A 72,089-nucleotide genomic window follows, 5' to 3' on the forward strand; every position below is an offset into this window, starting at 1 on the left:
GAGGCAAAAAAAGTCTTTTGAAGATTTATTTTCTTGCAAGAAAAGGTCAGTGGTCATGCAGATTGGATGTAGAGTGTGACAAAGAGAGATACGTTTACTCAGCTTTTATACCCTAATCAAATCTGGATGCTTCTATCTCATCCAATCATACCGCATATTCAACAAATATGTCCATTTAAGGTATCTAACTGTGTCCCTTAGATGCATGCCTGTGCATTTAATGCAAATTATTCTCTGAGAAGCCAGGTCCAAAATAACATTTCACACTTGTCTTGCACACACACATCAAAACAATTTCCTGTTATCTGTTAGCTCACTGAAAACTCAAGCATGGTAATAAGGCATCAGAAGAAGAAAATGACACTCTTTAGTAGAGTAAAGCAAACAAAACTAATATTAATAATTAAGATAAAAATGAAATTTCCTCCACAAACATATTTTTATGCACTAAAGTAAATCCATCTTTCTGTTGTAATAAGAATGTTGTTATAAATATTGTAAATGCAACCACAAAACAGGACATTTCCTGTCTCCCATAACTGCTTTTCTGTCTTCACATCTTATAAGTCGAAAAATGTCCTAACAAGCAGTCACTGATTTTAGTTTTGTCAAACCAATATTCTCTATTACAGTAGGGTTGGTAATTGAAAATCGATTGCAGTTGGCACCGACATGCAGCTATGCTGCCCTACAAAGGCAAAAGACCTTAACTCGTTAGAGTGTGAAACTGAGAAAAATGACTTTTTTATTTGTCCAGCCAAATTAATTATAGGTAGGACAATGGATATTTGGCAATTAGATGTTTTAGTCATGGAAATGATCTACATTAAAAAATTGTGAGCACAAACTTGATTTTTACCCCTATTTTGAAGTTACTGTACTCTGCCTTTGCATTGTCTGCAAAAAGTGAGAAGTCACGCCAAGGCAAAAGAGAGTAACTTTCACATGATCGATATTTGGTTGCTGATCACCATTTACAAAATCGTTACAGTAACACCTGTATAAAATATAGTGATCATGGGCTATCTCATATTGGCTATTGCATAGAAATGTGACTGTATTAATTGTTTTTTTTTTTTACTGTAACAAGAGGACTAAAAATTAAACATGTGAGTGGATACCCTTTTGCAACCAATTTATTTGCTATGCTCAGTAACGTAAAAGAATGCTAGACATTGTGTAATTGCATTTATATTGACTTGAATGAATGGAACCAAATAAACCATCATTGCTTTTACCCTGCCTCTTCGTATTTTGTAAAATATATGACTTAATACTCTCTGCAGTACAATGACGGAAAAAATTAATTCACATTTTGCTTGCATTAGCTCACTTTACAAATCATATTTAAGCACAGAGTAAAATCTTTGACAAGATCAGCTATTGTAAATGTAAAGTAACTTTAACAACTATTGTTAAATTAAATCGTTTTTAATGGTAATGTTGCATTTAATAAGTGAAATTTCTAAGGTAAATTTAGTAAATTATGTTTTTAATTAAATTGTTTAAATGAAAGTTAAATTGTTAACTATATGTTAGGTGAAAGACATCAGTTTATAGAATTGGTACAGGAGGAAGCCTTTGAGATGGCCATTGAGCACATGACATGACATGATTAATGTAAACAATACTTTATTATGAAAAGAGACAAATAAACGCATCACTACAATGTTCAGTGCAACAACAAAATAGTTATGTGCAATCAAAAGCGAAAAAGTGTCAAGTGTCAAACAAGTTTAAAATCCTGTGTAGTGCGCAAAGCACTAGTGCACAGGTCAGCAACAGGCGGCCCGCGGGCCAAAACTGGCCCGTCAGCAATAATATCTGGTCATTTCTTTTCCCATAATATAACTGCATATATAGCAAGAATTCACATGTTAATATTTAGCTAGCTTGATAGAGAAGGATCACTCAAATCAGAAAGAATGTGAAGGCTATATGATGACGGCAATGGACATGAGCGATAAGTTATAGTTCTCAAGGAATTTGTTTGTTGCTTCTACTGTAGTCTAGATACTGAATATTTTCAGCTGAAAGCATGATTTAAACAAGTACTACAACACTTGTTCACACGCAGTTGCTCTCTCAATAATGCATTCAAACAAATGTAATCTTGCAGTGCTACTTCATCTTTATCCGATTTCGAATGAGCAGAAATCTGTAAGAAATGCATCGATCCGTAGGTAAAATAACTGACGAAAACGTACTGTTATTTTCATCATAAACTAAATTTTCACCGCAAAAAGTAGCTATTATAATGCTGACAACCATGTTATGTTGTAGTTTGTCATTTGGACGTGGTAGGAAAAAACGTTTGCACACTAGTGTTCCAGTAAGTCACTTTGAAACTCTCCTGTTATTTTTTAATATACGTGATGAACAGAGCTGTGATATCTCAAACATACTGAAATACTTTAGATGCGGAGCGGTGTTTCTGATATCAGCGAGTGAGGAGCGGAGCGAAAAATGGTGTACCCTAAGTGGAGTGATTATTAAATGCTCGGAGCGCGGAGGGGAAATTGTTGACGCTCCACTCCGCTCACATACTCTGCTGGACACCACCACACAAATGTGGATTTTTGTTAATGACTGTCCTCCTGCAGGATTTAACACAGAGTAACAGCTCACTACCAGTTATAAAAGACACTGTAACAGTGTCACAGGCAATTGTAGTTGCATTTTTCATCAATTAATTTCTTAAATTATCCTTTGACTATGTTCTGGCCCGCCATGTAGTAGCAAAAAAATTTTTGGGCCCGGTGCCAAACTTAGCTGCCGACCCCTGCACTAGTGTCTGGATGGTGGCACAGGGTCACGGCGACTACTCAACACCTGTACCAGCTGACTGAGTGTGCTGAGGAAGCTTTCAGTCTGCTCCATGTGTTGCCGAGTCATTTCAGCCTCATGCCGCCTTGCCTCACGGGCATCCTCCAGCATCATTTCAAAGCACCGGTCACAGCGGTCTTCCATCCTCTCCAACCCCTTCTGCTGCTTTTCATCAGCTGCCCATGAGCAAACAGATGGGTACAAGTGCATTTGCTATTTAAACAATGTGGCACTGGACGTGAAAATGATAACTGTCGGGCTGAAGCTAGCAAAAAACACTTGCGTTGCACCATTGCGCCAGTTGTATGATAGGGCCCCATGTGTTTATATAGTAGTTTATGTTCTGTGTCTGTATGGGAGAAAATACACATTATCAATCATATTATAATATCAGCAATGCAGTGTCTGTAGCACTAACAGGTTGTTGGACTCATGGATATTGATTACATTGTCTGCATTCACCCAAACTAATTTGCCAAAATGAAAATGCAGAAGGTGAGCACTAGCCAATAGAATTAGTACCTGTGCATTAGTCCCAGCCACTGCTGAATAATATTGACAATATAGTTTATAAGCATTCTGATCATTAAAAAAGTATAAAATATAGCCTATATATAAAAGAATAGGTTATCTAAAACATGTTTCATACCTTAAAGGGGTCATTGGATTTAAAACTCACTTTACATGTTGTTTGAACATAAATGTGCACATTTATGAACACATCCACCCTATAATGATAATAATCCACCCAGTGTTTTTTTTTTTTTTTAATCCCTATTTTAAAATCCCCTTTCTCAAATCAGGCAAATCCTGTCAGAATGTCGTAGTTCTGTACAGGCCGCTCCCACAATAGTTGATTGAAAAGGCCGTCTTACCTTAGACCCGCCCTGAGTGAGCTGAGAGTTGTCCACCATTTTGTCAACTCCGGTACCGGGAAAGACAAGAACGTTTTGAGATGTTTTGACTTTTTAAAAATTTTTATTTAACCTTTATTTAACCAGGCAAGTTATTTAAGAACAAGTTCTTATTTACAATAACAGACCTGCCCTGACATTTGTGCTTATTTCAGCTACTTATGACATACTATTGGCCAACATGTTTTTTTTTTTTTTTGTGTTCAGCACAAACTGTGCCACAATAATATGTGAGCAAGACGGATGTATATGTTTGCATTTTTTCGAAAAAAAAAAAGATTATGCGTGGTTAGTGCGTTTTGGGGAATTTTTTTTAGCTGAAATAAGGCCATAAAACACATACTGAATAGTTCTGAATAAGAATTTTGAGTAATCAGTCTTGTAGACTAGAATATTCATGTCAAAATTATGTGAAAATCATCTTGCTTACTCCTTCACAGAAAACAATATATTGATTAAAATTTGTAAAGACATGTTTTGTGATGGAAAGCCTATATGCGAGGGAGTGACAATGGCCTTGAATATTTAGTGATTCACATCTGAGAGACAAAGGGCCCTCCCCTAATGGCCCATCAGTGTGACTGTGACTTTGAGGCAGGTAAGAGAGAGAATGTGAGGAGTGTAGCATATTAACTCAAAAGGGAAATGTATATAAATAATTACAATTAATTATGATTAATTACAATTATTTATATCGGCTGACAGTAATAACTGTAGCAGAATTAAATTGCCATCAACTGATCTGTTCATCCAGCGAACATTCTGTGTAAGTTCATATCAACTCTAAAAAGGATATTTCCGTGGCCACAGAAAATACTTTCCTATTAATGCATTTGTAATGGGAACAACGAGACGAGAGGCGTGCGGATCCATCTGCAGGGTTTTATTCAAAGATATGGTCATAAACACAGGCAGGGTCGAACAACGGCAAACAGGTATGGCATGGGCAAGACAGAGTAATCCTAGGACAAGCGTGGGTTTTCGATCAGTGAACAATATCCAACAGGGCGAGGCAGAGAGATGATCCAGGTACACGGGCAATAGTCCAAGCGAGGTGCAAACAGAGTTCGAACGGCAGGGCAAGGGTTAATCCAAGAAACACAGGCAGAAAAGAGGGAACAGGAAACAAGGCAACACAAAATGATAAAATTAACTAGAACAAGAGACTAGACTCAGTAAAGCTGCTATCACTGATGAGTGATAAACGCAGAACAATGCTGGTGATAAACAGAAACAGAAACACGGATTGGCACGGTAAGGCAGCTAGCGCTTGAAGAGAGCTATACGCAGATCAATACTCGGCAATCTGTGCAAGGAAGTCCATGGTTTATGTAAGCTGTGTGATCAGTGCAATCAGCTGTGTGTGTGTGTGTCGTCAGTGCAATGTATGATGGGTATTGTAGTCCGTGGGTGATGTGCAACAGTAGTGTAGTGCAAGAGTCAATGTGGTGAGCGAGTGACCTCTGGTGGCGAGTGGACGGAAGTCCACAAACCAGATTCGTGACAGAATTAGAGCATGTAGCGAGGGTCAAAATCGTAAAGGGACATTCATTTGCAAGGCAGAACCAGAAACTCATGTAATTTGTGCACACAACTTTTACTAACTAAACGCTAACACACATAACTAATCTAAACAAACAAACATACGAATAAACATACATTCATGGATGCATGCAAAGGGGAGCTAAAGTGGATGAATGAAGCCATTAGAGAAATAGAGAATGCTGTTATGGAAAGAGTCAGTTAACCACCTGAGTAAAACCATCAGCGCCGTTTATAACGGGGTCTATAACTTATACTAAACCTCTGTTTAGTTTAGTTAATTCTGCTACAGTTACTACTGGCGGCTGATGTAAATAATTGTAATTAATCATAATTAATTGTAATTATGTACATTTCCGTTTTGAGCTAATTTGCTTTTGTTTTAGGAAAACCTGGTCTGTTTTCATTTATATCTATGTATTTGTGAAAAAAAAAAAATTGGTTTTCATTTTGTAGATTTGAATTATAAATGAACATAAAAGTTCATGGTACTGTGTAGGGGTGTCCCCGACTAATCTTGCCGATAGTCGACTGCAGAGCCATAGAGAGACAGAGTTGCGACAACGGAAGTTCAAAACGCTCGATCGTCACGTGGTTCACGTAAACCTCAATAGTTCCAGGAAGTTCATAGCGGGCAATTGGAATGCATTGAGTTAGTGACTATAGTGAGACAGAACTGCGATTTTTGGTAATTAGTAGACAATAAAATACTTTATTTACATTATTTATAAAATAATGTATACGTAGTATATGTAGCTGTATCAGTGTTGTTTTTAAAAGATCAAATCCGCTAATATTTGAGGATTAACGTGGTCAGTAATCCTTACCTGCCCTGTTAACATATTTTAGGTTGATGTTATCATGGTAAAAGTCCATGTTTGCTATATAAACGACATCGTGGTCCTTTACCAAGTAACTTCAGCCTCTCTGTATAAATATAATTATGTGTGTGTGTGTGTGTGTTTTCTAACAACTTGTTAGTCAAGTGCAATCACATCTTAATGTTCATTGTCGTTTTATTAATCTCATGGTAAATGTTAAGTTTGTTGTCTTTGAAAATTCATTCCAAATAAGTGAAGATATTTTAAGATTAAGTGGGAATTAATCTCTTTTAATGTTTTTGATTCTTGTGCACCCCTCCATTATTAATATATAAATATATATTTGTAGTATATTCAAATTGAAAATAACTTAAAACATTTTTACCCATTTAACCATATATTTGATGTATGTTAACTTTTGTTATGCACTTAATTACATGCAATAAAGCATGCTGTCCTTGAACAGTCTCCGCTATAGTGTGCTGTGCTGCATGGGAGTGCTCCAGTCACTCACAGAAAGGAGTGTGAATGTATGGTTTCCCTACTGACACGGAGAGGAGAAAAAATGATGCATAAAGTTTTGTCCAATTCACATTTATTTGTATAGCACTTTTTATTACAAACATTGTTTCAAAGCAGCTTTACAGAAAATGAATGTTTCTACATTACAAATAAGAGTTCTGTTAACAGGTGTAACGGTGTCAAAGTAATGCTCATATGGCAGAAATGTTCTAAAATTAGGCGATACAAATCATGCAGTTAAGTAATGTCATGAGTTCAGAAACAATGAACAAATGAAAGCAATGGTTACGTGATTTGATCATGTTGATTACGATGAAAGGAATATTTAGCAGTTTTGTATGTTTATTCAGAGTCACAGTCAGCTTCATCTGAAGTGGCTGGCGTCATCTCTTCACAGGTGCTGGTCATCTGAAGTCTTCATGAGAGGCTGGATATAGTCAGCAGGAGCAATCTATAGATTACACCAACAAAATGTGATGTAATCATATGGGAACTGGCACTTTTTCACAAAGAACAGGGAAAGACTTGCCAAACCCAGTGAAGAGACTCGTTGTGAGGGTGATATCTCATTACAGGGAGTCTTCAGGTGGTTCTTGTTCTGAGCCAGACAGAGAAGGAGAAAAACACAGGAGAGATGGTTAAGTGTTGCTCCATCACATTTCAGTCCTGTGGCATCTGTTCCTTCAACACAGTGCTTCTACAGTAGCTAAGACATTTAAGTATAAAATACAGTACAGGTTTATTGTGATTACTTCTATAAAATAGACATTTTAAACAATTTTGGAAATTTAGCCTAGCATGATTCTGAAATGAAAACTGCTCGCCTATTTTAAACTTTTTTTATTCTCACTCAGGTCCATCAGCATCCTTTGCAATAAATCTAAATCTATTAAATAACTTCCCAGCAGCAGAAATCACGTTTAAAAGCCTTAATTACACAACAACGAATGAAACTGCCTGAAGAGAATGAATAACATCCCGTAAATCTACTAATTAAGTGAGGAATAATCTAATAATAATCTGTTTTAATGCACAAGGTAATTTGATTAGATGTGCTGATAATATACAATTTTGTCCTATAAATATATTACCTTTTAAAAGTTCATCACAGCGGTCTCTTCTGCTGCATCTCTGCGGCGCTGATAGTATGAGCGCGAACTTCCGGGAACTATTGATCGGCTCCATGATCCGCCATTGCTGTAAAAAACCAGTCCATTGGAGTCAACGGAGTTGTCGCTACTCTCTCTCTCTATGGCTCTGGTCGACTGATAGTCGAATCTTATGTTTGGGGGCGGGGCAAAATACATTACCAAGAGTCAAGTCAGACATTCGTCAGTCATAATTACTGACATTAACACACAGGGAAAATGTGTAACGGACATCTCGCAGATACAAAAATAATGTTTTATGTTTTGATTAAAATATAGTTAACCTGTAATTTTTTTACAACAGTGCTCTCATTATAATATTATGTAGGCTATACGACAGTAGATATTAATGTTCTGCATTTGAGCTGCGCGCTCTGAATATGACCAGTAGAATGAAGCATTTGATAGCAATGGGATTTTAATCAATGGGATTTAACTCATAATTTATCTCATATAGAATACACTTTGTTATTTATACAACATAAAGTTAATATTATGATTTATAGGCTATGTGAACAAATTGCCCTGAATGAATGCACATGAACATGTCTGCGCGGCTCTGAATAAACTCCTTTTGTGAAAGTGACGTGGTCAAGTATGGTAACCCATACTTGGAATTTGTGCTCTGCATTTAACCCATCCTAAGTACACGCACACAGCAGTTGGGGGTTCGATGCCTTGCTCAAGAGCGCTGTACATTCACTCCCCCCACCTACAATTCCTACCGGGCCTGAGACTCAAACTTGCAACCTTTAGGTTACGAGTCAGACTCTCTAACCATTAGGCCACGACTTCCCCACAATAAGGCATTTTATCTGAACAAATTGCCCCAAATTAATGCATTTGAACGTCTCTGCGCAGCTCTGAATGAACTCCTTTTGTAAATGCGTTCTTCACGCAACAATGTGCAGAAACATGGCAACTAAACTAAAAATTCACAGCGTTTTATTATAATTATAATGTTATGCATATGACAGTCCTGAACATAGTTATTAATATTTTGTATTGTTGTTTGTCCTGCTAATCATTGTAGTAAGTTACTTCAATGAAATGCTTTACTGCAGCGCAACCCAACCAAATGCATCTAATTCTAGATAAATAATATATACACAATATTTATAAACCGGATGAAATGTTTTGAAATAACTTATACCTTACCTGATCTAAAAAAAATTCAGTCTTTCACTTGGTCTTGTTAAAGATTTAAATCCTTGCCGCCAAAATGCTCCTCTGTCGGTCACGGAATATGGAAAATTAAATGAATAGGGGTGGATTTATTCACGCACGTTAAAAATATTTATTTAAAGCTTCTTTATTTTCAGATTCTTATCTTAATAGGCTGTATATTAACTTATTGGGAGATAACCAGTAGTTCTATGTGAAATCAGACATTGATATATAGCCAAAATGGCACGATCATAACACCCCGCGAATATTCGACTGTGAGATTGGTAGTCTAATCAGGCTCCTCCTATTGAAGAATCGAATTTTTGACTATTCGGGGACACTCCTAGTATTGTGATATTGGTATCATGATACTTCAGCTGCTATACTATCATAACATATAATAATTTAATAACTCAGTGACTATGTCGCCCCCTATAGTGCTCTATTTGAGGGGACAGTCATTTGTAGTGGTGTCCGAAAGGATAGTTGACTTTATTGAGTGCACTCATTCAATCCCATAATGCACCGTATTAGCAAGTGTATAACCAATGTACACTCAACAGCTAGAGAAACCCATGAGAGTGGCTCCAAATTAATTCCTGTGTCTTGCCAGAAGTGATAGCATATTCCTAGCATATTGGCTTTATATTATTGCTTCTAAAGCGCATATTAATGCCTTATTCTTTATGTCTATATTCTAGTTCCCTTATCCCTACCCAATACCTAAACATAACTTTACTTACCTTACTTACTGTCAATAAGCAGCAAATTAGAATTTTATTAAAAGGGAAAATCCAATGAGTGGAAGTTTTGTGGATGAAAATACCTGGTTGATGGCAGAGGTCAGAGGAGAACGGCCAGACTAGTTCAAGTTGATAGAAAGGCAGCAGTAACTCAAATAACCACTCATTACAACCGATGAATGCAGAAGAACATCTCTGAGCTAGGGCTGGGGAAATAAATTGATGAATCGTGAATCGAGAAATGATTCTGCATCAATTCTGAGATTTTCCGAATGCATTGAGATTATCTTGAATTGATTCTGAGCTTAGTTTTTAAACTTTGGAAAAATAGAAAACTGGAAAAAGGTTGCCTGATCTGATGAGTCTCGATTTCTGCTGCAACATTTGGATGATAGGGTCAGAATTCCTTCCTTGTATCAATGGTTCAGGCTACTGGTGGTGGTGTAATGTGTGGAGGATATTTTCTTGGCACCTTTTAGAGATGGTCCTTACTGCAGAACACAAGATCCAGTGGGTGTGGTTGGATCTAGATCCAACTCCTCCCACCTTACATTTACCTAAACCTACCTGTCTCCACCCCCTGATCCTTAAACCCACCCATCCCCACCCCTAAACCTACCCATCTCCACCCCTAAACCTACCAATCTCCACCCCCTGGATGTGGATCCAACCCCGCCCCCTGGATCTTTTGTTCTGCAGTGAGGGGCTACTGACCTTTTAGGCCTTTCTGAGCATCATTTAAACACCATAAACTACTTGAGTATTGTTCCTTGACCATGTCCATCTCTTTATGACCCCAGTGTTTCCATCTTGTAATGGCTGCTTCCAGCCAGACAACGCACCATGTCATAAAGCTCTAATCAACTCATACTGGTTTCTTGAACATGACAATGAGTTCACTATATTCAGGCCCGGAGTGGCCATCAGGAGAACCGGGAGAATTCCCGGTGTGCCGCTCTGCCCCGCTCATAAATTGGGCCGGCAGACTCGCCTGCTGTTTTTTTTTTTTGTTTGTTTGTTTGTTTGTTTTACATACAAAGAATAACGTATATGTGTTTAAGTTACTGTGTGACTGATAACTAAGCTAATAACACTAGATTTGAATTTAACATTAAAATGTGATGTTTTCTGTTCTCGTGTTACTAGGTCAACATCTTTGTTGACCCAGGAACAACATTGTGATTAGCCAATACGTACTACCGGCACATCCGGGAACTTAACTGTCAATTTCGTCACCGCCCCTTTTTAGGGGAAAATAAACTAGATTTCCCATAGACTTCAATACAAAACAGCGGCACAAAGCAACGTCCGTACACAGCCGGCTGGCGTGAATAACTTAAGAAATCACTAAAGATTAAACATGTCAAGTAATTATATGTCCACCCTGCCTGCCATAGAGCGTGAAAGATACATCCACAAACTTAATGTGGTCAATTTAAAAACATGTCCCCTGATTATCCCAGCGTCAAATTGGTGTAACAACCCCACCCAGTGGCCAGAGGTGTCTTACCCGGACATTTACTCACCAGGTAAGCCAGTGAATGATTTTACTTCGTATTTGAAAGTAAACATCTTTAAATGTATATATTATGTCTTTATATTTAGAGTACTGAGTGCACTTTTCTGTCCAGCCATACAACTAGCCTGGCTTCGCTTTCGATAGCATCATCTGTAATTCATGATATTTCCATAACAGCAAGATATGGATGATGATGGCAGGTAGCCTGGGTTAGTAATTTGGGTTTTTACAAACATTATTAGTGCACCCAACCACACAACAACTCTTTGGCATGTTGTAAGGTTAGTCCACTTCCTCGATCCGATGGGAGTGAATCTGTTCAGAGACATATTCTATGACGTTACGCCGGTTGTGAGTATCAGGTTTGAAGTTTATAGTTTTTGTGAAGTTTAGGCTTACAATCCTAATTTGGTGCTTGTACATCAGTATCATTCATCTATCATTAAATCTGATTTTAGGTATTACTCACGGGTAAGGTTAGGTTTAGGTGTAGAGATATGGTCAAGACAAAATTTTTGGATTAAAATGCTGTTCCCAGGGTCAACAAAATATGTTGACCCAGGAACATGTCGAACTCAGCAAAATCAGGACGTGCAACTCTCTTCCTCTACACAAGCACATGTCCCAGGTCGTTGCCATGGAGACAAACCAAAACCATTAATGCTGTGGTGTGAGTTAGCGAGAGTGCGCTAATCGCAGAAAGACCAAAGATGCCTGGAGGAGCTGAAAAAGCCAGGTTAAAAAAAAGAAAGGCATTGGAGGATGACGCGGCCAAATGTGCCAAACTGACAAATATTTTTTCAAGAAGACAAACAAGCACACGTGAACTGGCGACTCAAGGTACAGTGACTAGCAACATTTACAGTTATGCATTTGGCAAACGCTTTTATCCAAAGTGACTTACATTGAAGGAATTTTTTCCTCATGTCTATAGACAGTAATAAACAAAGTTGCAGAAACCAGTGCACTGCATAGACGGTTGTTGATGCTGTAAGGCTTTGCCATTTTCAGTTCTGAGTGTAAACCAAAACTTGTGAAGAATGGTAGAAGGCCTTTCTTTCTTTCTTTCGAGATCCTTACTGATTTTCCATTTAGTTATTGATGACTGCTTGTCAGCTTTCGATTTTGAATTGAACTTTATTTTTAAATAATATTACAGTTATATGTTTTGTGGCAGAAATGTTTCATATAATTTATTTCATTATTTTATTTATTGCATTGACGTGGATATAAAAAAACAATAGTGCAAAAAGTATATTTCTTACTGCACTACTTTATTTTTGTTTGAATGCAAACCATTTTTTCATAATGTAACAGTTGGACTCTTTGTTGCAGAAAACTCAGTATGTGATTTGTTATTGATATTTATGACCATATTTACATTAGTTATATTTTTTATTGAAACATGTCAAAAATAAATATAACAGGATAGTAAGAACAGATCAGTCACTTCATTTATCCAGATTCCACCAAGGTGGGAGGGGGTTGGATGGGGATAGGTGGTGGGCTGGTCTTGAGCATTACACTCCCGGGCTGAAAATCGATCCCACTCCGGCCCTGACTATATTCAAATACACTTAGTCACCAAACCTTAATCCAATAGACCTGTGCTGGAACTGGAGATTTTTATCATGGATGGCAGCCAACAAATCTGCAGCAACTGCGTGATGCTGTCACGTCAGTATAGATCAAAATCTCAGAGGAAAGTTTCTAGCACATTGTTGAATCTATGCCACAATGAATTAAGGCAGTTCTGAAGACAAAATGGGGTCCAACCCAGTGCTAGCAAGGTGCACCTTGTACCCCGGTGAGTGTATATGTATATAGTGATTGAATAGGAGTGAGTTGTTTTGGTGAGCCACATGTTCCCAGTTTATTTAATAATGACAATTTAAGAAATATTACACACAAGAGGCTGCATTGACAAATGAGTGCACAATTTGATTTATCATTTGTTTTAATATCTTCTCATTTTTCTATTAACATTATTTAAATTAGCATAAAATATCCATTATAATAATAATAAAAAGTATCTTCTTACTGTTTTAATGCAAATCTATTTGGTTACTGCATTGCTTTGGAGGTACAGATTTGATTTAACAACTTTGTTAAACCTCTAAATCCCTCTCACAAATCCATACAAAGGTGAAATGACATGGAAAATCAGCCCAATAAAAGCTAGATACAGCACAGTCCTCATCTCCAGCAATGTTATTGGGCTCCGTGTTTGCCCAGAACCTACAACAACAGATCATCATTTCAACAGTATTTATGTGTCATGTAATAAATGTGGCTCAAATAGGTTAACATTGAAAGTTAAAGCATCACACTCTTGTTGATATTGCTTGTGAAGAGGTTATAGTTTAAATTAACTTTTTTCGTACACAACAGTGTGACTGAAGATTGAGAACAAGCTGCTCACCCAGTGGTCAGTGCATTGCCATCAACCCACTTCCAGACCCCCTCATTATCACTGTCAGTCAGACCAATCCACACAATGTTCGCACTAGTAACTTTTGTAATAAATTCCTAGAATTAAATATTATACATTTAGACCATACGCAGTATTCAGCACTGACTCAAACACAATCTTTCACTCACTTGTTCCTCTTTGTTGTTTATGATGATCAGATCTGCTCCTCTCTGCAAACAGTCTCGTCTGCTGTCAACCCAGTTCTTCCACTCAGAGGAAACATAGTAAGAATTGCGCTTGTACGTTATCCATTTAGGGTTGTCCAAGCACTGACCTGTCAAAGAAATAATTCACCTAAAAATCAATTTGCTGAAAATTAGATACCCCAGGCCATCCAAGATAAAGATGCATTTATTTCTTCATCGGAACAAATTTGGAGAGATTTACCATTACTTAAGTGGTTTAGACTTATTCTGGCGGCACCCATTCACTGCAGAGGATCCACTGTTGAGCAACTAATGTAATGCTAAGTTTGATGAAGAAGCAAACTCATCTACATCTTGGATGGTGTGAAAGGGAGTAAATTTTAAGAAAAATTTAATTTGTGGGTATATTATTCATTTAATGTTTTATATCAGTTGTTAAACATGAAAAACGTACTTGGTTACTGTCGTAACCTCGGTTCCCTGAGATACAGAACGAGTACTGCGTCTTGTCTAAAGACGCTACGGGAAAAGCCTTTTTTCCTTCTGACTGAAGCCTTATTCAATCACGCGGTGAAAATGCACAGCCATTGGTTCGTGCAGTGTGTAAAAAACAAACCAATGGCTCGGCAGTGGAGCTGCACGAGCCTATGGCGACGGAGCCCACCAGAGCCCGCCAGAATGGGTGGAGCCGTCTGGCTATATAAGCGGCCGTTTCGCCATAGGAACTCAGGTTTCTTCGACTTTGCAGCTATCCAGCACGGCAAGTACGCAGTACTCATTCCGTATCTCAGGGAACCGAGGTTACGATAGTAACAGAGTACGTTCCCTGTCGATACTCCACTCGTACTGCGTCTTGTCTAAAGACGCTACGGGAACACAATTCAATCACACCGTGCTGATAGAGGAACGACTCAATTTACACCACCTTAAGAATTCAATGCTTAAGGGAAGCATAAAAAAGACCCAAGGCTAAAGTTGGCTAAACTCAAGGAGGTCACGCCCGGCCTGGCTAATTGTTCCAGAACCTCTTATATTTCGACAACCGCGTCCATGCACTTCGTAAAAGTGCCGGGGGCCAGACACAGTCCAAAAGGAAGGACCGTGTACTGATAAGCCACTCCCTCGAAGGCGAATCTCAAGAATCGTCTGTGGTGGGGGGCTATTTGGACGTGAAAGTATGCATCTTTTAGGTTCAGGGAAAGAAACCAGTCTCCTGGCCAAATCTGCGAGAGGATCTGTTTCAATGTGATCAGCCTGAACGACCTTTTCATGAGGGCGCAATTTAGGCGTCTGAGATCGAGGATGGGCCGGAGGCCGCCATCCTTTTTAGGGACGAGGAAATAACGGCTGTAGAAACCTGACTCGCTCTGAGCTGGAGGAACTCTTTTTTTGGTCCTTTTTCCAGCAGAATCATCACCTCTGAGCGTAGAACATGGGCTGAAGTGCGGGGGTCTTCGAGCGAACTGAAGCGAGTAACCTCGTTTTATTATCCCCATAACCCACTCTGACACTCCGAGGATGACCTTGCCAGGCCTCGGCCCGTGTGGCGAGGGGTTGGATAAACTCGAGTGGCCGGCTGCACAGGGGCAGGGCACTCGTGAGACACGGAAGAGGAATTTTGCTCTCTTTTTGAGAATGTTTGTGTTTTATTTTTCCCACTATAACAGCGGGTGGTTGCTTGGGCACTTGTACGGGCCCTATAATAGCAACAAACACATTTCCCTCCACACCCGGTGTTGAACGGGGTGATAAGAGGCTCCAGAGAGGCTGTTTGGGGGGCGGTCCGGCCGTGGCGTAACTCGGTCCCTTCCTCTTCCTGTTCTGCAGATCAGGAAGACGCCGGAGGCGCTGGGTCCAACGCTATCCTAGGTCGGGTGCCCTGGTGCTTAGGTAAAGGTTGGCGTCTGGCTGAACGGGAACTCCCTCGCGTCTGCTGCGGCTTGGCAGGCTGAGTGGCGGGGACGGCAGGCTGAGCTGGCCGCAGAGTCGGCGGTTTAGGACGACTGGAAGCAGCTACGGAGCTGGAGTGTTTGGGCAGGAAGTGTCGCATAGCCTGGGACGACTTCTATGCCTCAGTAAAACGTTCAGCAAACCCTTCGACCGCCGGACCAAAGAGGCCGCTGGGGGAAATCAGGGCATCAAGGAATGGGACCTTGTCTGTGTCCTTGATCTCCGTTAGCGTTAGCCACAGGTGGCGCTCGAGCACCACTAGGCTGGCCATGGACATCCCGATCGCCTGGGTGGTGGTCTTGGTGGTGCGCAGTGCCAGGTCTGTAGCACTTCTCAGCTCCCTGAGAGTCGCACGATCAGGCACAGACTCGTCCATGGAAGAGAGGAGTTTGGCCTGAAAGACCTGGAGGACCGCCATAGAATGTGTAGATGGGTGGTTTGCCTTTGCCTTCCAGCCGATAGCAGAGGGCGGGCAGAGATGCGCGGCCACTGACTCATCTAGAGGAGGCATTTTCTCGTACCCTTTTTCTTCAGCGCCGTCGACCGTGGTGAGGGCGGAAGAAGCGGAAACTTCAGGGAAGAACGGCGAGGATCGCTGACAAGGAGCCAGATGGCTCTTCCGGTGGAGACTACTCCAGACCCAGCTCTTCCACCGCCTTAGAGAGGACGCGGAAAAGTTCGGCGTCCAGCCAGGGTTTGGTGGCGCTGGGAGCTGACGAAGGCAGGAGGGCGGGGTCAGCTACAGAGCCCGACAGCTCCTCTGTGTCCGAAGCTGCCAATAACATGCTGTCATCATTCAGCTCTTCGTCACTCCCCCCAAACGAGATCAGACCACTCGTGCTAGCAGAGGCGCTGGTCAGGTTGAGAAAAGAGGACGGGAGAAACCTCTCTGTGTGGCGAGGGCGAGGCACGCGGGATCTGATCCGACGTGAGCTCGCTCTCAGCCGTGCACTGAGATCCTCTGCCCCGCTGTTTTTTCCTCACAGGTCCCTGCGAGGAAGAAAACGGGAGGGCGCGAGGGGCGTAGTCATTCTCGAGCAACCCGCGAGCACAGAGAGGCGAGACTGATGTTCTCGCAGTGAGAACAATCAGTGCCAGCGAGCGTGGCATCTGCATGGGATTTCCCCAAGCAGGAAACGCACTCGCTGTGGCCGTCATCGGAGTGCAGGTCTCTGCAATAACGGCGCAGCATTTGCAACAACGCCACTGCTCTTATAGAAGAATGCGTGAGCTTCGCCGGATGGCTGCAGAGGAGCGGGACCGGAACTGCTGCGACAAGACGCAGTACAAGTGGAGTATCGACAGGAAATCAACTAATTAATTTTACTTACATTTTCTGCTATTTCTTTTTATTCGAAGGAGCACACTATAAATTGTTGTTGTTTTGTTATACTACCTGAAAGACCAAAATCAGAAACAACAAATAAGAAACAACATGACAGGTGTAGATTTATCTTCCTACTTTATTTGTAAATGAAATTCATTCTCAGATCTTTCTTTGTAACATGCATGTTAGCTATGTTTTTAACCATGTTGCCATAAGCCAGATCACGTATTCTTTGTCAAAAATGTGAGAGAATATGTTTCTGTGGATTTTCACAAATTGTTTTGTTTGAGAAAAAGCATAAAACTATTCAGTTTTGTGTTTTTTTTTCTTATTTTGAATGAGTTCATTAGTTTTGCAATATTCTGCATTTGGGGGGTTTTCTATTATCAATATCAGCAAGTACTGTAATTTCAAGGAGATAAACCGGATATAAGATGTACAGTATGTTCCACCTCAAATGACAATGACATTTTTATTAATTTTAATAATGATACCCCCGCATTCATTCTCTTGAATGGCTTAGGTTTGTTTGTTTGTTTATTTATTTGTTTGTTTATTGATTCTGTTTTTAACATTAATTAGAACCAAACAGAGGGAGATGAAATGTCAGTCTCAACCCGCATCCGAGGCACTCATCAAAGTTTTAGACTTGAACCACTCGATTCGGACCTTGGGTTTTCCGATCTAAGTGAACCCATGAAGACCTCTACACTTAACCACCAGTAACTTATTGCAGATTGTTTACTCAAAGAATATATAGCATACACTACATTATAATATGGAGATCCAGATACATAGAATGAAGAAACTTACCGTCTTTACCAAGAATTGAAAGTTGATTTATTAGCTGGTTTCTCTCATTTGACAGATTTTCATTCTGTATTATTAGCTCATCTCTTTCTTCTGTGAGGTTGGTGATGTTGGTCAGTAGCTGGTGTGTCTCTTGTGTGTAGTTTGTGTTGTTTGTATGGATGTGGACACACAGCACTATGACTGCAGTCAGCAGAAGAACACACAGCAGAACCAAACACACTGCAGCTGTTCTGGAGCTTCTGATCTGAACAGAGTCACTTCCTGAAGATGACAGATAAGATAAATGTTTCTTAATTTCTACAGAAAACAGTTGGCCTCTTTGCTTCTTTTAGATACTATTTTAGGAGTCGTTGAGAACAGTAGAACGAACTGATCTAAGGTCAGTGTGTGAGTTACAATGATCACAGATGCTACAATAAAGGTTTTGAACTTTATTAACATGAGGTTGACAGAATGAGTCTTTCAATGAATATGTACAATCAGCCCTTTCAATTAAAATGAGTAATGAACCTGAGGTTTGGAAGAAAATTAAATATTAAAATGAAATGAAAACAAATAAAAAGAAAGTTATTTTATTATTTTAAAAGAAATAAAAAATTAATTATTGTATTTTTTTACTTCACACAAAGCTGGATTTGGAATAAAATCCCGAATTATATGGTCATATTTTATTACATTATTAATAATGCTAATGTGTCATTTCTCTAACTTGAAATCTCAATTTCCCGTGTTTTGAAATCTTCAAAACATTATCATCTGTGTGCCACAGAAGCTGATGATTGTAACTAACATCACTATGCTGGTAAATTTAAGGTTGAAAATACTTGAATTTATATTTATATTTATATATATTTTTTTACATTTGCACATAGCACTGTTATTACAGAGGTTAAAAGTTTTGTAGCACATACCATACTGCATTTATTTTATCAGCAGCTAATTTCTAGATCAATGACCAAATAGGAGAGGTTAGTGGTTTCAACAACCAGATGCATTTACACTTGTCCAGTTTTGTCTGGAATGCGTCTTAGACCACCTCCTGAAGTGGGTTGAGTGATCGGTCTCAAAAGCATTTGCACCTGGTATTTTCACGATCAGACAGCTATACGATCAGAGAAACCCAAACGTGATCTCATGATAATTTGTATGTATTTTACGTAAAATGTGGTTCTATAAAACGTACATTTACTTACGTTTTTACAGGCATTAAAACGTATAATATTTTCAGCATTTAAACACACAAAACTGACGTATTGATGACACCTAAAAGTGAATCCTTATGAATATTGAAATTGCGGCATTAATATTATTATTATTGTTGTTGTTTTTAGTTGTCATATCAATGACCTTGTTTTCAATTCCATTATTAAATTGTTGACTCGTTTACTTAATATGAAATGATAACATTTCGTTCTGTTCTGTGTGATTTCTGCTGCCAGCTCGTTTCCAAGAATAGCCTACATAATGTTAAACAAGACTTCACTTTAAACCCTTAAAATAAATAACATTTTTGCAATCGATGAACCTTTACTTGTCAGGTAATGTTTCCCTTGTCTACCATGGGCCACAAATGGCGTTTTCTCCGACTGACAATAGAACTATAAAATACACCAAAAACGAAACATTATTACGAAATGAAACAATTTAATTCATGCGCTGTAATCCACATCTTCTCAATCCATACGACTGCAAGCAACAGACCCAAATCCAAACTTTTATTCGGCGATCTTAATTTTAACTTAAGATCCTATAATAGCATCAGAAGAAGATAGCAGCACCAAACACACTGGGGCTTCTGATCTTCACACAGTCACTTCCTGAACACCACAGACATGATGTTAAATGACTGAACATGAGCAAACTGTGACATTTAATCAAAGAAATGTATGCGATTACCTGTACGCTGAAGTGGTTGTTGTTTGTTTGTCTCTGTCCTGAAATCTTGATCTCGCACACAGTCTGCATTATTATAGTTAACCACCGTCATCTCTGCTCTGTTTGTCTTTATTCTCTCAGACTCAGTCATGATCACATCATCATAAATATCAGACATTTCTGCTCATTAATCGTCAAACATTATACGATTTAGTTCTTTGTTCCTGTGTAGATGTGATATCCTGTGATATCAGTTCATTTTTCTCAAAGAAGTTCTTCTCAAACAAGAAAAAAAAAAAAAAAAAAGTATGACGGGACTTGATTTTGTTCATCAGAAATTGATTGGATGGCTGGATGTGATTGACAGGTTGTCCTACCCCAACACAAGGAAACAGAAAGGGAAGAAGAAAGAGCAAGAGGGAGGGCAAGTTATTTTAAATGATTTGCAATTTAAATGATAAATAATTTATAATAAATGCAACAATATTCCATAAAAAAAATAATAATATTGTCATCATTGTGACTTTAAGTTTAGAACCATCTGCAAAGTGAATCTAAAAACTTCTATAAAAATTATTATATTATTAAGACTATAAAACAATACATATATTTGAACTTTAAAGTGTATAATTATAATGAAAACCTATATTGTGTTGGCCTGAAAGACCTACCCTATTTTGATTTACCCTATATTGTGTAAATGTAATGTCTTATAATATCAAAATGTGTATATAGAATCAATAGAGACATCATTTGCAGGATGTTCATAAGCATTCATCTACAAGTCACCACCATCATGAATAACCAAGTTCTTCTGATTTGCTAAATGTTTAAAAGAACATACAGTAAACATCGGTTTGCAAATGGTGAATTAATAAAAAGGAATTAAGAGCCACAGGCCTGTATTTTATAGGGTCCTTTTTTTAAAACAACAATAGGGCCCAATAAAATGTTCTTCTTAATTTTTCTGGTAATCAGAAGGCATAAAACATTAATTAATTTATCCTAATCAAATGAAAATTAAACCCTTTTATTTTTTGGCAAACAAAGTGCTGCACAACATAGGTTTACTGTTAAAATTAAAAAGAAACAAATGTGATTATTTTTTTAAAAATAAAGATTTATTAATATTTATTAGTAGATGTAGAACTCGTTACATTGAGTCTTAAGATTGCTAAATAATAATAGTATATAATAATATATTTCTGACAGTTTCTTCACATTAAAAACCAAACGTTTATTTTGACGGGTTTCCATGAAGAACTTGCAGCTGCTGTGTATATGATATGACGGTAGTTTTCTCAAAATAAATATATACACTGTAGCTGCTCTGCAGCTTCCTGAAGTCACTTCCTGAACACATCAGGCATGATGTTCAGTGTGTCTCTCACTATTATTACTGGCTGCAAACCACGAGACAGATACAGAACTGCCAGACACATTCTCATGTGATTGCAATTTAGGTAGAAATTACACTACCGTATTGTCCCGAATATAAGACAATGTTTTTTTCTTGGAAATACATCTGAAAAAACGCGGTCGTCTTATATTTGTCTAGACTTTGACATGTCAGTAATACACCCACAACAATAGGTGGCGCCAAAAACGCATAAAACGAGTGTGTCATGAAATATGTAATGTAATGTGTGTTGTAAAGTCGTGACTGTCATGTTAGTCTGATGGGACCAAACTTCCTCTGTAAGTGATTTTAAAACATAAGACTATACCCACATTTGAAGACTACAATAAGATTTCACTTCTACTGTTAATAAAATTTTGGTAGGCTACTATGAGATGGATAGCCTAAATGTTATATAATTCAGATGGGCTACCTGTTATTTCAATGGTATATCAAAAAGTGTATATTATTTAATGTCATTGTTGGTACATTTTACCAGTATTTACCATACTTTCAAAACAAAAATTAAAATAGGAAAAATATGCAATTTGAAAATAATTTAAGAAAAAAATGTGTTTTACAGAGAGAAAAACAAACAAACAAAAAAAACAAGATTTGGTTTTCAAAAAGCCTTTTTCCAAAAGGTACATCTGGAAAAGGGGGTCGTCTTATAATCAGGGTCGTCTTATATTCGGGACAATACGGTATTATCAAAAGATCCTACTGTGCTATATTACTAATGTTCAAGGACATCATCAGATGCAGACACAACAGTTCAATAAAAACAAGTTCATTTGAGGAACTTATATTTTAGACACAGTATTGCCAGTAACTTTGTCTGTTTCTGCTCCACCAATGAAAATAGTTCCAAACAAAATAGTGCCAAAGCAGAATAATACTAAAAAGTGGTCTATATTAGTGGAGTAAAGTAGGGATGTCTTTCGAAAAGAGTAGATGTGTGACCTCGGCATCCTGGCCAAATTCGCCCATTGGCCTCTGACCATCATGCCCTCCTAACAATCCCCATATCTGCTGATTGGCTTCATCACTCTGTCTCCTCTCCACCAGTAAGCTGGTGTGTGGTGGGCGTTCTGGCGCACTATGGCTGCCGTCGCATCATCCAGGTGGATGCTGCACACTGGTGGTTGACGAGGAGACTATATAAATGTAAGGAATTATTATTATTATTATCATTATAAACAGTTCCGCTTCTCAGAGTGTTTCATTCCTGAGCGAATGAGAGTTTTTAAACGAATTGATTGACTAAATGATTCAGTGTAGTGGTGTCCAAAACATTAGTGGACATTATCAAGTTTGCTCATTCAATCCCATAATGCACAGCAATAGCAACTGTATAACCAATGTACACTCAACAGCTAGAGAAACCCATGAGAGTCACACCAAATGAATTCCCACTTCTTGCTAGAAGATGAAATTCGCAGTCCTTCTGCCACACTAGTGTCCGAATTCATACACTCATCACTTCCGACTAGGACTAGGCCTTAGTTGAATTAAGATATTTAAGCAACTTTAACAATAATGCCTTGGAAGAAAATATTAAGGTGTGCATCTTGACACAGAACAATGACACTGACCTATTTTAAGGTACGTCAGAGCAAGATATTTTCAGTTGAGAGCTCAAACATGCATTTTAGTCTGGGACTAGCTTAAGCCTTGTCTGTGAAACCAGGGGTTAATGTTTAACAGGTTAATCATGTGTGCTCATAAAGTACAATATAAGCCTGCACAAGTATTTATTGAAACTTATTTACATTTCATCATTGATTCATGAAAGTATTATAATGTTACATTTGGGTAATGTTAAAAATTATATAGGAAAAAAAAGGTGTATGATGTTCCTAGGGCAGTACAACGTGCAAAATACTCGTCTCACAGATCCATTTAAAAGCACTGTAACATGAATAATCATACCACCATGAGATATAACTTAGAGCGCAGTCTTCATTGCCAGTGTAATAATTGGGCTTTCCAGGCCACCAGAACCTGCATCAACAGATCAGCATCAAATGTTTAGTGCTGCTTTCTGTGAGAATCATTTATTACACGATAATCAGTTCAGTTCAGTGATTTCTCACCCAGAGTTCAGTGTGCTGCCATCAACCCATTTCCATGTGCCCTCTTCATCACTGTCAGTCAGACCAATCCAGACATGAGCATAACCAGAAATGTTCTTAACAAAATCCTGAGCAGATGAAACAATTATACATTTATATCATAAACTGACAATAGATGCATTTCATCACTCATCCAGCAAAACAACACAATCGTTCACTCACTTGTTCCTCTCTGTTGTTTATGATGATCAGATCTGCTCCTCTCTCTGTACAGTATCTTCTGCTCTCAGTCCAGCTCTTACCATCAGAGGAAATAAAGTAAAAGCTGGATTTATAGTAAATCCATCCATCTGTGTAAAACAACCAACTATTATCTTTCCAGCCTGAGCAAGTTATGAAGTGTCTGTTTACACTAAGTGCAAATAGTCTGTCTTATTTTCACTAACTTCACCCACCGTTCTTACAAAAGAAACAAATATAGTAAGTGGAATCGTGGCGTGGAGTATAAGAACAGTGGATTTAGCTTATGACGTTCAAATCCATCTCCGATCATATTTCTCCGTTTCCATTGTATGCGGTATATTCCATTGTATCAGAGAGGTGTTTATTTTAAATAAAAATGAAGTGCCTAAGAGATATCTGATAGGCTTATAACTGAAATCGGATGGTGGAAGGTGTCTTGTTGATCAGATGGGTTGACACATGAACCGTAAATCATGCAGCTCATATTGTTACCATGTTCAAAACTGTTCCCTGACCTGTGGAGACACCTTAAGTGATCAGCAGATTCAATATGGTTAGGATTAGGGGTTGATTTTAAGGATAAAGACAAGTAAGGGAGCATCCATTTATGATTTTAATAAATATAACCATATACACTGAATGTGTTATTACTGTGTACTGTTTTAGAATGTAGACAAAACACTGAGGTCCAAATGGTAACACTTTAGTTTAGGGATCAGTTCTCACTGTTAACTATGTGCTTATTAGCATGCATATTACTACCATATTGGCTGTTTATTAGTACTTATAAAGCACATATTAATGCCTTATTCTGCATGACTATATTTTTGATCCCTTATTCCTGCCCCATACCTAAACTTAACAACTACCTTACCAACGATTAATAAGCAGCAAAATAGGAGTTTGAGGCAAAAGTCATAGTAAATAGTTATTTAATAGTGAGAACTGGTCCCCTAACTAAAGTCCAAATATATATGTGCCACTATATCCTCCTGCCGCCCACCCCCCCAAAAAAAAGTTTTGTGAATTTAGTATTTTTTCATGTCATTATATTGTTTAGACCATAAGAAAAAAGAGGCCACTAGGACTAAGTTTTTCTAAAAAATAAAATGGCGTGAATAGACATCAAAAAGGCAAAAAAAATTGGATTTTTTTTTTTTAAATCACCAATCAATTTTGAAGTTTCAGGATTTGTTTATACTAAACTTTGTTTAAGGGTGATTCTCAACTATCTTATAAAATATATAACAAAATGATTTGATATACCATTTAGTTTTATGCAATATGTGTGTAAAAATTTCCATAAACTGGTTTTCCCATTAAACACAGTGTATCTATACATTATATCTAATTTGCATATTAAAGTGTTGCTGTTGGGACAGCATGTTGAAAAAAGAATTGTCATAACGGGAGTAATAAATGGCCAGATTTTCATAATAATATCTAATATTTCGTAAGACAATTGATAAATAATTAATTTTCCTATTCAATTGTTATGTCTCCCAAAATGCATAATAAACATGATTTTAGTCCTGGTGTCCTCTACAGTGGACATGAATGAAATGATGTCCTGTTTCATAACAGGAAGTCATATTTGAAATTGAAAACCCATAACATTTTCCTGAGATGTTGCTTTATGACAAACAATTTGAAAATGATTCAGATTTAAATGACAATTACAAAATATAATCATATTGTTTCCATAAGGAGGTAAAATTTTTCACTAAATTAAATTTTGAATGAACGAATGAATGAGGCATTTATATAGTGCTTTTAATGTGTATTGCTGTTCACCCAAAGCGCTTTACAATCATGTGGGGGGGTCTCTCAACCACCACCAGTGTGCAGCATCCACAGGACAACGGCGCCAGTGCGCTCACCACACACCAGCTACAGGTGGAGAGGAGAGAGTGTCATAGAGCCAATCAAGTGGATGGGGATTATTGGGAAGCCATCTTTAAAGACCTAGTAGATGTGGTCATGGTGAAACCTTCAAACATTTAGTATCTCTATAAAGCCCTGCATGTGCTCTGTACAGGACATCCAGACTTAAAACTGTGACATGTGAGGTCTCAGAGAAATTCACTACAGAGGCAAAAACTCCATAGCTGGGTCTCAGGAGGATATGAAGAAATTCAAAGAATTTATTTATTTATGCATGTATGTATGTACAGTGTGAATAATTATTTTAGCAATCATCTTGATTATTCTAATGTAGATTGGTATGGTTGTTCATCTTGAGGTACAATAATAATTCTAAATTGAGTCACTTAAACCCAACTCTGTGAAAACATTCTGTGATCCTAAAAAGAGGAAATATTTGTACACTCTTCATATTTTACATTTTAAATTGGTGTTAGTTTATGGTTTCTTTTGAAGAACTTGATGTACAAATACTTATAAATACTAACCAGATCTTGTTCATGTTATGTAGCAATTACTAAAAAGACAAAAGAAACTCACCCATTTTACCAAGAAAACTCTTAAGAGCCTTTTTCTCCCATTTTAGCTGCTCGCTCTCATTGGTCAGGTTTGTGTTCTTGAGCATTAGCTGCTCTCTCTCATTGGTCAGGTTTTCATTCTTGGATATGAGCTGTTGTCTCTCTTGAGTGAGTGTGACACACAGCACTATGACTGCAGTCAGCAGAAGAACACACAGCAGAACCAAACACACTACAGCTGATCTGGAGCTTCTGATCCTCACTGAATCACTTCCTGAGATTAACAAACATGACTTTATTCTCTTGATTTATGCTCTTAACACAGCACACATCAATGGAAAGCATGAAAACTGAGCAAATGCTTGTGCATTTAAGCCATTATTGATAAATTTGTACTATTATGTTGTGTGATGAAATGTATTTTAATTAATCTCAGTACCTGTGAGTTCAGATGACTGGATTCTTGTTGCGTTACTGTCCGTGGTTTGTTTTACAAATGTACCTTTTGTAGCAAAAATATTTTCATAGATATTATCAGTGGTTTTTCTAACTTCTTTGTACATTTTCCAAGTTCTTTCCTTTTCTATATTTTCCCTTAGACTGTTAAACTCTCAAACTTACACTAGTTTCTCTCCTGGAGTGAAGTGTGTTGTGTTCCTCATCTGTGTTTGTGTGGCCAGTATTTATGCAGAAAGGAACTGTTTTTGTGAAAATGTTTTGAGTATTTATGCATAAAGGAACTTGTAAATGTTTTTTGTAACAATGTGAATTGTGTTCATTTAAATGAGGTTCAAATGCATAAGTTATTACAAAATCACTCAGTATCTGCATGAAAGTTATGTTTACCTTCATTCTCAGGGTCTAACAAACATGAGGAAAGCAATTCTCTCCCTATTAATGGTAAATTTATATCATGATACATCATATATGTAAAAAGAAAATAGCCTGATAACAGTGATAACCTGTTTGTTTATATATATATATATATATATATATACATTTTCTGAAATATTTTCCTAGATTGATTGTTGAATTGAAAACAACTTTATAAATATATCAACTAATAATATCTCAAGTATTATATCTAATTGGTGAAGGTGAAGATTAGAGTGTAGGGAAATAAAAACACAAAAGAAATATAGTATTTGCAGAAGAAGCAGAATAAATTAACATTTTATGTTGTGTCTATGTGACAGGAAGGGACTAGGGAACGTACTTCTCTTGCAACCAATGATATAATCAAGACGAAAAGTACCCTAGCAGATCTTTTTAGGTCACCATGGTCCTTGTGTAACTGAATAATCAATTATGGTTTTAACGAATACAGGCAGAATATAGAAAAATAAGCTTAACTCAGTTTTGCAGACATTATTTTGAAAGTCTTGAAAGCAGAGATTTAAAGTATGTTTAGTATCTTGTACAGAACACACAGCTGATCAAATGTGTTTGTAAGTATGTGTGTGTGGCAACATGCACTACACCATAGGTGACTATATAGAGGGTGAACATTCTTTTTATCCAATCAGATTACTTATTTTGCTAAGAATTTTTATTGTTGTTATTATTATTATTTTGTAGATAAATATAAATTGTCAACACACAAAAAAGTCCTTAAAATATGGCCCAATTATAATATAAAGGATTGTTCACAGGTGCTTTACCTTTTTTTTTTTTTACAGTCAACTGGAGTTTATTAGAATTTACTTGTTTTTAATTTACAATAAAGGTTTGTATGTTTGTTTAATTGTTCAAAAAAGCCTTTGTCTAAGTTTAAAAAATAAGACAGTTGTACCTCTTTCATAGTTTGGATAACTTCTAAAAAAAAAAAGTTGAAAATCTTTTTACAATTATTTATATTAAAAATGAGAAGGTATTCAAAACGAAGACATGTGTTGTGTGATGAAATGTATCTCAGTACCTGTGAGTTCAGATGACTGGATTCTCGTTGCGTTACTGTCCGTGGTCTCTTGTCCAAATTTACCTTTTGTAACAGTGAAATTTTCATAAATATTATCAATGCTTTTATGAGTGATGTTTCCATCTTCTTTGTACATATTACAAGTTTTGCTCGTTTCTATATTTTCAATCACTAACTGACAGTATCTGTGTTGTCAAGATGCTGACAATCTAGCATTAGTTTCTCTCCTGGAGTAGACTGTACTGTGCTCCTCATCTGTTTGTGTGGCCAGTATTTATAGAGAAAGAAAATGTTTTTTTTTTTTGTTTTTTTTTATGAAAATGTACTTATGCATAAAGGTATTTCAGCTCACCGCAGAACTTCACCCTAAATATTTGTTGATTGTTTTCATTTAAATGAGATTCAAATGCATATGTTATTGCAGAATCACTCAGTATTTATATGAAGCCTTCAGAAGTTTGTTGAGTTTGGAAACATTTACAGCTTTTGAAATGTTCAGGTTGTTGCTGGTACATCAAAAGTTAACGCAGCTGATCTTTTTTGTGGTTGATGCTTTTATTGTCCAACAATGTGGAAATGATTTAGTGATTTTCATGAGGGTTCAGTTTTTAAAGGATCTTGTCTCCGTAAATTTGGGCCAAATCTGTTGAGATTCATTAAAGTAAAATGTATTTTGGCATCCCTATAGTGTAGTTACCTAACCATCAACTGTTTTAAAAAATGTTTAAATGCAAACTGTTTTAATATATATTTGTTAAAATTGCTCGAGCAACCTACTGTTGCTATGGTTAATTGTCAGGTCATGGCATACAGGTGTAATCCCTATAAAATTAGGGATACTAAATCAGTGGTAGTAGTATATAATTTCTTATAGAGGGCGCTCTACTCTTCCTAGTAGAGTGGAGCATAGAGTAAGCAAGAATCACATTTTCCTGTTGATGATTCTTCCAGAAACGTGCATGCAGATGAGCTCCTGAGATTCCACTTGAACATCGAATGAAGCACTGTTGGTCAACTTTAGTTAATCTCCGATTGGTTTTTTGAGGTATCAGAAGAAGTGGAGATGGCGAGCCCAGCCCAGTGAGACTGTGACGATCGTGAAAGTGCTGTGGCCAGCCGCAAGATTCGTCATAGAGAGCCTGATTGGCTTGATTTGTCCATTGAAACACCAGATAAGAGCATCAACCTTGTTCACCCACACTGGTAGGAATACTTAGTGCAAGCCCTGTCCGAGCTTAGATAGATGTTAGTGCTTATGTCATTAGTCCAGGACTAAAGGCGCTACACAAGTTAATAGCAACACAAGTTAAACTCAGTTGGCAGCACTTGTGGCATAAGGTTAATTATAACAAAAGTAAAAATCTGGGTTACAGTGAGGCACTTACAATGAGAGTGGGGCCAATCCATAAATGTTAAAATGCTTGCTAATTGTTTTTTTTTACATTTACAAAACTTTTTGTTTGAGAAATAGCAAATTTACAACTTCACTGCCTTGACAACGTGACACTAAAATGGTTCAATGATTTAAACAGGTTTATGGCTCATATTACAAGTTTTAACAGAAGAAATAATGTAGGGGTTTGGGGGTTTTCAAAGGCACCAATTTTGATATCAACTTTGATATTCAACTTTGTAAAATACATGATTTATTTTAATTTACTTTAACTTTTAAGGTCTATCTGTATAGTATGCATTTATTTGTTTGATTTTTTTTGTTTTGCATTAGGCTTTTATTTTGTAAATACAGTTTAATTGCTTAACCTGAAATGTTTATGCTAACCCATAACTTAAAATGATCATCTAATCTCTTTTAAATATTTATAGTATTGGAAACTAGTTATAATTAGCTAATGCAGTAAATGCTAACTTGCTAATTGGTAGCTCAATAATTTGCTCAGTAGTTGCTGAATGAGTAAGGCAGTATACAGAACATTAAACATATAACTGTTCTCAAACTATGCTCACGACCCACTCGTCACCATAATGGAAATTCTTCTTATTGTATCATACAGAAACAAGCACAAATGCTTGACCAGCCGCAACATCAGCATAACAGTTACTGCAAATTATTATTTACCACTCTTTGCAGAACACAATCCCTGTTTCCTGCATAATCTGTTTTTGTTTTTTTAGCTGGAAATCAGCGCACAGACCATTTGCAGGCTATATTTTTGTAATACTTCCAGTCTTGCTCGAGAACAACGGGCACAGGTTCTCGAGTTATTTCCTTATCACTTCTCGCGTGTGTTTTGTTGTGAAACGTAGTTTGCGGATCAGACAGAGTTGTCGGCGATTCTTCGTATTGTGAAATCGTGCAATGTGTGTGTGTGTGTGTGTGTGTGTGTTTGTTGGGGGGGGTATCGTCTTATAATCAGGGTCATCTTATATTCGGGACAATACGCTATAACAAGAAAAAATAATTATATTTAAAAGAATGTCTGTTTAATGATTTTTTTTTTATATAAAAAAAGTGTATACTTAAATTTGTTTAATTTAAGTTCACTGTTAGGGTTTACAGTATTCAAAACAGAGATTTTATTTGTATTTCCAAATTGATTCATTATGGAATCACAACAAAACAAAGCTACCCAAACCTTAGCAATCATTTTTTCTCTATTAAATATTTAATGTTTAACAGGTGTGTGTTTTTAAAGTACAATATACAGATGTTGATTTATCTAAACAAACTGTATATGATGTTCCTAGGGCAGTATGGTGGGTAAAATGCTCTTCTCACAGATCCATTTAAAAGCATTATTACATGGATAATCAGCCCATCCTGATGGATTATTTAGAGCACAGTTCTCTCCTCTGTGTCCATTTGGCTCTCCAAACGACCAGAACCTGCATCAACAGATCAGCATTAGATGTTTCTGTATGATATGATACTGACTGTGAGAATCATTTATTAGATAATAATCAGTTAAATTCAGTGATTTCTCACCCAGAGGTCAGTCTGCTGCCATCAACCCATTTCCATGTGTCCTCTTCATCAATGTCAGTCAGACCAATCCAGACATCAGCACCACCAGACATGTTATTAACAAATTCCTTAGAAGATTAAACAATAACACAGTTCTATAATAAACTGAGGATAGAGGCATTTCATCACTCATCCAGATAAACAACACACGCACACACACACAGTATATTTCACTCACTTGTTCCTCTCTGTTGTCTATGATGATCAGATCTCCTCCTCTATCCGTACAGTATCTTCTGCTCTCAGTCCAGCTCTTCCACCCAGAGGAAATGTAGTAATAACTGAATTCATGGTAAATCCATCCATCTGTGAAGACAAATTTAACTATATATATAATGTATCCTCTAAAACATGTTTAATATAATTTATAATTACCTATTTCATGGAGACTGTTCACCATTTCGTTTATCTCCTGGTTTAACTGGTCTCTTTGTTTAATCAGGTTGTCATTCTTGGATATTAATTCATCTTTTTCATTTGTCAGATTAATGTTCTTGTTTAGTAGCCAGTCTCTGTCTCCTGAAAGGCTAGTAATCTTAGACAGTAGCTGGTCTCTCTCTTCTGTGAGGTTTTTGTTCCTGGTTAGTAGCTGGTGTCTTTCTTCCATGATGTTTTTGCCCTTGGTTTGAAACAGGTCGATGTTTGTAAAGACTTGGACACACAGCACTATGACTGCGGTCAGCAGAAGAACACACAGCAGAACCAAACACACTACAGCTGATCTGGAGCTTCTGATCTTCACACAATCACTTCCTGAAGAACACAGACATGCTGTTAGTCCCTTCACTAGCATTAAATACAGCACAGGTGCATACTTGATCTCTCTCTTTGAGGAAATGTATTAATTATTAAACTCTATACCTGTGTGTTCAGTTGGCTGTATTCTCATTGTATTCAAATCTTCTATCTCCATTGTGATTCCACCTCTTATAGCATCAGCATTTTCATAGATATCATCTGTTTTCCTTTGTCTCTCTCTCATGCCCATTTTCTGAGCCATACCTTTATTCACTTTCAAATAGTTCCAGTGAAGAGAAGTCAGAGTTCTAAAATACAACCTAAACGTAGACTATTTTTATATACCAACTAACAAATAAAGATAAGTAAATAACAACAGAAGCTTTTCTGAGGCAGACCTTGTTATATTCCTGATGTGTTTCCTGATGTGTGGAAACATTTCAAGTACTTATACGCATGTACAGGAAGTTCAGTTCACCTCAGAATGTCACAGAGGGGTTTGTTCTTTTTAGAAGTTTAATAATTATACCAGGAACCTGCCACTGTTTGATTATTCAAAATGTTTTCCAAATGTTCTCCAAAACCAACATTTCTGAAAGGTCGAAAAGTACTTTGGCTCCAAAATTTCCTCCTGTAAGTCATGCCATTATTAAAACATGAGTTGTCATGGAAAACATAACTTCATTACATGGGGAAAGAAAATAAAACTTTTTCTGAAGATGTAGGAGTGAAAATTAACTATAGACACTACATGAAATCCATACACACTGCATTATCCTTTCTGAACTGACCCTTCGCAAAGAGCTTGATTGACAGGTGATCCGACCAATCATAACACTGAATCCGCCATTTTGTCCAACAAACAAATCAGACAGGAGAGTATCGAGCAACTTCAGTGGACTTAAACTTGAAAAATTGTGTGTATTGACGTCTTTCCGTGGTTGAAATAAAACACATTCTGATGTTCATTCATGTTTATTTTTATTTTGTAAGTAAATATGAAAAGAGTGCCACTTGAACTGAGGCTCTACAGCAATCTGTCACGACACATTAAAGAGCCACAAAATTGTATTTATTGTTCAAATTTCTTAAAAAATTACAAAATTTGAAATCTGAGACTAGTAAGTAACCAGCTCTGTCTTGTCTGTTGGCATGTTGTTAGTGTCCTCTTTGCTTCGCAATGTATTTTTCACTGCATGAGAACATGATGTGTGGCGTGAGAGCGCCATGGCTTGTCGGACATAGCAACAGTAACTAAGGAAGGAGGGTTTTTGCGAAGGGTCAACTGGCTTCTAATTTTTTCATTATGAAATTGGCATGATACATTCTTACCTGACAAATAAAAGGTTATATTTGATTGATTATGAACTCTCCAGAAATCATTATGGCTAGTAGATCATGTGGAGGCTGATGTTCCCTCAAATTTATGGCCAGGGTAGGTCACACTGGATGAATGGAGCAGTAGGCACTTCATCAGAGACATTTTGATTTAGCAAATTGTATGGGAAAAGACTAAGTAATCTAAACTTTTTGTCAAGAGCAATCAGTAGGCGGCAGACTTAAAGGCATTGGTCAACCTACAGCCTCTGATTAAAATCAGACTGGCGAGTTTGTGTTATCATGAGATCCACGTATGGCCAGCGTGAGACTCAATTGTGACATTGGGTCCCTGATGGCTGAATAATTGAAAGTATGGGATATTCAGAATAACCAAATATCTACATGAATACATAAATCAATGTTTGTGTCAGTTCTTAATTAGAAATACTGTCTAAATTCATTGAATGATCAATGGGGCACTCATGGCAACTGAAGGTCAGAGTGGGACAAGGTGGGTCGCACAAAGCCACTTGGTGGCAGCTAAATGACACACACACAGTTCCTAGGGCTGGACGTAATACAAAGATTAATTACAAATTGTGATATTGCTCAGTGCGATTTTCGAATCGCAAAGGCCGGGATTTAAAATATGTGTTGCGTGTTTTGAAGCTCGGGCGCACACAAGTTGTAATAACAGTGAGGGTCTCAGAGCGAAGGTTCATTATTAAAATGCTTGGTCTGCATTATTAATGAGAAGAAACTCGCTCACTTCACTGCTGTGTTCTGCGTGAGATTGCATACACCGGAAAATTCAAATGTTTCAGGTAGGCTATGCTCATTCATTTCTATCGTCTGTTTGAACTCGGCGCTGTATCTTTCCGAGAGATGTAAAGAGTTTGTTGTTTTTGTTCCTTCATATGCATTTAATCCATAAACTGTCTGTAAAAAGCATTTCACATGTACGGGTTGAGTGGGGCACAAATGTGGGGTTAAATTGTAACACTATACAAACATGCTAGCAGAACAGAATTTACAAAATGTCCTATTATTTCCTTGCCATATCATCACTAGGCTGTATAGAGAAAAAAGATGTGTTAAAAAATATTTTGAAGATATAGCTGTACATTTATTTAATCATTGCAAAAGTTAATTTCTGGCTGAAGTAAATTTGTCATCTCGGTTTTCAGTTCAGCCGCACCGGAGTGAGCGCGTTTCGAGGTTTTATGGACATATTTCATAGACTCATTAACATCTGTAAATATTAGTAGTGAAATTTTACAGTGGTACTATAAAATAAAATGGTTATTTTTCTTATACTTAATTTCTGCCATATTATGCTTTTAATTAAGATTAAGCTTATAGTAATGTCAATTGTTTATCTCAAATATTTTGGTGGGTCTTGAAATAGATTCTACTTGTGTCGTGGAATTGAAAAGTTTGGGAACCCCTGGCCTAATGGATAGAAAGTCGGACATTGATTGGACGGCTGGGTAAAAAGTGACAGTGACAAGCGCTGTGTTCAACCCAAAGCTAAACCGGAGCTAAACAGTTTATCAACTTTTCAGTTTATAAATGTTTTTTTTTTTTTTATTAAAAGCAGCAAACAAACTTGTAAAATATTGTAATAGCAGTGCATCAAAATTCAGTGTCATCAGTTTGCCAGAAAGAACACATAACATTTTATGCACCATTTGCACATGTAAATTTCTTTCGTACAAACTAACATTTTGAAAATACGAACATTTTCATGAATTCGAAAGTTTACATCAGAACGGCTTTACGAACAATTTACAAAAAAAAATATATTTCTGCTCGTGTTTCATGAATGAGGCCCATTGTTTTAAGTGTATTTTAGTCTCATTGGTTATTACCAGTCTTGTGAAAGGTTTTCCACTAACTTCTGGAGTGGACTGTATTTTGCTCCTCATTTGTGTTTATGTGGCCAGTATTTATGCATATAGGAACTTTAACTTACCGCAGAAGGACAATATTTGTTTCAATAATGTGGGTTGTGTTCATTTAAATGAGGTTCAAATGCATATATTAATTTTAATAGTTGATGTTTTCAAAATTTTAATAGCTTTTAGGTTGTTGCTGGTACATCAAAGTCCAGAGAGTTGATCAATATATCGTTAACGGTTTTAGCATCAGCTGTTTTTACATGCTCTTCCATCAATTTGAATTATTTAGTAGTTTTTAAGAAGGTAGACTTTTTAAAGGAACTTTTGTCAGTAACATTTGTGCCAAAGCTTACCACTTGTGCTAAACATAATGAGAGAATGGTCAAAAATAACATCAGCTCATAGTATTACATTAAAGTTAGTTTATTAAAAAATGACAATAAATCAAAAATCTTTCATAACATCAACAGACAAAATGGCTCTACAAAAGACTCTGGCTATACTCTGTATAGACACATAGGATAATTATATAGTATTTTTGCATACGTTTTTTGAAGCTTGAATGTGGTTCACCATTCACTTCCATTATATGAATAAGTGCGAGCAGGATTTTCATTTTAACATTTTAATTCTCCAGATAAAAAGCTTTAACAAGTATTTCTTTTAGATCGGGGTGTCCATTTCTGCTCATGGAGGACCAGTAATTTTCTTAACAAAATCCTCAGCATTTGGAACAGTTACACTTTTATATCATTAACGGAAAACAGACACATTCCATCTGCATCTTTCATTTAGAAGCTAAACACCACAAATGTACACAAACCTCACATTTTTCTCTCTGTTGTTTATGATGATCAGATCTGCTCCTCTCTTCTGACAGTCTTGTCTGCTGTCTTCCTCTCAGTGGACAAGTGGTAAAAACTGGATTGAAAATAAATCCATTCATCTGTAACCACAACCAACTGTTAGATTGTTCACCCATTTACGCTCACCTGACCACAACTTAATGCCATCTTTAACTCCATGCTTTAGCAATGTTTGTTATATAGCAAATACTTAAAGGGGTCATATGATGTTGCTAAAAATAACATTATTGTGTGTATTTGGTGTAATGCAATGCGTTTACGCTGTTCGAGGTTAAAAAAAACATTTACACACACTGTACATTATTGTTGCTCCTCTATGCTCCGCCTTTCTGAAACGCGCCGATTTTTACAAGCAGGGTTCCCACACCTTGGTTAACTTCAAATTCAAGGACCTTTCAAGGACGTTCCAGGTCCAATACCCTCAAATTCAAGGACTTAATGTGGGGACACATTTCAAGTAAGAGCAAAGGTTACATCGCGTCACCTTGTAAGATACATTGCTACAGTTTTCATGTGTCAAACACAACTATGCAAAAAAGCAATTTTATTTTATTTTTTTGCATTTATTTTTGTCCATATGAGAGAAATCTGATATTTGTCATATTTCTGTTTTGCATAAAATTTTATAATATTTGGTACATACTATACTGTATTATAAAATGATCTGATATTAACTTTTGCATGGATTTTATTGAAAAGAGCTTAGGCTCATGTAACCAGAAGTTTTAAGATATATGAATATGCTTTTAAGTTTTTCTTGCCTCATGGCTTTACATTATCTTAACAAGCAAAGCAATTCAACATTACATCCTTTGGATCTCTGGCAAGCCATTCTTTGTAATCTTCTTTGGTGAGCCAAATATCTTGAAACTTGCATTTTCCAGTCATCACGTTTCAGCGGTTTCAGCCTATTTTTGCAGTGTTTCACGGTGTGTCTGTGAAACGTTGAGGTACCATTTTAGTAGTTCCGTGTGCGTGTGAACGTCATGGTAACGAACAACACAAAGTACCTCACGTGGGAAACACTTAACGTAACGCATAAATGTGCAACGTAAATCAAGCAAGCTAGTATGCACAAAGTGTTGGCAAAATAACACATTAGCGGACCGGAGGGAATAATATGGAATTTTCAAGGACCTGTATCTATGTTTGTTCATTTTCAAAAACTTTCCAGGGACTTGAAAATTTTTAATCAGATTCACAAACTTTCAAGGATTTCAAGGACCCGTGGGAACCCTGTACAAAGCTCATCGTTCCGAGAAGCGTGACATTGATTTAACGTTGGATTTTGGTTATGTAGCACTCGTCCTACAGTCTACGTGTTTACTATGTCTCGGACCAGATCAGAAGTCTACGTTCGCTCTTGAGCCAGTATTGCAGCAAGACAAGGGAAATAATCACAAAAGACAGGTTTGTAGTCGAAAGGCAAGTATTTTTTTCTTTTATACTCAAAAGGTAAGGGTTTTTTTATACTTGTATTAATTTGTGAAACGTTGAAGAAAACCAACAACAAAGGGGAAAACAAAAAAAATGACAGCTTCAATAAATTCACAAAAGAAACCTCTTGAAATAAATTCCTTGGAATAAAGCTATTTTTTTTACTCAAATAATGACTCCCTGTGTGTTATTTATTTATATAGTTAGATATTTAGTTAATTCTGGTTCACTCAATTTAGCTGCTCTAATTCCTTAGCTTGATAACTATCTACTTTTAAACGACCTTGCTTCTCTTGCTTCTTATTTTCACATAATTGCTAAACAAAGTGTATATTCAATACCAAAATGTTAAATTGTTCAACTCAATTCCCTTTGTATTCACTTTTTTCTTTTTTTGAAAAATTTCAATAAATAAAATGGGAAAATAAAATAAAAAAATGAAACAGCAATAGAGATAATTTCAGATAAACCGTCCAATCAATGACACACCAAATCAGAGTCAGAATCAGAAATGACTCAAACAATTAAATAGGACTTTAGCTCAGTTCAGGGTCCGTCCTGTTTCTACGTTCAGTTAAAGGAGAGGAGGGAAAAAAAACTTCTTGTTCACAGTTGCAATAACGTCCAGGGAAGGAAAAAATGATACGTGTGGTCCTACCACATCGATGAAACATGAAATTGTCCAAATTCAGGAAAACCAGGTTGGCCCGCCAGTTTCCACCAATGTTGAGCACTCCTTGCCGACGGCAGAAACAGTTCCAACTCAGAACTCCTCGTTACTTTCAAGGAGAGATATCAAGGACCGGAAACACAGAAAATAGAGAGAGGGGAAAAAAAAAAAAAACCCAACCTTGCAAAGACAAGGCAGAAAAAAAACAATTAATTACAATTAATTCTCTTTAAACAGCATTAACACTTCAAATGGCAATTATCACAACAAATTCTTCAAAATTAATATATATACACATTTACTAGTGCTTATCACCCTTTTCAACCCTAATAGAAACAACTATGGGCTAAAAATGAAGAAAATGACGTCTTAAAAGCTCAATTAGCTTTTATAGCTCGTTCCACATGGCTAGCAAAACTCCACGTGAGCTGTGTTACACACATTACACTCATGAAGTCAACAAATATGCATAAAACATTTTTAGCAGCAAATAAACTCTTAACTTACCACTTAAATCACATTTTCTAAATATATTCCTCAAGAATTATACAGATCAGTACCATTTAAGACCACAAAAGAGTGAACAATACACAAACTATAACTAATTAAGGTAGTTTATGAACTCACTTACCAAGAATAAAGTGCTAATGATTAGAAATAATCTCAGATGAATCAAGAAAATCTGTTCGAACGCCGTTTTCGTCGGATGAATCAGCTCAACTTCTAGTTTAATCCTTGGATTCAATACAAATGCAATGACAATTATTTAAACAACTCTTTCCTGTCAACGATGTCAATAATGGTCCTGATTTCAGTTATTAATCTAGGTTCCCACTTACTTTAACTTCACAACTGCAAATGAATCTGCATCACTGCTTCAGCGGCCATTTCACTTTTTTTCTCCGTGACGAGACTCTCTTCTCTAACCCACTCAGGGCGGAGCTAATCCGAATGGTTCAATTTATTTATTTTTCTAGTCTGTTCATTTACTATTATTTATTGAGCAATATTTAATTTCTTAAACATCAAAATAAAGTAATTAAATATTTATATGAAAATCGTTCTTTTCTTTTTGTTTCATAGGTTCGATATGAGTAATAGTAACCTTGGTTACAGTTACACAACCTAAAAACAACAAAATCGCAACGTCAGCTGACGTCGGTATTGGACATCAATTTAAGATTGAATTTTGGTCACCCGACGTCGCAACCAAAATTTAACCAAATATCAACGTCTTATGACGTTGTGTGCCTGCTGGGAATCCGAGCCCATCACTTATTTCTGAGGGAGGGGCTTCATAAAACCAGCAAATAATGAGCGTTTTTATCAGAGGAATGGAATGAATCGGTGTGGAATGAAGGTGAATTGTGTGAAAAATAATGTGTTTTTTTTTTTTAAACGAAGCATTAACACATGTTAAACTGCACCCCATAAACACAATCAAGCCTAGAAAAAAAAACAGTCAACCACCCCTTTAAGGTTTGATGCGATAATATACTTCTGTAACAAAATACAAATTTAATGAGTTCATATTTGTGTTTGATCCTAACTGTAATCATGTTTGTATTGCAACTATCATATCTCACATACTTTATTTCTATGAAAAATGTTTACAAACCAAACCTGGGATGAATTAATAATAATGCAGCCTTCTTTTTACCACCTTTATTTTATTCAAAAACTACTGGAGTGATTCACAATGACTGGTGATGTATAACTGAATAATGTGCAAATAATAACTGAAGACTGGAATCTCACATGATAGAATACTCTGTGATGTTCACTCACAAGTTATTTCTGGTCATATGAAACACAAAATGAGACTCCAGAAGTGTATGTCTTACTAATGAAACACACCTGACTCAACTCATCCGCTCATTAGAAGAAACTCCAGCACATGAAATGGGTGTCTGACCAAGGAGATATTACAAATTTGCAGTTTTGGCTTACCTCCAGAAACAAGGTAGAGAAACACTGTTTTAGATTAGAATCAGTTATTACAAAAGTTTTGTACTGTTGAAATTGTCAAAAAGGTGTGTGATGTTCCAATGGCAGTGTGTTTACAAAAAAATGTTCAAACAGTGAAATCCTCTTCTCACAGATCCATCGAAAAGCTCTATTACATGGAACATCAATCCATCCTACTAAATTGAGATACTCAGTTCTCTTTGCTTTTCCGCCATCTGGCTCAATTCTTTGTCCACTGGACTCCCAGAAGCTGAAACTACAGATCAGCATTAGATGTTCAGTGCTGCTCTCTGTGTGAAATGATACTGACTGTGAGAATCATTTATTAGATAATAATCAGTTCATAATAATCAGCTCAGTTCAGTGATTTCTCACCCAGAGGTCAGTGTGCTGCCATCAACCCATTTCCAGCTGCCCTCCAGATCATTGTCAGTGTAATAGACTGAAAATTGAGAAATACTGGGTACCCCAAAATTTTTTTTTTTTTCCCTCTCCTCCATCAGATTTATTCTTTAAGAGACTCTTTAAAAATGTGTTCTAAATGTTATATGAGTTTTAGTGTCTTCTGTAAAATGCCTGTAGGTGGCGCATTACACTAGAACGATGCGGGATTTATGTTCTGGTCAAAGGGCAAAGCCATTAAAGAAAGCGCCAGAACGCTGCAGATTCTAATCTGTGTGTATCTCATCATTTCCTACAGTTACTAGCTCTCATCTCTCCCTGTTTGAGACCGGTAACATCAGTCAGACCAATATAAACTATAGCAGCACCAGACATGTTTTTAACAAAATCCTGAGCAGACAAAACAGTTGCACATTTATATCATAAACAGACACATTACATCTGACCATCTCACATTTAGCTGCATACTATCAAATGCACAATCTTTCACTCACTTGTTCCTCTTTGTTGTTTATGATGATCAGATCTGCTCTTCTCTCTGTACAGTATCTTCTGCTTTCAGTCCAGCTCTTTGTCTTATTGGGCATGTAGTAAAAACTGCATTGAAAATACAGTAAAATAATTAAAATAAACTACATTAAAATAATATGGTAAGAAATACCAGTTTACAATCAAGCAGCAAAACAAGCTGTTTTATACAGCTAATAATTTAGTGGAAGTGGATGACACCAGAAGCTGGACACATTTACAGTAGCTTACAAATAAGGTGGATAGCAAATAACTACATAGACTAAATAAACTTTACCAAGAATCTGAAGTTCATTTCTCAGCTGGTATCTTTCATTGGTCAGGTTTGTGTTCTTGAGCATTATCTGCTCTCTCTCATTGGTCAGGTTTGTGTTTTTGAGCATTAGCTGCTCGCTCTCATTGGTCAGGTTTGTGTTCTTGAGCATTAGCTGCTCTCTCTCACTGGTCAGGTTTTCAATCTTGGATATGAGCTGTTGTCTCTCTTGAGTGAAGATGACACACAGCACTATGACTGCAGTCAGCAGAAGAACACACAGCAGAACCAAACACACTACAGCTGATCTGAAGCTTCTGTTCCTCACTGAATCACTTCCTGAGATTAACAAACATGACTTTATTCTCTTGATTTATCCATTTTGCAAAGCACACAAACACTGAAAACATGAAAACTGAGAAAGTGCTTGTGCCTCTAAGTGATATTTATTAAATTTGTGCTACTGTAATTAAATGCATTCTAAATATGAGTACCTGTGAGTTCAGATGATTGGATTCTCGTTGTGTTTCTGTCTGTGGTCTCTTCTATAAATTTTCTTTATGTAGCTAAGGCATTTTCATAGATATAATGTTTTTCTCATGTTCTCTGTGCATTTCCCCTTTTCTATATTTTCGTTTACTTTCTGACAGTTTGACTGTTGATAAAGATGCCAACAAACTAACACTAGTTTCTCTCCTGGAGTAGACTGTGCTCCTCATCTGTGTTTGTGTGGCCATTATTTGTGCAGTTAAGGAACTGTTTTTGTGGAAAAGTTTTAAGTATTTTTGCATAAAAGGAACTTCAACTCTCTGCAGAAGGACACTGGAAATAGTTAATCGTTTCATTGTGTTCATTTAAATGAGGATCACATGCCTTTATCATCACAGATTGACTCAGTTCAAACACAGTTCTATACCTTAGACACATCTTTCAAAATCAACAGCTCTTATATTTAATTTAGGAAATTCAATGTATTGATAAACAAATCCTTTTTTCACCCTTGCATTTCTGTTTACAGTACTTTGTAAAAACATACTGAATATGCAAGTCACTCTTATTTCTTCACTCTCAGGAAAAAAGAAATAAAAGTACTAGGGCGGTACCTTTTCAAAAGGTACATTTTGTACCTTTTAGGTATTACTATTTTAGAGAAAAGGAGCCATAGTTTCAGTGAGCTCAGTTGAAAGCATTTCTGATATAATGTTAATTATCACACAAATGTGACCCTGGACCACAAAACCAGTCTTAAGTCGCTGGGGTATATTTGTAGCAATAGCCAAAAATACATTGTATGTACATCTTTTATGCCAAAAATCATTAGGACATTAAGTAAAGATCATGTTCCATGAAGATATTTAGTAAATATCTGTTATGGGAATTTTTAATTTTGTCTTTTTTGCATTAATTGTACTAATCTCATATAACATCCTTATATGTGTGTGTGTGTGTGTGTGTTAATCAATAACTAATAACTAAACATATAATGATGATGTACATGTGCTGTGCATGTGTTACGGGGTGATGTGCACAGAATAACATGATTGGCTAAGGTCTTATCTGTTTTCAACAATGTATCTTCTTGGATGGTATAAACAACAGGTGCTGGGAGAGTGGGGTATCACTCTGCTCACAGCTCTTTTTCCTCTGTGAATAGATTGATCATTCTCTGCAGAGAATTAAAGCAAGACAAAGACAAAACTCTGTTTGGTTTTTCATTCTCAGTCTTCATAATTATTTTATTACTTTAAGTCAGAATTTCCACGACAAACTTGGCGATGAGGATGGGATTCCACTGCTGATCGTCCGGGACCTGAGGACGTTAGTTGGCTGATCACCCTAAACCCACAAAGGGTTTAGCCCTAAACCTTGAAAGGTTTCAGGGAAGAGGGGGCTGACGTCTGAGGGCTTTTGACCTTCACTGCTGGTTTCTCAACGGATCAGAAAATGCAGTGAGACTGATTTTGAAATTCCAATTGTCTTAAAACTTAAAATAATTAATTTTTGATTCAAAGTGGGTTTTAATTTGGTAAATTGCGGTTTTGATATTCCCAGACTTTATGATGCAAGTCCGAGCCACCCATTGGTTTCACGGGTTTGTGAAAAAGAGGTCTGCAAGGAAGCAAGACAAGGGGGTGATAAGACTTCGTGTGAGGAAGTGCGAAGCCACATGGTGGTGACGACCACGTGTGAGGGAAAGAGGACGTGTTCCAGGTAAAGTCTTGGATTGTAAAAATGGGGTCTAGAAATGTCAAGTCTAAGATCGATCTATATGATTTGAACAGTCCAATTTACAATGATATGAAAAAGAAATATGGGAAAAGAATTATTGCGGAAGGTGTGACTGGTGGACGCCGTCGAACTGGCGGAGCCGGCCCAACGTCGCGAGGCTGGGGAGCGAGCGCCGCCGATCCCCCGAAGGGTGCACCAGGAGCAACGCCCGCCGGAGGGTACCTTTCGGCCAGTGAGCAGGCCAGCGGCTCCCGAAGCACAGGACGAACCGATGCCCACGGAGCCGCCCACCGCACCACGCCGGGCATGGCTGGCAGGTTGTGTCCTACATCACGAGCCCCCCCTGGCGGCACCAAAGGTAGAAGTGGAGGTCAACGGCCGCCCCTACCGGGCCCTCCTGGACTCCGGCAGTGCGGTCAGCCTGGTCCAGTCATCGGTGGTTTCTCCACGGCCAGGATCCAGGGCCATTCTCCCCATCACCTGTGTACACGGCGATACACGCCAAGTCCCCGCTCGACGAGTTACCATCACCGCCGCCTCCGGCTCCTGGCCCGTCGAAGTGGGCCTCATGAAGGACCTCCCGTCCCGGTACTCCTGGGAGAAACTGGCCAGGCTTTGACCGCCTGCTCGCCGTCGCCACCCAACCTGCCAGCCCGGTCGGGAGCCGCCGCACCCGGAGGCACAGCCGTCGTCCCCGTCGACGCCCCGTCCTACTGGCATCGGATAGCCCTAAAGACGGTGAGTCCCCCTCCCAAAATACTAACCTCTTCTACGATGTGTTTCAGCAGGTTAAGGGAGGCGGGGCTTTCGCCAAGGAGCAACTCGGGGACGAACGGCTGAAGCACTGTTGGGCCCAAGTGAGGGTGGCCGAGGGGAAGGAGCTCCAACCACCCCCACACCCGGTTCCCCACTTCATAGTTCAAAATGGCCTGCTCTACTGTGTCGCGCCACGGAGGGGGGGAGGAAAAACAACTGCTGGTAGTGCCACGGACCAAGACGGACACCATCATGGAACTAGCCCACTCCCATCCAATGGCCGGCCACCTAGGAGCCCATAATACTATACAGAGAATCCGGGATCGCTTCCACTGGCCCGGCCTGGATGCGGACGTGAAGCATTTCTGCCGTGCTTGCCCCACATGCCAACAGACCTCGCCCAGCACCCCTCCCCCCAGTCCGCTGATCCCCTTACCTATTATCGAGGTACCCTTCGAGCGGATAGGCATGGATCTGGTTGGGCCGCTGCCGAAGTCCGCCCGGGGCCATGAACACATTCTGGTCATCGTGGATTATGCCACTCGCTACCCCGAAGCCATCCCCCTGTGGAAAGCCACCTCGAAGGCCATAGCCCAAGAGCTATTCCTACTGTGTAGCCGAGTCGGCATCCCCGCGGAGATATTGACCGACCAAGGCACCCCATTCATGTCCCGGACCATGGCCGACCTCTGTCGCCTCCTGCAGGTAAAACAACTCCGCACATCCGTATACCATCCGCAGACCGATGGGCTGGTCGAACGCTTTAACCAAACCTTGAAGAGGATGCTCCGTCGGGTAGCCGCGGAGGACAAGCGCGACTGGGATCGGATGCTTCCCTATGTCCTTTTTGGGATTCGTGAAGTGCCCCAGGCATCCACCGGCTTCACCCCATTCGAGCTCCTGTTCGGACGTCAGCCCCGCGGACTACACGATGTCGCCAAGGAAGCATGGGAACATCAGCCGGCCGCCCATCGGTCCACCATTGAACACATCCGCGAGATGAGGGAACGGATCGACAGGGTCATGCCCATGGTTCGGGAGCACCTCACGAAGGCGCAACAGGCCCAACAACGCCACTATGACCGGGCAGCCCAACCACGGGAGTTCCAGCCTGGAGACCTCGTCCTGGTCCTGGTCCCGACCGCAGCCTGCAAGTTCCTGGCGAAGTGGCAGGGGCCATACACGGTGACGGAGAGAGTGGGGCCCGTCACCTACCGGGTACGCCAGCCCGGAAAACGGAAGGAAGATCAACTTTACCACATAAATCTCCTAAAACGATGGGTCGGGACTAGGACCCAGTTAGCCGCCCTGGCCACCTCCAGTCCCATGGTTGTTGATGTCAACCCCCACCTCTCGGCTGCCTAAAAGAACGATTTGCAACACCTGGTCGGTCAATTCTCCGACGTGTTCTCCCCACTCCCCGGGCGGACCCATGTCCTCCAACATGACGTCCGTACACCACCAGGAACCATCGTTCGGCAGCGGCCCTACCGAGTGCCAGAGGCTCAGCGACACGCCATTGAAGAGGAAGTGCAGGAGATGTTGAAGTTAGGGGTAATAGAGCCCTCGCGCAGCCCATGGTCCAGCCCCATCGTCATGGTCCCAAAACCGGATGGCACCCTCCGTTTTTGCAAAGACTTCCGCCGCTTAAACGAGGTCTCCGAATTCGATGGATTCCCCATGCCGCGGGTAGACGAGCTGTTGGATCGGCTGGGGAGAGCCCGATACATCACCACGCTGGACCTCACGAAGGGCTATTGGCAAGTGCCCCTATCGGAAGATGCGAAGCCAAAGACCGCCTTCTCCACTCCCAGTGGGCACTGGCATTATCGGGTTCTCCCCTTCGGCTTACATGGGGCTCCCGCCACCTTCCAGCGCCTAATGGACATCTTGCTGAGGCCCCACCAGCCCTACGCCGCGGCCTACCTGGACGACGTCGTCATCCATTCGGAGACCTGGGAGGACCACCTGGAGCGGCTGCGGAGGGTGCTCGTGGAGCTGCGCAGGGCCGGACTGACCGCCAATCCCCGGAAATGTCATCTGGCCCTCGATGAAGCGAAGTACCTGGGCTTCCGGGTGGGCCGAGGACTCATAAAACCCCAGGAGAAAAAGGTGGCAGCAATTCTCTCGGCCCCACGGCCCACCTCCAAAACCCAGGTGCGTGCCTTTTTGGGATTGGCGGGATACTATCGCTGTTTTATCCCTAACTTCTCCTCCTTAGCCTCTCCCCTGACAGACCTGACCAGGAAGGGGCAGCCGGAGAAGGTCTCCTGGGGACCCGCCGAGGCCGAGGCGCTCGAAGGGTGAAGGAGGCTCTCACCGCAGAGCCGGTACTACGAGCCCCAGACTTCAACTGCCCCTTCCTGCTGCAAACGGACGCCTCCGACACCGGGTTGGGAGCCGTCCTCTCCCAGGTCCAGGACGGTGAGGAACACCCGGTGATTTACATCAGCCGAAAGCTGACCCCCACGGAACAACGCTACGCCGCCGTGGAGAAGGAAGCGTTGGCCGTCCAGTGGGCAGTCCTGAAGCTCCGATACTACCTCCTCGGCAGAAAGTTCACCCTGTTCACCGACCATGCCCCTCTGCAGTGGATGGCACGGGCCAAGGACACTAACGCAAGAGTCACCCGCTGGTTCCTGGCGCTCCAGGACTTCCACTTCGTCGTGAAACACCGGGCGGGGACGGCCAACGCTAACGCCAACGGTCTCTCACGGATCTGGTCAGCTTTCGCAGGTCTGTCAGGTTTCTCTCCCCTCCCACCCCCAGTTTCCCCTTTCGCCCGCAGGAACAGGACGACGCTTAGGGGGGGGGGAGTGTGACGCGTGTCCCGAGGCCTCATCAGCGTCGCCCTGGAAACAGAGGAGGAACACCTGCTCGTCATCACCACGGGCTGGCCGGCCACACCTGAGGCTCGTTACCAGCCGCCTATATAAGCCGCCAGAAGGCTCAGAGCGGGAGAGGCATGACTCCAGTTAGGGTATCGCTAACTTTCCTCTCCATTTCCCGCAGAGAGCAGCGTCTGACCGGCCAGCCCGAGATCCCCTCAACGCACGGACACCAGACCCTCACTCACGTGGAGCACAGAGAGTAGCAGATCCTGGAGCACGAAGACCTCACTCACGAACACTACGGCACGACTCACTCACTCAATAAACGCACCCTTCGGGGCATTCATTGATCTCCCTTGTTGCGTGATTCTTCCACCCGTTACAATATATATATATATATATATATATATATATTGTGACGAGCGTCCCGGTCTCTCATCAGCGTTGCCCTGGAGACAAACGCGAAACACCTGCACCTGCTCATCACGGCTGGGTCGGTCACACCTGCGCCCAATCACAACACGGCCATATAAGCCAGACAGGATGAGGGTGAGAAACAAACTTCCTCCACATCAAAGCTAATGTGTGATCTCTTCTCCAATTCCAGAAGCGAGCGACTGACCGACCCAGCCTGGACGGATCTCCCACCTCACTCACGGAATCACTCACGGAGAGCACCGCACGACTGCCACCAGCACCCTGCACTCATCGCACACCTCTCTTTATAAATAAATCCACCCTCCGGGGTATTTATTTGAGCTCTCCTTGTCGCGTGATTCTTCCACCCCGTCACAATATATATATATATATATATATATATATATATGTATAAAATACAGATGCTCCTGATATTAACATGCTCAGAGATGTTAAATGTTTTCCTCTGAGAGCACTGTACCAACATCAGATGTTCAACTACACTGATATTCTACGGTAAAATAAGCTCCATGACTTTTCTTGAATCCATGGAAAGAAGCAGCAAACACTTAAAAATCAGGTATGATTTACTTGTTTCACTTGCTGAACAGAATCTGTTTTCAGGAATGACACAAAGTCTGTTCACATCTCTGTGGTGAGATCAGTGTGCACAATAATGTGTATTTGACCTACATAATGTATGTTTTGATTAACATGTTACTGTGTTGTAAATAATATACAAATGATCAAAAACAAATTATTTTTTATTACATATATAACAAATATAACCAATTACATTATTTTACTCTCCTCACATTCTTTGTTACCTCCCTCAAAGTAACAGTCACACTGATGGCCCTTTGTCTCTTAAGTGTGAATCACTAAATATACATTGCCATTGTCACTCCCTCGCATATGGCCTTCTATCACAAAACAAAAAAGTCTTAGAAAAGATATATCAATATTTTTTTTTTCTGTGAATGAGTAAGCAGGATGATTTTCAAGTCATTGTGAAGTAAATATTCTAGCCTACAAGACTGATTACTCAAAAGTCTTGTTCAGGACTATTCAGTATGGGTTTTATGGCCTTATTTCAGCTACATTCTTTCCTTCGAAAAACATGTTTCTAGCATTTGTAAAACTGCATTTTTCCATCTTAAAAATATATCTAAATTACGACCTATGCTCTCAATGTAAAAAAGGAAACATTAATTAATGCGTTCATGACCTCAAGGCTAGATTATTGTAATGTTTACAAAGAAAAAGCGTAATTACACAATTTCTTTACAATAACAAAATTGTGAAATTCCATAAAAATGCATGCATTCACACCAAATTTACATTTTCCAGTTACTGAAAAAAACTGACATTTTCCTTAGAATAAAGACAATTTTCACGATTTTCATGTGCAAAAATATAATGTTAACATGAGATGTCTATTAAAAATGGTCATTGTGATTTTTAAGAAGAAAACTGCCAAATTAAAACAAATACCAACCGAAAATGAAAGCAAATGAAAGCAAACCAAACTATCATTTTCAATAAAACATATTTTGTGTTTTGTGGGTTACCATTGTACCAAGAGTAGAGCCTCTTTATATCGAACAAGATTCATTGATAATATGCTGAATGTTGCTTTACTTAAAGAGCAATATCTGAGCCATGCTTTTCTTTTTCTTTTTTTATACAGTGCATATTGAGCTTAACCCTTAGTGTTCTCCTTCTTCGCTGAAAATCAAAAACAGGAATCTTGCTCATCCTGTTCATCATGACACGCCCAAAGACTTGTTTCTGGCCTTGCAACTGAAGATTAGTCCTGTGACACCTTGATTTGAGCTACACCGCAGAAAAAATATTAGAAATGTTCTACAATCCAAACAAGTACTAACCCACCCTCTTTCTAAATTTGTTTCTGTATTGTCTTCATGTCACCTGGTGTTTGAGCAGTGTGAAAGAACCTTTGATTCTAACGTAAATTCAGAGTGTACACTGTTCTATACATCAATATCCCTGATTTAAAGGTTATAACATCAGGGGCGTGTGTGTGTGTGTGTGTGTGATCTTTTCTCTATGAGATTATAGTGGAGCTGAGCTTCTTTAAAGGATGTTAATAAATGATTTAACAAACTTAGTTCACAATACACGACAGCCAGTGTCTGATCATTCAATGAATAACTGCTACTGTGTGAGGTTGCATATGGTTTACATGTGTTTGGAGAACTAGAAAAATAATGCTACTGTGGCAGACAAGACAGAGCAGCATCAGGTGATCTGGCTGTTTATTCAGTAACACTTTATTTTAAGGACCAATTCTCATGCATATTGTTTGTTTATTTACTTAAAAAGCACATATTAACACTTTAGAATAGGGAACACTTCACAATTAACTACGACTTTTCCCTCAATAAATTCTTAATTTGCTGCTTATTAATAGTTAGGAAGATAGTTGTTAAGTTTAGGTATTGGGTAGATTTAGGGAGGTAGAATAAGGTCATGTAGAATAAAGCATTAATATGTGCTTAATTACTACTAATAAATGGCTAATATTGTAGTAATAGGCAACTAGGTAAGAGACCCTAAAATAAAGTGTTACCTCATATGTTAGATTTCTTAACCCCACCCCATACCTAAACTTAACTACCTACTAATAAGCAGCAAATTAAGAGTTTATTGAGGGAAAAGTTAGTGAATATGTGTCACCTAATCTAAAGTGTTACCATTTATTTATTACTCAATATCGTTTTGTTTTTACCGTTTAAAAATTGTGCTACCAAACCAGTAACACAACAGCATGAAGATAAGCAGTGATGTCTAGATACTCTGAAGAATAATGAAAAATCTTGTGCAAGAAGTTATTAGCTATTAGTATGAATCTCAACAATAGTGACAATCAGTGTTAAGCTTCATGCTGTAATGCATGATGGGAGCCAGCAATCTAAACTCATCCATGACTCCCAGCATGCATTGTGGTATGAATCAATTATGCAGCTGAAATGTCTTAGAATTTTTTACATTTATTGTTTTTCTTTTTACTTTTTAGTAGCTTGTTTTATGATGTTCAGAGCTGATCCATTTTTCTGAAGTCGTCACCTTTATTTATATAGCGCTTTTAACAATACAGATTGTGTCAAAGCAACTTTCCAATATCAAAATAGGAAAATAGTGTGAATAATGTAAAATGACAAGATTAAACACTTAATTTTCAGTTAAAGGCACTTCATTATTGAATTCCATGATGTCATCGTCCAGCTCAGTTCAGTTTAAATAATATCTGTACAATCAAGTTGACGATATCACTGGAAATGAAGTGTCCCTTCTCAATAAGAGCTTCTGTAGTCGTCTGACAGAAATCAAGTCAAACTGGGGTGCGTTTCCCAAAATCAACTATGGTCACAAGTTCCGTTGTTACCAGTAGAGTTCAATGGAACTTACCACCATAGTTAGCTAACGATGCTTTTGGGAAACACATCCCTGGTTAGTAATGTGTGAAGCTGCTGATGCTGTTTGTGGAGTTGTTTAATCATCCTCTGCTGAGATCAGAGATTTAATGTCTTCTTTTATTTCAGTTGATTTCATCTAAGGCTGTGATTGGAAGTCACTTGTAGCTCTTGTGTTTCTCTTGTTTCTGTTCTTGTTGTTTCTCTTTTCTTCAGAGATTCTGCTTGTTATTATCAGCTACCTTCAATAATGCTAAATCAGCACTCAGTTATATTTATGGATAATTACTGACATCTCAAGTTATACTACATGACATTTATTTAAGGAAGAAGGCCTGTTTTACCTCCAGCAAATTTCTTAACATGCAAATATTTGTTTTAACATAAACAAATCTATTCTATCTCTTTTCGATCTACTTTTTATTAGAAAAAAACTTGCTATGTGTACTGCGTTAGACTAAATGGGACTTGTCACAACACTTATATTTTGTTTCTCTTTTGTTGTTTTGATTGCTTCTATTGCCCTCATTTCAGAAGTCAGAAAGAGATTTATTTACATGTATGTTTACATTACACCCACAAGGAATTTGACTTGACCAGGAGCTTCCAGTGCAATAGAAAGTACGGACATAGTGCAGACATACAGTACATATGAATAACACAGTAGAGATGAAATATAACACTAATATAAGAAAACTTAAGAATGAAATATAGCACTATATACAGAAGTAGAAGTATAGGGGAAAAAATTAATTGTTTAAATGAATATACAGAGATGCCATTTACAAGTGTGCAGTTTACAAATGTACAAATTTCGAATTCTATGTGTAAATATGTCAGTTATGATGGACAATGTATATGAAAGTTTTGGTAGCACTTTATTTTAAGGTGTCATAATACAGAGTAATTACCTAATTAAGTGCTTAGTAGTAGCCATTGTACTTACATGAAGCAAAAATGTACTTATCATGCAACTAAGTTACGGAACATCCTCTACTTACAGTTTGTAATTATGTAGATGTAATAGGCAGCTACTGTTACACATATGTAACAGTCCGAGTCTGTTACACAGCTACTTGTACACTTAAGTACAATCTTGATACACTTTATTTTAAGTAGCTTATTGTTTGTTGAATATAATGAAATATTTACTAACAAAACAACATCTACCTCAAGCAATGCTCTGTATTTACTATGTCTCCCGGCTCCAGCTCCAACTGAAACTCGTGAGACACATTCATCAAATGTTAATTCAGCGGTAGAGTTACAGCGGTAGAGTTACACTCACGAGACACTGCACTTATTCGCAATCACAAAAGTACATTATTTGCGTGTTAAACATTTAATTTGCCCGCTGTTCTGTTCTGTGCTTATTCAGAGTGCTTACACTTGAAGCATGCATACACTAAAAGGCCGGTCAAACAGCACCTGATTACTTAGTTATCTTAGTTAACGTCTGATTGGGCTAATACTTTTTGCACCAAATAGTATCGATAAGTACCGATATCGATAAGCAGTATCGATATCGGTATCAGTATCGATAAAATGTAAACGATACCCATCCCTACTTATGCCTGTGTAATATTCTGTTATTTTGATGTAATTAGAAATGTGTTACATGTATTTAAGATGTGTACTGGTGGGTTAAATCAAACTAAGGCGCAGCTGGATAAGGTGTACAGTATAGATACACATGAAGTACACTTAAGTACAATCTTGATACACTTTTAAGTAGCTTATGTCTGTGTAATTACATTTATAATTACGTTGTATAAAGTCTGCAACACATATGTAACAATCTTTTGGTTACATAAGTAGCTGTGTACAGACTCGGTCTGTTACATGTGCGCAACTGTTCCATAACTTAGTTACATGGAAAGTACATTTTGTTTCATGTAAGTACAACGGCTACTACTAAGTACTTAACTAGGTAATTACTCTATTATGGACACCTAAAGTGTTACCAAAGTTTTAATTGTTCAGGCTGAATATAGCCAGCGGGGAAAAAAACTGGGTAACACTTTAGAATAGGGAACACTTATTCACTATTAACTACGACTCTTCCCTCAATAAAATCCTGATTTGCTGCTTATTAATAATTAGTAAGGTAGATGTTAAGTTTAGGTGTTGGGAAGGATTAGGGATGTAGAATAAGGTCATGTAGAATAAGGCATTAACCCTTAAAGACCTAGGACATTTTTGGGGTACCTGACACGCCTGCACTTTTCTTTCCTTGTTTTTTAAGACCTATTCTAGCAGTCAGCATCAAGTGCCATATATCATTATAAACGGGACAACTTGAAGTTTCAGTCTAACTAATTTAATTTCCCAATTTTCCTTTTATTTTCACTAAGAATTAATGAATGTCCAGAATTTTAAGAAAAACACAAGCAGCAATTGGGTGTTTTTTACTGTGTACTCAAAATGTCAGCGTAGCACCATTTTGGAGAGCATTCGATGGACGCAAAGTGCGTACGCTATTCTCTGTCATCAGTAACGCATGGATACGTATTGTCCATTTCTTTACGCTTTGATTTGAACGGAAACAGCGTATCCATGCGTTACTGATGACAGAGAATAGCGTACGCACTTTGCGTCCAACGAATGCTCTCCAAAATGGTGCTACGCTGACAGTCAGAGACAGAGAGGAAACGAATTGTTGAATAAATGTCGTTATTTTTATTTTCTTTGCGTACAAAAAGTATTCTCGTCGCTTCATAAAATTCAGATTGAACCACTGATGGCAGATGGACTATTTTGACAATGCTTTTTATACTTTTCTGTGCCTTGACAGTGTAATTTACTTGGCAGTCAATGGGACAGTCACAAGCCTCCAGGTTTCCTTCATCCAAAATATCTTAAATTGTGTTCCGAGGACAAATGAAGCTTTTAGGGGTTTGGAACGACATGGGGGTAAGTGATTAGTGACAAAATTTTCATTTTGGGGTGGAGTATCCCTTTAATTGTGCCTGGCTGTTCTGGTGGTCGGTGCTCTGTAGCTGTTTGAAGAGAGAGTGGGCTGGGTGTGAGGGGTCCAAAGTGATTTTCTTAGCCCTTTTCCTCACTCTGGAGATGTAAAGATCTTTGAGGTTGGGCAGGGGGGCACCAACAATCATCTCAGCAGTCCTGACTGTCCGTTGTAATCTTTTGATGTCTGATTTGGGAGCTGAACCAAACCAGACAGATATGGATGTACACAGGACAGACTCAATGATAGCAGAGTAGAACTGTTTCAGCAGCTCCTGTGGCAGGTTGAATTTCCTCAGTTGGCGATGGAAAAACAACCTCTGCTAGGCTGTTTTAGCAATGGGGTCTACGTGATTGTCCCACTTCAGGTCCTGAGAGATGATGGCAGTGGTCACATATGGTCTGGCAATACAAAGACAAGGCAGCTGTCCTTCTGTCTCAGGCATCTTACATTATGGACATTGCAGTTTATTACTCTGAAAAACAGCAGAAGAAAGATGCCCAGGGTTCCTGATCACCTGCTGCAGCAGGCACTGCAGAAGTGGTCAGAGTCAGTAGAAAGGCCTCTTTAATGTCCTAGGTTATTAGAACTGTGACATTAATATTCTCCCACCTGTAAACCATAAGTGTCTTAAGGACGGTTCCACAGGTGCATGTGCAAAAAAAATTGTTTATGGTTCATTGAACAAGCATGAAAAATATTGTTTAAACCTTTTGTAATAAAGATCTTTAGAGTTTATTTGGATTTTACTAAATTATTTATAAAATACAGTATCCTGAAAAAGGACATTTCTTTTTTTGCTAAATTTATTTTATTTATATTTTGTCTAATCATCATGTTTGAATTATTGTTAATGATATGAAATCTAGAGAGCATAGCATTAGCAATAATTCAAATATGATTAAGTAGATGCAGCACTGACTTCTTCTGCAGGAGGTGCATTCAGTGCTGCATCTAGAGCAGCTGCTACTCCTGTCATTAAAGCCTCCCGTAGTGTCTCTGCCTCACTAGCAGTGGTCACTGCTGCATCTAGAGCAGCTGCTACTCTCGTCATTATATCTTTAGATAGTGGCAGACTGCCAGTAGCAGATACAAGTGTTGCTTCTAGAGCAGCTGCTCCCCCTGCCTTAAACACTTCAAATAGTGTTTCTTTGCTATGAACAGAGCTCAGTGCTGCAGTTAGAGCAGCTTTTGCTCCTACCATTACAGCTGCAGATAATGCTACTCCTCTAGCAGCAGCAACCAGTACTGCACCTCCAGCAACTGCTGCTCCTGCACCTGCTCCCACTAAGGCCACATTTTTAGCCTTGTTCATCAGCTGCCTCCTTTCCTCCTGCCTTATCTTTTTTCTTTTCCCCATGTCTCCTCTTTCTCTCTCCTCCACTTCTCTTCTTCCTCAACTTTTTGTGCTTCCTCGTACATCTTATTTGTGTAATGCTCTCCTCCGTTCTCCATCACCATTCTGTCTATCTTCTTCAGCAGTTCAGTGACCTGTGATTGATTTTTTTCATCTGTGTTATTAAAAACATGATACCTGCCTTTACACTCTATAACTAATTCTCTAATCTGCTTGTTTTCGGTCAGAAACTCCTCTATGGATGTTATTAACTGATCTCCTCTAGTGAACAGGATGATAGTGTAACATGCAGCATCTTCTCCAAAGTTCTTCTGAATCCATTTCACTGTGTTTTTCTCTTCATCTGTGAATCTCACGTCCAGTCTGATGACCAGCAAAAATGCATGAGGACCAGGAGCAGACATCTCCACACACTTCTCAATCTCTTTTTTCAGTTGTTCTTCACAGACTGACGTATCAAACAGTCCTGGAGTGTCGATCACTAAGATGTTTCGACCTTTCACCTTCTGCTGATGGTGTCGGCATTTCCTAGTCACAGAGTTAGGAGATAATACTTAAACACTTTTTGTCCCATTATAGTGTTTCCTGTTGCCTTCTTTCCAGCTCCAGTTTTCCCCACTACAACAATCCTGAGATCTCTGCACTCGCCAGGTTTTGTTTGTCTGTTCTGTATGGACTCTGAGACAGTGTTTAGAACAGAGAAATAAGAACATAATTTTCAAGAAATGTGTCATGATATTTGGGAAAAGTGTAATAAAATATATGTTCTCACCTGCTTGCATTGGATGTTGTTCTTTTGCTGTCTGTCGTTTCTTCTGGTCCCATACTCCCTTTCCATTCATTTCCCAGCTTTTATCTGTTTTTTGGACTGTATCTTTTACTCCCATTTTTTCGAATGAGCTTCTCAATGATTTTACTGTCTGTTTTACAATCTTCTCTTCATCATTTTCTTCTGGATCTCTAGAAAAGATGTCTTCATATACATGTATTTGATTTCTTTTAGTTTTTGTCTCATGAGTAATAAAACTTTTCATTCACAACATTTGTTGTGCTCTTTTCCTTTACAACTTGCATTTTACAAGTCTCTGTTATTTTTAATTGTTCTTTTTTTATCTCTTTCTCTTGCGCATTTTTTCTGTAATCCTTTACTTTCTCATGGTTTTTCTTTTTTTTTCTGGTCTTTACTAAATAAGACTTTAGGGAAGAATCATTGTCATAATGCTGGTGATTATTCTGTTTGATGAGTTCATCAATCTTCTCTAGAAGTTCAGTGATTTGTGTTGGATCAATCGCTCTCTTACTGTTGATCACATGATATTTATCTCTACATTGACTCATTAGCTCCTGAAATTTACTACTAAACTTTAAGTCCATCCATTCTTTGTTTGATATTTTTTCTCTTCCAGTAAACAAAACCAGGGTGAAGTTCAAAGCTTGAGCTCCAAAGTTCTCCTGAATTTGCTCCAGAAGTTTCCTCTCATCATCTCTGAAGCTCTCCAAGTTGATGATGAGAAGAAACACATGAGGGCAAGGATAAGCAAGATAAAGACTCTTTATCATTTCATTCTGCAGCTCTTCATCAGTCAGTTTAGTGTTGAAGAATCCTGGAGTGTCAATGATGGAGATGTTTCTGTCTTTTACGCTACCTCTCTGTATCTCACTCTTTCTGGTTCTGCTTTCTTTAAATGTTTCTCGACCCAGAATTATGTTTCCTATTGGGCTCTTTCCAGCTCCACAGACTCCCAACAGCACAATCCTCAGCTCCTGTGAATCACCTGTCAAACAGTTCATGTCATGTTGATTTGTAATGTTTTATGCCTATTTTCACCTTAATTTTTTCTTTGCTATTTCACCAGCTATTTCACTCGTGTTGAGATATAACTTGTGTGCAGTGGCGGCTCGTCAGGGGAGGCAAGGGAGGTGAAAATGGGAGGTGGAATTACTAGGGAGTTATCATGATCTTCACTTTAGAATACTAATCCAAATAATTAGTAATTCCTTCTGAAGAATTTGGCAATACTTGAGTCATTACTGTCACGAATCCTGGCCACGCACTTCCAGTTACTCACCACCAGATGTCGTCTTCACTTTACATTGACTCTCACACCACACAGACTTTTACATGTCACTCCGGACTTCAGTTCCCACAATCCATTGCACTCGTTACACGCACTCAGGTGCAGCCAATCACACACCTTACATAAGCCACGGACTTCCTCTCTTTCACTGCCGAGCATTGTTTGCATTTATTCGCTGTCGACTGACTCATGCCCATTTTTGATGACTCTTTGCCCTGCCTGTGATATACCTGTTTGCCATTGTTTGACCCTTGCTTGTTTCCTAACCACGCCTTTGTGAATAAAGTTCGCACGTCTCTCGTCTCGTTTGCCCCGTAACAATTACTAGTGGGTTACCATGATCTTCACTTTAGAATTAATTATACATTTTGCATTATTCACATTTACTATGAACTTGTAATAAGTAGTTATCGGTATAGTTCTCTATGAGATATGAAAAAATAATAGTTACTGATTAGCTAACAGTGTTGGGCAGTAACGCGTTAATGTAATTTCATTACTTTTTTAGTAACGGAGTAATTTAACGCGTTATAATTTCCAAAATAGTCATTAGATTAGTTCCATGCCGAGGTCTCTGTGCGTTACCGCTGCGTTACATCATTGCCGACAGAATCAACTGCGAAAAACTCCAATTTAAAACAGCTGAAAGGGCAGCACACCATGGCAAAACTTCTGGAGAAAGAACCGGGCGTGGAGAGCAATGCACCAATTCCACCGTCGAGACTTGATGGGTGAGTTCCTTATAGACTCGTGTGTGTGTGCGGGATGCAGGAGAATAAAATGATTCACGGCACTCCTGCAAATAGAAATATCTAAACATAAAATATCTAAAAACAAATAAATTGATATTCATTTACTGCACAAAGGCAACAAGAATAACTAATATAACATAAAAACGATTAACAGGCTCCAGCATAGGCAGAGTTTCTATTTATAATATGTGTTTGCAGCGTTGAGTAATGTTGATTTCTGGAACGCAATGGCCAATCAGAGGTGTCAGAATCCACTCACCGCTCAAAACGCTGGAGTTCCTGTCCAGTGCTGAAATTTGCATGCTCACGAATCCTCTCAATATCACGCACAAATTGTAGACATTATGAAAGATTCATTATGCATATACTGTATTTATTGTGTTATAACAGAGCTTTGTGAGACTGCGATATACTGAGATAAAGGGAGTGCCCTTTTCTGGCATTCTGCCAAACCATGTACGCAGCAGCCTATGCTTGCATTTAGTTAAAAATAAAAGTGGTTTGTGAATGTTGGTGCTTTAATAACAAATATTTATTGGGAGCGTTTATGCTGGGATGTTGTGGCTAGGAGACACAAAACTTACTTTTTTTCATGTAAATTTAATGGATGTACAGAAAAAAGTAACGTAACTAGTAATGAAACTAATTATTTTTTAAATAAAGTAATCAGAAAAGTAACTTGATTACTTTTAAAAGGAGTAATCAGTAATTTCATTACATTTTCAGAATAACTTGGCCAACACTGTTAGCTAATAGTGAACTACCACTTTCAACTGAGTGTTATAACTTACTGATTTGTTAATCAGAGTTTATTGTTAGTTAATAGTAGTTACTAGAATGTTAATAGTGCATTAGTCATTTGTTCCTGTGAAGTTATTCCTTAATGACAGAACAGTATTCGAAAGTGTTACCAAAGTGTAAAGTGACCAGTACTTCCTAACTTACCGTTGATGAGTAACCCTGTTAATTAGCAAAAACAAAAAGTACAGAATGGACTTTAACTCTTTATATTGTAAAGCTGTAGCATGTGAGTGTGAGGTTAATTAATTTTTAGACTAACATTCATACGCAGATGCCATTTTGTCCTGCAGTTCTGCTGTTTGCTTTGAGTCTCTCTGTCTTTGTCTTACTGTATGAAGTGAACAACAGTAACTGAAAGTGTCCAAACTGTCTCACCTCAATAAACCAGGGACGCCACCCATTGGCTGTATGTATAAGTCAGAAATAGGAATTTGCAGATAATGTCTCTTGTCTCAGAAGTTAACCGGAGTTAGGCTCGGTTAGTATATGAAGTGAATAAATCCTGGAACGTTGACTAGAAATATACACTGTAAAAATGTTTTTGTGAAGTTGTAAATAAAACAATAGCTACTGGGAACCACAATAACTATCGCAGTCTTTCGGTTTCAAAATTCCCTGTTTGATTCAACGTGTTAACATAACATTTATTTGTAATTTACTTGCAGGTTCTTGGTAAAAATTGTCTCTACTCCCATTTTTTATTGTAGTTTGTTGAAATCTTAAAAATTGTGCCTAAGTTCATTTACATGTTTCAGTAAAATAAATCTACTTAAAGTCTCTAAAAATCACTTTGAAGTCTAAAAAATTGTTTGTTTATTGTGAAGACTCTTTACTTACTCTCAGCTGCAAGTCAGTAAAGCAATCAATTTATGTATAGTCTTTTCTTATTGTCTAAAATACTTTAATTGTATTCATTGTTCTTTCAAGTGTTGTGTTTTGCATGCTGAATGTTGATGTTGAAGTCCCATTTATTTCCACAAGCATGATATTCTGGAAAGATTTGTTTCAGTGAATCGGTTTAAATAAAGGCTTCAAACTTGTGTTTGTAAAATGTAAACTTGTAGAATGTCTATTTAATACAGACATTGTTGCACAATAGATATGATTGGTGTCCAATTATAAAAGATTATAGCAACGAAGAGTTTAAGAGGTTTTAAATGAATAAATGTAAATATAAATATACTAGATTTGCACAGTTAGTTTCCACAAATTGTTGCACATTAACAAAAGTCAGCTGAAAGTAAGGACATGTGTTCTTAAATTTGCACAGTGCATATGAATGAATGAAAAAATGCATGCACAGTTATGTCAGCATTATGAAATAGTCTGAGTGTATGTAACGTAGTACTTAGTTAATGTGGGGAAACATTCAAAATATTCACAGGGTTGCTGCAGGATTTTTAAGCTCAAATTTAAGACTTTTTAAGACCTTTTTTAAGACCATATGAGCAGGGTAGGGCAATGTCTATGGTAAACTGTAAAATGAATGTAAAAAGCCTGATTTACAGTTCAGATAGAAGTTTTCACGAAACAAAAAGTTTTATAAAATTATACACTTCACATTTCAGCCCTGCTGCGTTTGACACTGTTGATCATAACATACTTCTAGAGAGACTGGAAAACTGGATCGGGCTTTCTGGGATGGTACTCAAATGGTTCAGGTCATACTTAGAAGGGAGAGGTTATTATGTGAGTATAGGAGAGCATAAGTCTAAGTGGACGTCCATGACATGCGGAGTCCCACAAGGCTCAATTCTTGCACCGCTCTTGTTTAGCCTGTATATGCTCCCACTAAGTCAAATAATGAGAAGGAACCAAATTGCCTATCACAGCTATGCTGATGATACGCAGATTTACCTAGCCTTATCTCCAAATGACTACAGCCCCATTGACTCCCTCTGCCAATGCATTGATGAAATAAACTGTTGGATGTCCCAGAACTTTCTTCAGTTAAATAAGGAGAAAACTGAAGTCATTGCATTTGGAAACAAAGATGAAGTTCTCAAGGTGAATGCATACCTTGACTCTAGGGGTCAATCAACTAAAACCAAGTCAAAAATCTTGGGGTGTTTCTGGAGACAGACCTTAGTTTTAGTAGTCATGTCAAAGCAGTAACTAAATCAGCATACTATCATCTCAAAAACATTGCAAGAATTAGATGTTTTGTTTCCAGTCAAGACTTGGAGAAACTGGTTCATGCCTTTATCACCAGCAGGGTGGATTATTGTAATGGTCTCCTCACCGGCCTTCCAAAGAAGACCATTAGACAGCTGCAGCTCATCCAGAATGCTGCTGCCAGGATTCTGACTAGAACCAGAAAATTTGAGCATATTACACCAGTCCTCAGGTCCTTACACTGGCTTCCAGTTACATTTAGGATTGATTTTAAAGTACTTCTACTCGTTTATAAATCTCTAAATGGCCTAGGACCTAAATACATTGGAGATATGCTCACTGAATATAAACCTAACAGACAACTCAGATCATTAGGATCGAGTCAGTTAGAAATACCAAGGGTTCACACAAAACAAGGGGAGTCTGCTTTTAGCTATTATGCCGCCCACAGTTGGAACCAGCTTCCAGAAGAGATCAGATGTGCTAAAACATTAGCCACTTTTAAATTCAGACTCAAAACTCATCTGTTTAGCTGTGCATTTGTTGAATGAGCACTGTGCTACGTCCGAACTGATTGCACTGTGTATAATCACTTTCTATTCTTAAATGTTTTAAATTCTTTTAATACTATTTATTGTATGGTTGTCGTCATCATGAAAATTTTGTGATTTTTATTATTTTTAATAATGACTATTTCACTTCCTTTTATGTAAAGCACTTTGAATTACCATTGTGTATGAAATGTGCTATATAAATAAACTTGCCTTGCCTTTAAACCATTTTTTAAGAAAATGGATGAGTCAAAAGTATTAATCATATTAATTTAAACAATTATCAATAAATTATTATATGTGACCCTGGACCACAAAACCAGTCTTAAGTCGCTGGGGTATATTTGTAGCAACAGCCAACAATACATTGTTTGGGTCAAAATGATTGATTTTCTTTTATGCCAAAAATCATTAGGACATTAAGTAAAGATCATGTTCCATGAAGATATTTTGTAAATTTCCTACTGTAAATATATCAAAAGTTAATTTTTGATTAGTAGTAATATGCATTGCTAAGAACTTCATTTGGACAACTTTAAAGGCGATTTTCTCAATATTTAAATTTTTTTGCACCCTCAGATTCCAGATTTTCATATAGTTGTATCTCGGCCAAATATTGTCCGATCCTAACAAACATACATACATCAATGAAAAGCTCATTTATTCAGCTTTCAGATGATGTATAAATCTCAATTTTGAAAAACTGACACTTAAGACCAGGGTCACATATTGGTCCAGGGTCACATATTAATTAAATAACATGCAAACACATTTTAGTGTTTAGATTTTTATAATGAATTATCTCCTTATCAATCCACCAGTTCATATTTACAGCTCTGCGTGTTTGCAGGGTAAAAACATGGGTCGATTTTTGCATTGGTCTGAACAAAAACAACCCAATGTTCCTGCAATACTGGAGGCTGCAGTTCTAGGACTGCATAGGACCCTATTTTTTGGGACAGCACCATGTATTCCAACAGAGGAGACCTGATTCAAACATCAAACAAACAGATGCAAACAAACAGCACATCAGATGTGAAGCGCTGCAGCTAATTAACTGAAGTCTCGCACAGACACAAGTCTTCTTTCCAAGAAAACTGAATTTTAAACCAGAATATACTGAATATTGAAATAAATTAGGTTAAATATTTCAAGAGGGTTACCAACGGTTATGTTTAGAGTTAGGAGTTGGTTAGGACAATAATTAAGTGTATACAATTAAATAACTACATAATTCCTTAAAAATAATAATATACACAATTGAATACCAAGTGCTATAAAATAGTACGAGCCACTAATATTCAGTCATTTAGCAGATGCTTTTATCCAAAGCGACTTATAAATGAGGGCAATGGAACCAATCAAAATCAACAAAAGAGCAATGATATGCAAGTGCTATAACAAGTCTCATTTAGCCTAACGCAGTACATGTAGCAAGAGATTTTTTAAAATTATATAATAAATAAAAAGAAAGCATAGAATAGAAAAAGAATAGAGCAAGCTAGTGTTAGAGGCCTTTTTTGCTTTTGTTAATTGTATAATAAATAAAAAGAAAACAATACAAAAAGATTAGAAAAGCTAGTGTTAGTTTTTTTTTTAAAGAATAGAATTAGAATAGAGAGAGGTGTGATGTTCTTCATTCTCTCTTACATTCTTTTTGGCTCATTAAAAATGAATCTTGCTGCCACGTTCTGGATTAATTGTAAAGGTTTGATAGAACTGGCTGGAAGACCTGACACAATGCATGCATGCAAAAAATAAATAAATAAAATAAAATAATTAAAAAACAAACAAAAAAACTATAGGGTCCTTGAAATCCAGTTCTGAAACTACAGCCTCCGGCTACTCACAACAACAGCCCTATTGTACATGCAGATTAATTCTTAATGCTTCATAATGCTTTCGAACGGTTTTCCCGGTAACGCCAGAACACAAAGCAGCGCAGCACCGGACTTTGAAACGTGCAGCGCTCATATTTTATTTATAGCCTTTTGAAGTTTAATCGTCACATTAAGCTGTATCACGATTCTTGTCTGTACCCAAATTTAAGACCTCTTGAAATCATAATTAAGACAATTTAAGACTTTTTATGACCTTAAATTTGATAAAGTAAATTTAAGACCTTTTAAGACTTTTTAAGGACCCGCGAACCCTGATTCAATTATATAAGATGATTATGGTTTGATTGATCATTCCTTTGTTGGGTGCTGACATTCATTTCTCATCCTTCACTCTTGTTTATGTGCAACTATGTATCAGATATTTGTTACATAAGTCATTGTCAAAGTGAACAGGTTTGTATTGCCGGTCTCTTGAATACATGTCAGGAGGTGAGCGTGATTTCACCAAGTACAACATGTTCCTGGATCAACATCCTTGTTGATCCTGGAACAACATTCCAGTTAACCAATCAGAATTGAGGGATAACTTTTCAGGAAATATAAGTTTTAGGCTTATGATCTGGGTTAGGTGCTTCGACACCCTTGTTAATCAGCTATCATTTCTCACTGATTTTAGGAATAAATTATGGGTAGGGTTAGGCTTAGGGGTAGAGATTGGGTTAAATCTATATTTTTGTACAATAATGTAGATCCAGGAACATGTCTTACTTGGCAAAATCACGGCGACCCTTGTCAGGAGCAGTGTTGGGGGTAACGCATTACAAGTAACGCGAGTTACGTAATAATATTACTTTATTCAAGTAACTAGTAAAGTAACGCATTACTTTTTATTTTACAAGAAAATATCTGAGTTACTTTTTCAAAAAAGTAACGCCAGTTATTTTTTTCCCATTTATTGACTGACAGTGCGCTGTGTGAACATGATGTTACTGTAGTTCTAGACTAAATGTGATTGTGCATTAATTCATCCCACTCGCAAAAAAACTGATTTAGTATTCATCGAAATGAATTAAAACAGTGAAATGCAAACCTCCAATAATTAAATATGTTAAACAATACGAAAGTATCTAATCCCACTTTATTAACCAATGTCTTTGCTGCTGACCTTTGATGGTCCAGTTCAACCATACTAATAAGCAAAAATGACTTTAGATAAACTATCAATTGTGCTTCATTATTTTTTTTTTATTGCTGAAGAGTGTTGCACCTTCTTCTCTTGTGTTCTACTGTACAGACGTGAATTTACTTTTCCTTCTGCCTGAGGTTTATTCATTACACTTTTTGGTGTGAAAGGGCTTTTACATTTGCTATAAATAGAACTTCTTGTATTAAAAACAATCAAGCCCTGCTCATATTTAAAAAGTAACACAAAAGTAACGCAAAAGTAACGTAACATTACTTTCCATAAAAAGTAACTAAGTAAAGTAATTAGGTACTTTTTTAGGGAGTAACGCAATATTGTAATGCATTACTTTTAAAAGTAACTTTCCCCAACACTGACAGTTATTAATGTTCTGTTTTGAGCTGCGCGCGCTGAAGATGACCAGTAGAATGAAGCATTCGATAGCAGGTTTTTCATCAGTGGTATTTAACTCATTTATCTCATATAGAATACGCTTTGTTATTTGTTGTTATATAAGAAACACACCAACTAAACTCATTTAGTATTTTGCCATAATAGTGTTCTCATTATAACGGTACGTGTATGACAGTCACAGTCAATATGCAATATGCATGTGCCAAGCTGCCCCTCTGTCGGTCATGGATTATGGAAAGTGAAACTTAAATCTGTAGGGGGTGGTTGGATTTATTGATGCACATTAAAATATTTATTTAAAGCTTCTTTCTTTTCAGATTCTTATTTACAGCATAATAGGTTGTATATTAACTTATTGGGAGAAAAACGGTAGTTCTATGTGAAATCAGACACTGAGCACCCCCATATTGCCAAAATCATAAAACCTCTGCGAATATTCGACTGTGAGATTGGTTGTCGAATCAGGCTCCTCCTATCGAAGCTATTTGGGGTCACCCCAAGAAATTAATATATATTTTGGTAACACTTTAGAATACTGTTACTTACTTACTGCATAACTAACAAGGAATTATTGAAGAACTAACAGGTATTTATTCATTAACACTTAACTCCCTACTGTTAACTTCTAAGGAAGATGTGTTAACTAATCAGTATGTAATACAATTTTATGATTGTGTTAAGTAACAGTTAGCTAATCAATAACTAATGTATTCTGTCATACCTCCTGAAGAACTACTATTAATTATCTACTAGTTAAGGTTCAAGAAAAATAACTATGAAATAACTACTACCTAACAGTTATATGCTTCACAGAGGCCCAAAAGAATCACAGGCGCTGCGTCATTTCCTGGCTAAGCTCCCCAGCTCGGCAGCTGTTTCAAGTCGCCCCAAGACTGCTTCTACTCAACAGCCAACAAAACCGGTGCTGCCACAGCCTCCACGTAAGCAGGAGCCTGGGCTTCAATAGCACCCCCGAACGGCTAGAAGGACCTCTTCCAAAAAGTGTCAAGGTCCCTGCCTTCCTGTAGTGCTGGACCCAGAGCCTCAGAAGCCGTCCTGATCTGCCAGACAGGAAGAGGAGAGGGCTTGTTCTAGCTAGAGAGGATCCAGTTTTAGCTGGAAAATGACTCTGTTGTTGTCTTCTACTTCTACTTACCTGTTGACACTGTAAAATTGCTTTGATACAATCAGTATTGTATAAAGCACTATAAAAAAAAAAGGTGATTTTTTTTTTATTACACCTCTATAGCACTTTTCACAGCTTTACAAAAACAAAACAAACCAAAACACACAACTACACGCAAGCAGGACAAAAGAAATCTTCCTCAATGGGAGGCTGGCCAACACAGATCCAGTGAAACCATAAGTCACATGCGCTTCATTGAATCTGGTGAAGTAAACATCATTGAGGGAAAGCTTTGTCTAAATTTTTACGCACATGTGGAAACATCCTCATTTTTGGTTAAGCTTATCCGCTGCTCATGTGTAGAATGTTCTCCACAAGCCCTATAGAGCTGTGACAGGTCATCTGTGTAAGCAAGTAATTGTTGAATTAATGGACAAAATAGCTGTGCACTCAAAGGCAAAAAACTGAATAAATGAATAAGTTACAAAAAAATACTTACCAGTCTCATTGAGGAGCCTTTTGGCTATTCCCTTTCTTATAGCAATAATGCCCTGATTATTTGTTTCAAACATTGCAGGCTTATTTAAAAGCACACTTGCAGCTAACTGTTGGGAGAAAATGTGCTATTCACAATATAAAAGGATATAGCTGAGAAAAAGTACAAAATGTGCAGTTCAACTTACTTTGCACATCAAAGCTTCACAAGATGTGCCATCCATTTGAAGTGAATGCTCTATCGTGGCACATGTCCACTGTGAAGCATTGACACCCCTCTGTCTCATGAAGGCTCTATAAAGCCCTGAAGAGTTTAGTTCCAACCCTGCTCCAACACATAAACCATGTAGTTTTCAAATAAGCCCGAAGGACCTGATTAGCTGGAACAGGTGCGTTTAGTTAGGGTTGGAGCTAAACCTGGAGGTTTCGAGCTGTGGCCCTCAAGATACTCAGTCTGACACCCCTGATTTACATGAATTCACTAATCAAATGTATATAAAAAAAACTTGCCTTATCTGCACACAGGTGAGTGGGCTATACAAACCACCTGTAGTAACACACTTATCCCACTATACGTACACTAGACACTTTCTATAAACACTCCCTGCTGCAAAGACTCAATAGGATAATATGTTTACAAAATCATTTTGCACTATGCGCTGCTTCTCTTTTCCCAAAATCTATTTTCTGCACAACAGTTTGATGTACAAAATCTTTTTTTGCACAATTTCATGTACAAATATCTCTTTTGCACAATTTCATGTACAGTATTTATGTAAAGTTTTTGTACAGTGTCAGTTTGTGTATGTGTAGTCAACTATGTATAGTAGTTACAGTATTTATAGTATATGTATAGTCAGATGGTTAACTGTTGTATGGCTCTATTGTTTTTACTTGTATTGTTGTATGTTTATATTAATGTTTAACTAGTATGTAGCACCATAGTCCAGCGAGACACGACATTTCATTCCACTATATGTCCAAGCTCGACTTGACTTGACTTGACTTACCTAGTTAAGTCTCTGTATTTTCCTATATCCAATGACATTGCCCCAAATGGGTCTATGTAGAGCAGTGGTCTCAAACTCAATTCCTGGAGGGCCACAGCTCTGCAGAGTTTAGCTCCAACCAGCTCCAACTCAGACCTGGAGGGTGTTCCAGAAAGCATGTTATGTGACATACCTGGGTATGTTTAAGGGTAAGTAAGTGGATAACCTCAATTTTCGGTTCCAAAAACAGAGGTAACTTTCAGGGTATGTAAGTAACCATAGCAACTTGCTCTCTGAAGATAACCTGCTCCGGAGTAGGTTCTGTTTCAGGGTTAGCTTATTTCAGAGCTATCAGCGCATGTGTGCGTGACTTACTAACGAGACTCCAATAGGTGTGACAGATAGCTCACAATATTACGTATTATTACATACATATATATATGTATGTATATATATATATATATATATATATATATATATATATATATATATATACAGGTGCTGGTCATATAATTAGAATATCATCAAAAGTTGATTTATTTCACTAATTCCATTCAAAAAGTGAAACTTGTATATTATATTCATTCATTACACACAGACTGATATATTTCAAATGTTTATTTCTTTTCATTTTGATGATTAGAGTTTACAGCTCATGAAAGTCAAAAATCAGTATCTCAAAATATTAGAATATTTACATTTGAGTTTGAATAAATGACCATCCCTACAGTATAAATTCTGGGTATCTCTTGTTCTTTGAAACCACAATAATGGGGAAGACTGCTGACTTGGCAATGATCCAGAGGACGAACATTGACACCCTCCACGAAGAGGGTAAGTCACAGAAGGTCATTACTGAAAGGTGTGGCTGTTTACAGAGTGCTGTATCAAAGCATATTAAATGCAAAGTTGACTGGAAGGAAGAATTTGGATAGGAAAAGGTGCACAAGCAACAGGGATGACTGCAAGCTTGAGAATACAGTCAATTATTCAGTCTTATTTAAACCTCAGTTAAAAAAAATTATTGATGCTAATATTAGCTCTAATGCACCTGCAGAACAGGTCCAATTCTTCTTCATAATGCATTTTGTCATAATACTTCATGCAAGGTCGCAAGAAAATGTTTTGTTGTATTTATTTAGAAATACTTTTGATAGTAGTTGGGTAAATGTATACTGGGATTGAAGCGATGTGGCTTGGTAAACGTTTTATTGCCAGTATAAAGGCTGATAATGGCTGAATAAAAACAAAAGAATAATAAGGATTATGTCTCATACCTGGCGGAAGTGTGAAAGGTTCTGTTTCCTTGAAACTAGTTTGTCATGCATATATATATATATATATATATATATATATATACATACAGGTGCTGGTCATATGCTATAAATAGCATATTTTAACAACAGAAAATGACCAAATTCCACATGTGATTGCAAAAGTAAATTATTACAAACACTCGATGGTGGTTTGAAGTGAGTTCTGAGTAAAAGTGCACTATTAATCTCATAAATTGTCTAATGAGATCAAGCAACACATTGCACTACACATTACATTTTGAAATTGAAAGACTAAAATAGTATTTTCTTGTAAAACCTATACCTCAATTATCATTTTCTAGTAAAATGTAATAATCTTTGTTTTATTTAACTTCAAAATATATATATTTTTACAGTGTAAATGTTAAAAATGCACATAATGACTATTTACTTATTGTTAAGATGCATTTACTGAACAAGCAAAACGACTTAAGATAAATTCTTGTTTTCTGACAAATGGTTTAAAAATAAGCAAATTTACATTCAAAACAAGAAAAATATCTGCCAATGGGTGAACTGGAAAATAAGACAAAAACAAAGTCATTTTTAACCTAATTCACTGGGAAAATTCTTGTTTAAACAAATTCGAAACATTTTTCAGAAAACAAGACTCGAGCCATTAGTAACTATATCTTTATTTAAAAACGTTTAGATATTTGAACTGGAAAACAAGACAAAAACACTGAAGAAGAAAGTTATTTTTGCACTGCTTTGACAAACAGTTCGATTCACATCGTTTTTGCGAATGATCTTAATGCAGGTTTGAGGTAGTTATAAAGTCCCTTCAGACCTCCTAGCAGAACCTCTTTAATGGGCTTGACCAGTGGGTTAAATAATATCTAAATAGAACTTAAAAATATACAAATTAATAAAAACTACCCTAAAAAAGAAAATTAAAATTCAGGTGAAAATGGAAAATAATATAAAATTAAATAATAACATTAAAAACTGGCCCCTACACCTACATCTATTTTATTGAAACAATTTTCACTCAGAAATTGCTAGTAAATTTCACGGTTACACTTTATTTCGATAGTCCACTTTAGACATTCTACTAACTATAAGTAACTTTGTAACTACATGGCAACTAATTCTCATTAATTTGCAACTGCATGTCTACTAACTCTCAGTAGGGTAGGTTTAGGGTTAGTAGAATAAGATGACATACTTGCAAAGTTTCTCATAGTCACTATGTTGTATGTTGTGGAGTCATCAAAATAAAGTGTTAGAATATATTAAGCAGACAGTCTACTAATACTCTAATGACTGCTAGTTGACATGTAGTTGCAAAGTAACTTACTGTTAGTATGTCTAAAGTGGACTATCGAAATAAAGTATTACCAATTTCACAAATACAAAGGAAAAAGCAGGCAACACACTGAATTACACATGAAATTTTGAAGTTAAAAGAATAAAATAGTATTTTCTTGTAAAACATATACCCCAATTATCATTTTAAAATGTAATACTTGTTTTATTTAACTGTAAAAAAAAAAAAAAAAATTAAAAAAAACTACAAAAATATATTTCTTTTAAAGTGTAAATGTAAAAAAAAAAAGAACATAATGACTCCGTGTTTATTTACTTTGAAAAATACTTTTTACTCTGTACACTGCAAAAAAATGATTTTCTTCAGTTTTTTTCTCTTGTTTTTAAAAATATCTCAAGATTTTTAAATGAAGATACGTTTACTGAAGCAAAATGACTTAAAATACAAAGTCTTGTTTTGTGACAAAATAAGCACATTTATATTTAAAATAAAAAAAATATCTGCCAGTGGAGTCAGAAAAATAAACTCAATTCAAAGGGAAAATTCCTCCTGTTTTAAACAAATTTGCAACATTTTTCAGAAAACATTAGTAAATATGTTTTGTTTTGTTTTTTTTTTGTTTTTTTTTAAATGCTTAGGTATTTGAATTGGGAAAACAAGACAAAAATACAGAGGAAGAAAGTAATTTTTGCACTGCTTTGACTCACAAAAATCAATCCGATTTGCATCTTCTTTGCGAATGATCTTCATGCAGGTTTGAGGTAGTTATAAAGTGCCTTTAGACCTCCCTGCAGAACCTCTTTAATGGGCTTGACCAGTGGGTTGTGGACGATATGCAGGCCTTTGTCCAGTGGATGGCAGGCGAGCTTCTCCAGCCTGCGGAGCTTGTAGATCTCATCAGGAACGCTCTGCAGCCGGTTGAAGTCCACGTTGAGCAGCTCCAGCCCCGTCAGGCAGCACACCGTCCTGGGAAGAGTGTGCAACGAGTTCTGCTCCACGATCAGGATCTTCAGGTTCACCAGCTCCTGGATCTTATCGGCCAGGTTCTCTAGACAGTTGTTGGCCAGATGCAAGAAGACCAGGCTCCTCATACTGTAGACGCAGGCCGGGACGTGTTGGATGTGGTTGTGGCTGAGGTTGAGCTTGGTGAGCCGGCGAAGCTCCGACAGGCTGTTGGGAAGCGTGCCTATCTGGTTGTTGGCCAAACTCAGGACCTCCAGATTGGAGCAGCGTCCCAGTTCCTCGGGAACTTCGCTCAGCCGGTTCATGTGAGCGAAGAGCACTCGCAGCTTCCCGAGCCGTCCGATCTCCGGCGGGAGGCTGAGCAGCTCGTTCCCCCACACATTGAGGATCACCAGGTTCTCCAGGTTCCCCAAGCTGGATGGGAGAACGGAGAGAGCGTTCAAGGAGACGTTGAGCTTCTGGAGCTCCTGGAGCTCCCACAATTCGTCCGGCATCTCCTCCAGACCTCGCATGGCCAGGCTGAGCGTGCTGTAGCCCAGATGTCTGGTCGCATGTTTGCGGATTCGATCGACAGATGATAAATTTTCAACGAAGCTGGCTTTTCGTCGCATCTGCCTCTTGGAGTCATCAGAGTTGGGTTTGCGTGCAGCGGTTCTCGGTGCGACGTCACTGCTCGCGTGCTGCTTTGAGATGTTCTGCCTCAGGAGAAACATATTTCAGGTTCTTAATGTTTCATTCCGTCGATGGCTTTCTCTATTTAGCTCCGGTTTTGAGCTCTGAATCGTCCTGCAATCTGGTCAGGATGAGAGAGAGACGTGAAAGTGCTCAGAGTGATGTTTGCACAAACAGCTGTCATTGTCACTACAGCTGAGCCAAAGCCATTAATACAGATAAGTAATGGAATCACTGCAAAGTCATTAAACCCTTTACTACACACGCTCTCTGATGTATTTATATACAGACATTAGCAGACATGCATGCCAGTGGTATTACTGCCAGCTGAAACTATAAAAAAATGTTAATTATTTGAAATAAAAATGAAACGATAAACTAAAACAATAGCAAAAGCATTTGAGTTATACTTTAAATAAAATATATTTTAAAAAGTACATAATTTCTTTTCAGCAAGTTACCAAAGCAATATTTCTTATTTTCATAAAGTAAACTGAAGTACTAGAATAACTAAAACTAAAGAAATAAAAAATAAATACTATATAGACATTTAATAAAAGAAAACTAATAAAAAACACACAAAAATGACTAAATATTTAA

At 37.9% G+C, this 72,089-nt stretch overlaps 7 protein-coding genes across 10 annotated transcripts in view; 1 reads left to right on the forward strand and 6 right to left on the reverse strand.

The window, feature by feature from the left end:
* Positions 1-13,257: 13,257 nt before the first annotated feature.
* On the reverse strand, positions 13,258-18,239 carry LOC131534577 (CD209 antigen-like protein C; the record flags this gene model as incomplete). Its single annotated transcript, XM_058767558.1, has 4 exons — positions 13,258-13,440; positions 13,625-13,731; positions 13,804-13,949; positions 17,912-18,239. Coding segments are annotated over 4 exons (711 nt in total), but the record flags the coding sequence as incomplete, so codon positions are not given.
* Positions 18,240-22,931: 4,692 nt separating this feature from the next.
* LOC131537226 (CD209 antigen-like protein E) lies at positions 22,932-30,098 on the reverse strand. Of its 2 annotated transcripts, XM_058770538.1 has the most exons (6): positions 27,863-30,098; positions 26,384-26,446; positions 25,967-26,218; positions 23,483-23,610; positions 23,282-23,388; positions 22,932-23,189 (listed from the first exon to the last, which is right to left on the reverse strand). In XM_058770538.1, the coding sequence occupies exons 1-6, from the start codon at positions 27,996-27,998 to the stop codon at positions 23,045-23,047; spliced, it is 831 nt and encodes a 276-aa protein (XP_058626521.1). In that variant the 5' UTR covers positions 27,999-30,098; the 3' UTR covers positions 22,932-23,044. The 2 variants fall into 2 exon arrangements, with proteins under 2 accessions (XP_058626521.1, XP_058626522.1); XM_058770539.1 differs by lacking the exon at positions 26,384-26,446.
* A 210-nt stretch (positions 30,099-30,308) lies between these two features.
* LOC131537217 (C-type lectin domain family 10 member A-like) lies at positions 30,309-40,697 on the reverse strand. 3 transcript variants are annotated; one of them, XM_058770524.1, is made up of 6 exons: positions 38,617-40,697; positions 31,707-38,511; positions 31,221-31,598; positions 31,024-31,151; positions 30,807-30,913; positions 30,309-30,706 (listed from the first exon to the last, which is right to left on the reverse strand). In XM_058770524.1, exons 2-6 carry the CDS (start codon positions 31,843-31,845, stop codon positions 30,565-30,567), a joined length of 894 nt encoding a protein of 297 aa, XP_058626507.1. In that variant the 5' UTR covers positions 31,846-38,511; positions 38,617-40,697; the 3' UTR covers positions 30,309-30,564. The 3 variants fall into 3 exon arrangements, with proteins under 3 accessions (XP_058626507.1, XP_058626508.1, XP_058626506.1); XM_058770525.1 differs by having other exon boundaries at positions 31,707-37,957; positions 38,409-40,697; XM_058770523.1 differs by having other exon boundaries at positions 31,707-40,697.
* LOC131534586 (collagen alpha-2(I) chain-like) lies at positions 39,116-43,997 on the forward strand. The gene is made up of 2 exons (XM_058767565.1): positions 39,116-39,137; positions 42,682-43,997. Exon 2 carries the CDS (start codon positions 43,161-43,163, stop codon positions 43,995-43,997), a length of 837 nt encoding a protein of 278 aa, XP_058623548.1. The 5' UTR covers positions 39,116-39,137; positions 42,682-43,160.
* A 9,279-nt stretch (positions 43,998-53,276) lies between these two features.
* LOC131537228 (GTPase IMAP family member 4-like) lies at positions 53,277-55,810 on the reverse strand. Its single transcript, XM_058770540.1, is given in 3 exon segments — positions 53,277-55,476; positions 55,479-55,601; positions 55,696-55,810. Coding segments are annotated over 3 exon segments (810 nt in total). The 3' UTR covers positions 53,277-54,904.
* A 114-nt stretch (positions 55,811-55,924) lies between these two features.
* LOC131537230 (GTPase IMAP family member 4-like) lies at positions 55,925-58,413 on the reverse strand. Its single transcript, XM_058770542.1, has one exon. It carries the CDS (start codon positions 56,712-56,714, stop codon positions 55,935-55,937), a length of 780 nt encoding a protein of 259 aa, XP_058626525.1. The 5' UTR covers positions 56,715-58,413; the 3' UTR covers positions 55,925-55,934.
* A 10,252-nt stretch (positions 58,414-68,665) lies between these two features.
* LOC131537212 (leucine-rich repeat-containing protein 30-like) overlaps positions 68,666-72,089 on the reverse strand; it is a 3,467-nt gene continuing 43 nt past the window's right edge. Inside the window, exon 1 of the mRNA XM_058770517.1 lies at positions 68,666-72,089. This exon is cut by the window's right edge and continues 43 nt beyond it. Coding sequence (XP_058626500.1) covers positions 70,601-71,530 — 930 coding nt within the window. The 5' untranslated portion in view covers positions 71,531-72,089 and the 3' untranslated portion in view covers positions 68,666-70,600.

This window comes from Onychostoma macrolepis, chromosome 03, assembly GCF_012432095.1.
Source record: "Onychostoma macrolepis isolate SWU-2019 chromosome 03, ASM1243209v1, whole genome shotgun sequence".
Lineage (NCBI taxonomy): Eukaryota > Metazoa > Chordata > Actinopteri > Cypriniformes > Cyprinidae > Onychostoma > Onychostoma macrolepis.

What these genes read in the sequence shown, in the direction of transcription:
- LOC131534586 (XM_058767565.1), top strand. Translation starts at nt 43,161, where the DNA reads ATGGGGTCTAGAAATGTCAAGTCTAAGATCGATCTATATGATTTGAAC.
- LOC131537217 (XM_058770524.1), bottom strand. Translation starts at nt 31,845, where the DNA reads ATGGCTCAGAAAATGGGCATGAGAGAGAGACAAAGGAAAACAGATGAT. An exon ending in ACAGCCAACTGAACACACAG is followed by an intron (nt 31,599 to 31,706) that starts GTATAGAGTTTA and finishes TGTGTTCTTCAG; the next exon opens with GAAGTGATTGTGTGAAGATC. An exon ending in TAGACAACAGAGAGGAACAA is followed by an intron (nt 30,914 to 31,023) that starts GTGAGTGAAATA and finishes TAATCTTCTAAG; the next exon opens with GAATTTGTTAATAACATGTC.
- LOC131537230 (XM_058770542.1), bottom strand. Translation starts at nt 56,714, where the DNA reads ATGAACTGTTTGACAGGTGATTCACAGGAGCTGAGGATTGTGCTGTTG.
- LOC131537226 (XM_058770538.1), bottom strand. Translation starts at nt 27,998, where the DNA reads ATGTACAAAGAAGATGGAAACATCACTCATAAAAGCATTGATAATATT. An exon ending in GAGTTTTCTTGGTAAAATGG is followed by an intron (nt 23,611 to 25,966) that starts GTGAGTTTCTTT and finishes TGTTTTACACAG; the next exon opens with ATGGATGGATTTACTATAAA. An exon ending in TAAACAACAGAGAGGAACAA is followed by an intron (nt 23,389 to 23,482) that starts GTGAGTGAACGA and finishes TCATCTGCTCAG; the next exon opens with GATTTTGTTAAGAACATTTC.